Raw genomic sequence first — 72089 nt, 5'->3', positions numbered from 1 at the left:
TCTATGAATGCTAAATTGGTTGGATACTTGTCACTCAAAAGATCAAGGAGAAGAAATCCAAAGCTATACACATCTTCCTTTTCAATCACTCTACCACTATGCATGTACTCTATCAAGAACATCACACACACATAAAGAGAGAATCAAAATTCAATTAAACTTTGTTCATACATATAATGTTGAGCCTCATGTGTAACATATAATACTGTTATAGCAACAAGTGAACCAACATATACAAAGTCATTATGTTATGCCTTATGCTTTTAATTTCTTCCTTATTATTATTTCAAAATTTATACCTTTAGCATTTATTCAATTAAGTCTAACTTAAAATCCTAGATTTATGACAGTATGACACAAATAGCAACAACCATGTGCAACATATATGAGGATCAATTTGAAGAATTTTGTGTTGATGAGTGTTATTGTTATGCATCCATAAATCTCTTATAACGATCTATTTGTCTATGAGAGTCAAGAGTGACAAATTATGTGGGGAGTAGTGTAAAAAGAAACTAAACAGTTATGAAGATAGCTAATACTAATAAAAGATAGTAAAAAGTTATTATTTTGTACACCTTCACTTTCAATTTTCATGTTGTATGACTTCTCTTGGTTGGAGGATGTGAAAGTGAGTGTATCTAGTTCTACTATCGCATTCATTCCAATGGGTACCTCTATATTGGCTTGGTATGTAGGGTTTTTAGGTCCTATATTTTTAACTATTCTTGGAAATTGAGCAAATATGGGCTTGCTTACATTGCTTATAATCATCATGGAAGGATAGTTAAGTTCTCGTACTCCATTTTTAGATAAATTTGAAGAGCAACTTGTAAATTCTCCTGTCAACAAATGTAGAGATGTTTCATTGTACCCTTGACTACATAACATGTTTATATAAGAATTTGCATTGATGTCATACACAAGCCCTAGATTGATGACCTGGGATTAATCTGTCTTGCACCATATCCTAATTCTACAACTCCATTTCCCTCTAATGTTGAATTTAATATTTGATGTTGCATAAGAAATTAAATTGTTAGGATAGATAAGAAATAATAAATTAATTGTTAGGATAGTAATTGGGTAGGGAAATGAATGCCTGCCAATGGTCATGAGAGCAAATTTGATAGTAGCAAGAGACTAGTCTAGATGAAATCACTTGACATATTCAACTACCCCTATTGCATGAGGACACGCCATTGATGTTCCAGAGACTATGTTGAAATCTCCTTCTCTCTTGTCTAAAGGATTCATGCTCATTGGTGTAGCTTTTGACCATGATGATATAATATCTAGACCTGGTGTAATGATGTTAGGTTGTCAAGCAATTATTACATAAATGGATTAGTCCAATAATTATTTAAGATAATTTTTCCACTTTCAATCATATATTTTTCATACCTTAGAAGATCTGGCATGATTGCATTGGGACCTATTGAAGAGAATGAAGCTACTATAGGTGCAGATAATCATTGCTAGCCACACTTTTTGGAATACTTGCAATAGCAAACCTGATGAAATGTAAAAGAATTAAAAATAAGCTACCTAGATTTAAGCATACTTTTATTTAGTTTTTTTATTTTTTTATTAGAGCATTCATATTAGAGTTCTTTTATTTTAATGAATATTATTTGTAGCAGATGTAAGTTAACAAAGGAAAACTTATTTCATTTATGCATTTATCCTATGGAATTGATATAAGATTTGATAATTTTACCCTGTTCGCATGAGATAACTATGTAGAGGCCATGAACAATAAATTGGATCATACATTATTATGATGCCTACCCCTCCAGAGACATATACTCCACCATCTGGCAGAGAATGTAAATAACAAAGCACTATTTTCCCTTCCACCATGTTGGGGTCCAAGGAATATAACCCGCAACCGCTAACCCAATTCATAATCATGAAAATGGAGAGATTTGAGTTCAACATAATGAAAAAATTCAATTTAAAGAAGTAAATCTTGATACAAGTGATTTTTTTATGCATTTCACTATGAGTCATATGAAGAAAATTTGCTAGAGACATTGGCAATGTCTCCTCCAAATACCAAAGGATAAAAAGGATGTAAAAAATTTAAACACAATCCAATCCAATCTAGAAATAAGGAAATGCTTTAATAAAATGAAAAGAGTAATTTGATTCTTTGAGCATAATTTTTGTTGTTTTTAAAGTTCTATTAACCATATTAGGTGAAGGGGCTACTAGAGGAGGAGCAACATGTGTGGAAATAGCTGGAGTTGTGGAAATAGCTCTTAAAAACAACAATATTTTAAATTAAAAAATAATTCTTTCTATTTATGTATCCATGGAGTAAATCAAGTTATGTGTCCATGGAGTAAATAAAATAATTTTGAAGTAAAATAAATAAAAACTCTAAAGTAAATAAGATAACTCCAAGCTTATATATGTTTAGAATTTATAGATAAATGTATTTAGTATATCTATGCCCATAGTATTCTTTTTCATTAATTTTATTTATAAATTAATGACTGGGGGAGCATGTCAATGGTTTATTCTACCCATTTTCATATGTTATCTGATGTAATTTACAATAAATTAGATTCTCATAGTTGATGCCCTAAGAAAAAATACTATGAACAAAATAAGATCTTTTAATTTGATTTAAGTAACTAGTGCAAATCTTAAATGATATTGGGATGATGAAGATTGATAAAATCTTACAAATACTATATGGTTGGTTTGACTATAGAATGTTTTGTAATCTCATTCGTAGGATGACATGAACTATATAGAAGAATATGTGAAATTCCTTTGTCAGTGGTTGCTTGATAATTTCTTTGATGATATGAAATTCATAAACCAAAGATTCAACCAGACTGTCATAGATCATCTTTGCAAATTAGTTTCAGCTCCATTTGAATGTATTACCTACATAGATGTTGTTCAACTATTGGAGAAGGTTATTTCAAGTAGCTATAGGCATATATTATCATTTACATTTCTTGACTTATCAAACTTAAAAGACAATAAGGACTTGAGAATTTTATATCTATTTGCAAATAAGCAGGTCACAGATAAGAAATTTGAGAACAAGGTAGAATGGGGCATTGATTTGGCATCAAAGCGTGAAAGGTATGCAAAGAATAAGATTTCCATATGTTTTTTGGAATATTCTAGAATCATTGACAAAGAATATGATTATACATGCACTATCCACTTTCATGAGAGTGTTGGATCCAGCTTTTGGGAAAATGTATGATATTTTTAGTACCCAATTGATGTAGATATTTAACTAAGGTGATATTTAAAAAGCCAATTATTGTGTATAACTATCCAAAAATGATCAAGGCATTTTACATGTGACTCGATGAGGATGACAAGACTATTGCTACCATGGATGTATTTGTACCAAAGGTAGGTTCCTTATCTCCTGATATGTTTAGAAAATGAGCCTAGATGTAAGAAATAAAATGCACATTAACCATGGTGTAATTCTTTGGGATTGAGCTAAACTCAATGATATGTGCACTACTTTATAGGTTGGGGAGTTAATAGGTGGGAGCCAATGGGAGGAGTGATTGGAATTTATTGAGAAAAGGTATGTGATACAATGGGTTGTCTTTTTTCATTCTTTGCAGAAAAAATCATTTGAAAAATACTTTTTTCTACATAAGTTATTTTTGATGTATAGTTGTAGCACTTCTAAAGAACCACCTTAAGTTAGCAATCATTGACAGTATCTTAATTTGAGATAGCTACATTTACTTGGTTATTAGAAAAAGTTTTCATATTCCATAAAACCAATAGAAGATGGGAGTTGGACTTTTTTTTCAGTCTATATGATACTTTTCTAAAGATAATTACATAGACTTGATTGTGGACTAGGTCATTGCAAGAAGAAATGTTTCATTATTATCTCTAATAATGACTTGGTCTAAAGATTTTCACTTGTTATAAGAATTAATACCATGTTATAGTATATTGTGTAAATTGAGTTGTACAATGTGAGAATCTCAATTGCCAGAGCTATAGAGGATAATATATAAATTAAATTCAAAATATGAAATTTGTTCAATTATCTTCCAATACTAAAGATGTTGAGAAGTCTTAAAATGTCCAAGGCACAATTTTTATTGGTTTGATTATATAAATATTGTAACCCAATGGACTTTCAATAGCATTCACAAAAAAAATTAGAGGTTTCAGATGGAGCTAACAATGACATGGCCTCTTATTGTGATAGGAGCTGCTACAATTTATGTTTCTCTTTTTCTATCGAAAAGCCTTACAAGTTCTAATAACAAGAATTTTCTTCCTCCAGGCCCAAGCAGTCTTCCCCTAATTGGTCACTTTCATATTCTTCTTGATAGTAAAAGGCCAATTCACCAAATCTTAGCTTCTCTTAATAAAAGCTATGCACCAGTTATGCATGTCAAATTTGGCAGTCACCCTATTTTGATAATAAGCTCTATAGTGTTAGCAAGAGAGTGTTTCATAGTGAATAATGAGGCTTTTAGATCGAAGCCTCAATTTTCACAAGGGAAGCATTTGGGGTACAATTATTAAATGATTTCTTGGGCCACATATGGACCCTTCTGGAGAATTGCTTGAAGGATTTGTGTTCTTGAGCTTCTCTCTCCCAAGAGATCCCAACAACTTCACAAAGGAGTCGCTTCTCTATTTGGGTAGGCTCAGCTACAAAATATTGTTAACATAAAGAGGTTATTCTCCTTATTTAACTTCAAGACACTCATGTCTATGATCATTAATGAGAAGCATTTTGGAGAGGAGTCGATGGTCTCGAAGGAGATTATTTCCATGGTGATTAAGGAGTCTTTTGTGTATCATGGGTGTGTTAATATTGGGGATTATATTCCCTGGTTGAAGTGGCTTGATTTGCAAGGGTATGAGAGGGCAATGATAAAGGTACAATCACATTTGGACTTGTATATGTAGACAATATTGAAGAACCTCATCCATCTGTAGCCACTTGCAGTGCCATCAATAGAGGTCTATGAGAACTCATCTGATCCAAACTAATGTCTAACCAGGCTACTAGGATATTTATCTACCACTAAATTTTTTTAACAATAAATCACCTTGGTCAAAATTTTGACCAATCTTGGTTGACATTTGCACCAAAGTTTGGTCAAAATTTTGACCAATGCATTAGTCATGGGTTTGGCATGTTGGTCACTCAAGGACCAGCATTGGTCAAACTTTTGACCAAACTTTGGTGGAAATTTTGGCCAATTCATTGGTCCTAGGTTTGGCATGCTAGTTGATCAAGGGCCAACATTGGTCAAACTTTTGACCAATGTTTGGTAGACATTTTGACCAAGATTGGTCAAATTTTTTACCAATGGTCCTCACAACAACATTAGTCATTTTCAACCAAATGCTTGGTCAAACTTCTAATACATACAACCATTGGTCAAAATTTTGATGATAAAAATAATGACACAACAATTGGTCAAAAATTTGACCAATATGGCTCAAAAAATTTGACCAATTTTCATCAAAAAATGAGTCAAAATATACTAGTGAATGTAACAATATTTCTTACCTTTTCTCTTGTAGTCTCTGTATCCTTTGTTATCTCTTCCATACATTCTTCCTTGATAATTTTTGTCTTTATTTTCATTCTTGACATCCTTATCATGACATCTTGTGACAATATGACCAACTTTATTACATGAAAAACAAAATATAGGAAGTTTACCTTTGAATTTTTCTTTGTCTCTTTGTAGCCTTCTAGGCATTAATGCTTTATGGTCCTTAAGATCATCATCAAATGATTCACTACCACTATCCTCATGCTTTCCTTTCTTCTTCTTGTAGAACTAATTGTGACTTGAAAGTAGATTCAATACTAGGGGCAATAAAATTATCATAATTTGACCATTCAAAAGCAATAAGCCTCCCAATTAGACAATCCAAGGTCAAATCATTACTAGGAGTACGTCTTGATTCTTGTATACTAAAAAATTTGATAGCATAAATAGGAAGAAGGTTCTTAATACCTTTTTTATCATGGTTTCATCACAGATTTTTCCTTCGGCTCCTCTAATTGCATTTACCACTTCTTTAATTTGGCCATAGTATTGTGCAATGTTCTCAACTTCTTTCATCTTCATGTCATTAATCTTGCCTCTTAATATTCTTTGATTTAGCTCTTAGTATATTCTTGTCTCCACCATGGATCTTTGCCATCTTGTCCCACATTTTCTTTATAGTAGTGCATTCTTTTATATCATCAAACTTTGAATAACTTAGGGCAGATGCAATCTCCAACATTGCATGATTGTGTTCTTGTTTCTCCTTTATCTTCTAGGATATCATCGGTGATGGCACTAATATGTATTTATGCTCTAGGTAGCATACTAGTGAATCCATAATTCTAGAAATGTGCAAACTTCATAAAACAATTCCAAGCATGGAATTTCTCCTTGTTCAACTTGGGTACCTCACTTCTAAACATCTTTAGCTTTATCTTTAAGTCCATTCAAACTTTCCATACAAGTACCAAAAGCTTTGATTCCAATTGTTAGAATGATTTTAGAATAACTGAGGAGGGGTGAATCAATTACCCTCAGGTCTAGATGTTCCAAATAAACTTTTAATCACTTTTAACAACTTAGATTTATTCAATAGTCCACTCGGTCTCTATATCAGCTTAATAGTAACATAAACTATAGTTCATTGTCCCAATAGTAACCTACTTGCAAAATGTAAAGAAATAAATAATAAAATACATCAAATAGTATTCACACAAGTATGACATCAAGATTTAACATGGAAACCAAATTTGGGAAAAACCACCAATAACATGCTACCAAGTTTTCACTCTTATGAAGTGAGCTTGGTTAAGATCTAATCCTATTAAAGGTTACAATACACACTATTATCTGTGACTCTATTAAAGTATTTAATCACCCTATTAGGAGTGACCTTTTTAAAATTCTTAAGAACATCCCATTAGAATGTCAACTTGTTTAAAGAATTTTAAAATGACTATTAGGTTAACCTTGATTAAAGGATTTTAATTGATAGAGTGGTTAGATAGTAAAAATAGCTTTATTTAATAAATACAACTCACTTTTCAAATATAGATCACAAAATATCTCATATGTTGATCCACTAACTAGCCTCCATTAATATCTCAATCACTGATTTTCTCGATAACCCTTCAAGCAATCACACTTCACCTCTACTAAGTTCTTGACATCCTTCTGCTCAAATTTTCCAATCAATAGAATCAACAACTACTCAACCTCTATAGGTCATTCTTATACCTCATTAAATAGGTATCTTTGATTTGTTTTGCTTAAACATCACTATTGATCCTAGGGTTAGGTTAGATTCATCGAATCCTACCATCATTTTGTTTCCTCCTCCTTTTAGATACTTCATAAAACTTCTCTTTGAATACATGTTTAGAAATGATAAAACATGGTTTATCATGTATTTAATTCTCCAATTCATCAATACTTATCCTTCATGTGCTTTGACCAATACGAAAAATCAACTATGTCAGCTAGAAATCTGAGTTCTCTCACAAACTATCAAATGTTGTCACTCAACCAATACTACACTCCTTGGGCTCGATCATCACTAGAAAACTTGATCAACATTAATAATTTTCTTGAGCATACTCTTTCTTTTCTTAGTTTGAATTTATTAATACTCAATCTTTATTGATGGTCAATCGACACTATATTTTCTTGGTTTACACTATTCACTTGGTTAACACTAGCACAACTTGACTTCAACTAGAAGTTTGTTAAACTTCTACTTTGTTCCTTGATTTAGCCTATGCATTTGGTCTTCCATTGATCATCCTTTACTAGGATTTAATTGCACTATCTTCTCTACTTAGTGTAATGATTAAACAACACATTATCTTGCCAAGGTGCCAACTAATCAAGTGCTCATTGTATTCCCACATAACTCAATCTTTCCACTAGGTCTTCTTGTTATCTCTTCATTTCAAATCCTCTTCACTCAACCTTGGCACTCTACTTAGGTAGCAACTATCTCACTAGTAAGATTTGAAATCAGTGACAACATAAAAGGTATTCTATTTTTAGTTTCCAAACCCACTGTCATTCTTCTTTCATGTTCTACAATCAAAAATTCTAACTTACTGTCATCTATTTGTACCAAGGTTTTATATCTAACCATGTCCTACTCTTCATTTAGTACTTAGCCAATTTCTTGCATCAAAAACTTTGCCAATCTTACAAAACTAAGATATGACCAAGAGTACTAATTATAGTTTTCATCAATGACAACATACCATACATTACAAGATAACTCTCACCGACAACACACAAAAATGATCTAAATAAAAAGTTATAAAATAGAAAGGATGTTTCACATCGAGTTCACCAAAATTTATTGGTAAAAATAGTAATCAAATTTAGATCATCACTTTCACACTATGTACTAGAAAAAGAAGACAAGGGGATCCCAAAAAATAGACTCCATTTACATGAAAACCAAATTAGAACTACCTAAATATGTGTTGGGGTGCTGAGGGAGTGTTAATTCCAAGATCCCTTTGTCCTTTGAAGGTGGTATTTTTTTAATTAATGTAATGGAAAAGAGATGTAATATATATGCAAGAGAAGTAAAGAAAACACTTATATTATGATAAATATCAATATATCGGATCTACTATACCAAAATAGGTTCTATAGACAAGAGAAAAATTATAAGAACTCACCTTGATGGCTAGCAAAGATTTCACTTTGAGATCTGCAAAAACCATGAAAGATTATTTCAGAATATAGGGAAAAAAGATCTAAAATCTTGAGACTTGTAACTTCTAGCTATAAAAATATGAATTCTCTCATAATATGTTGACTTGGTGCAATATGTAATACTATAGTTTGGTCTTGGGATGACCTATACCTTTGATGGTTGAATTCAAATATCTCAAATCTATGAGAAAAAATATATCTTCAGATCTACTTTTTCACATTTGTAACTCTATGAATATGCACCTACAAATATGAGAAGTGGAAATTTCTTACAGAAAGGATCTTTCCTTGGTCAAGCCCCCATTTAGAAATTAACTTTGAAATGAATCAAGTAAAGCGTGTAAACAAGATAAATGTAAGTATACCTTTCTTGTCAAACCCTTATAGATGGATACAAATCTATTGTATCTACAAAGATGTCTACTTTCTTATATGTTTAAATGTAGGATGTAGGATGTCTCCACTTTATGTAATATATCAATCCTTGTCCAAATCTGAATCATTGATGAATGAAGAAGGAAGATGTATTAATGATGTAGATCTCCTCCCATGGTGGCCAATTCCTTTACTTCATATAGAGAAAATAACTAGATCTATGGAAGGAAATATGTCAATACTTGATGGATGAACATTATCTTACTTGAACTTCTTGAATACATAATGGTTAGATTTTAGATATCTTGTTTGAAACTTAATGAATTGTATATTTATTGTGGTATAAAAATGAGAGGATAAAACTTCCTTTTATAATCATTTTTGGGGTTACTTTTGGGAAGTCAACTCCACAAAGTGGGAAAAGGAAAATTCATTGCATCAAGCATCAAAACCCTTTGAAATTTAACTCTAAGGTAAAAGGTGTCATGTCTAAGATGTATTTTAAAGTTTTGATGAAAGATGAACAAATAAACAAGCAATGTAAAGGCTAAAATGGGGCCAAGAGGTAAGGTCAATAAGGTAAATAGATGGATAAATGAGAAATTGTTCATAGGAATTAGAGCCAACATAGAGTTTTGAGAAATATTAAAGGAGAAGAGAGGATCTTGAATTAAATAATACAGTAATTAAATATAGTTGAAGATCCTGATGTGAGAAGCCACACTAAGGAGGGATAAAATGGTCTCAAAGGGGACATAAAGAAAGTGCTTACTTTTTAAGACTATACATAATTATAATAATATTAGAGTTTTATTAAGTAATCTACTAATAATAGCAATTCCATTTACTCCTTTGTTATCCAATTTATCATCCCTTGAGTTTCCTTCTCTAAATATGTGATTAAAAGTGTGTTTAAAAAAAGGATTGGATTACATCAAGATAAGTAGATAATAATCAATTTAATTTCTAATTTAGCATCTTATATTTTCCTAAGACATTAAATATTATAGTTGATTCCCCTTCAATATCTAGTTTATCAATCTTGAGATCCCTGCATACTCTTAATCCTTCAATGAGATTAGCATGCTCTGCTACATTATTGGATCCAGGGCCTGGTGATTTAACAATTGTGGTAGTCTAATAGTTTTTCTAATTATGGATACAACAAAAAAGACCTACCACCCTGGGGTTACATTGGGAGGACCCATCAAAGTTAATCTTGAACCACATTTTTTAAGGGGTTTTCTTATACAATCTTATCCTTTTTTTAGTGTTTTTAGTTTTCCCGAGTCCAATAAATGGGGGTAATTTTTAACCAATCCATCTCCCACGCATCTTTTCATCCCAATAATTCATGTTATCTTTTCCTTTGAAATGGTTTAAGATCCTTCTATCCATCGTTTCCACTACAATGGAATCAATTTTGTTAGTTACTTATTCCCAACTCATTTTCTTATCTTTAAATATACACCTATTTATCTCTTTCCATACTTACTATATAACAAATGATAGCATTTATTTGAGAAGTTGTAGTTGGGCATAATATGGTCTTTTGATTTCTTCTCATTTTCACATAAGGGACATATTCTTTGTCCTTCATAGTCCATTTTTTTTAACCCAACAATTGTAAGATTGTATTCTATAAATCAATCCACGAGAATAAACCTTCTTTTGATAGGAAATTCTTATCCCAACAAAGTCTAAGGGGGAGATCAATCTTTGGTCAATTGTTTCTTCATAAATATATTGTAGCCATCTCAAGTATTGTGCTTTCCATATTTTGATCCATTCTAAACTTTTATATCATTCTCTTTCTTATATGTAACACTCCTATTGTGAAGAGTTTCAATCAACTCTTCTTTTTCATTCTTTGAAATATTCATATTATCCAAGGACTTCAAATTCCAACCTACTGTCACATCACTACTAGGTGTTTCATTATAGTTATTAATATGCTTCCCAAATATATTTATAATATTTTATTGGTGTTTAAAAGTTTTCATTACTTCCTAAAATTTCATATCCATCCCATAAATCATTCAAATATGAGGCTTCACTATCATCACCTAGGTTCCATGTCAAGTGTTCTAGAATAATTTTTCTACAATCTATCATGAAGCTCTATATTTGAGACCCCCTTTAGGGGTTGTCCATTCTAAATATACTCTTCCTTTAAGATATTTATTTCTCAAAATATTTTCCTATTTTAAATTTGGGTTAGTATGCATTCTCTAAATCATTTTGATATACAAACTTTTTCTTTTGATATCCAAACTTTTTCATAGATAAATATGTCATCCTTTTCTTGTCTTTAGTACCTTGCAAAAAGTAATTTCTTAGACTTCTATTGATTTATTATTGTTTTCCATTGGTAAGCTAATGAAAGAGAAATTATAAATAAGGATATCTCAAAGAATTGATTTTAGCATGGTTGCTTTACCTATTAAGGATAACCATTTCCCTTTCCAAGATTTAGTCTTCTTTTTTTTGAAATTATATTATCCCATTTTTCCTTATATATGTTTCCCTTTTCCAAAGGTAGGTATTGATATTTGCAACGTGACTCACATTTTTCAAAGTTTAAGATCTTGCATATTTCTTTTTTTATATTAGGGTCAGTATTTAAAAAGAGTACTTCTAATTTTGCTTCATTGATCTCCTATCCTACTACTTTTTTCAGTGGACCCTAGATTCATCCTTATTTCCTTTTTCATATAACATTGTGTCATCCACAAATTGTTGATGGGTTATCACGTCTAGGCCACTAGTGATGCTAATCCCTTAGGGCTAGCCTTCTTCCTTATATTTAGACATAATCCTGCCTAGTGTTTTTTCCATTATAATAAAAAGAAATAGAGATATAAGATCTCATTGTCTTAATTCTTTAGAAATATTTAAAAATATTTTGGAGTTCTATTAACCAAGATAATATTTTAAGACATGAAAAGAATTCAAATATTAAATTGATCCATTGTCTTGAAAATTCAAAAGCTTCAAAGACTTTACAAATAAAGTGCCAATCCACTTATTGTAGGCTTTACTAATATCCAATTCAATCAACATACTAGGATTCTTATTTTATTACATAGGGGGGTACTTCTTCTCGAGAAATTATCACCCCATCACAAAATAGACCATCCTAGAACAAATTTGGTTTTCTCCTCACTAATCATATCTAGTAAAGGTTTTTTAAATCTATTATCCATTATTTTAGTTAATATTTTTTTACATTATATTAAATAAAAAAATAGGTCTAAAATCATCACAACTTTTGGCTTTTTCTTTCTTGGGTATAAGTGTGAGGAAGATTTTATTTACTTATTTCAAAAGGTTGTCTAGGTTTCTAACACATACCCCCCCCCCCCCCCCCCCCCCACCCCCCCAAGAACATCCACCACCTACAATCACCCAAAAATGGTCATCTAGACCATTATCCCCTTTTTCAATAGTTTTGCTAAAATTATTAAATTATTTGCCTAGATCAAATCTCTAAAAAATAATTTATTTGATTTTATTCTATAGTTTGATCACTTTATCCTAAAGTTCATATTTAATTAAAAGGAAGTTTCCCCATTTAATTAAATAAATAGACCTCTTTTTCTAAGTTGCACACATAAAGCATTTTCCCTAATTTAAAAAATTAAATTAAAGACTTTTTGTCTCACATGGAGATACAAAATTCAACTCTTTCTTATTGGTGGAAATGATCTTACACATGGATCATGCAATTAAATCCTCCACCCTTGATTAGATCTTCTTGCCTGATGATCTCCACCATACGTACTTATTTAAAATGGAGAGCTCTCTCCTCATCTAGGATCCACTTTTTTTGCATTAGTGTTATGTTGCAAGTTTTTCTATAAGTACTCTTGGAGCTCTTGAAAATATTGTGGCTTGGCATCCATTCTTCCATAGCATTCTAGCTTAGTTTCATATAGCATTAGCATAGTTTCTCTTTATGCATTAGTATAACACACTTAGTTTATTTAGAGAAATGATAACACTTGCATATTATTAGTATTAGTTTTCATTCTCTTTGCATTTCTATAGTTTAGTGTCATTTTCATAAAATTCTATGGTATCTCTTGGACACTAGCATCCTTTCTTTTGTCATTGAATCTCCCATCTCATGGTGTACTTGCAAGGGGGTGCATCTCTTAGGCTCAGTTGAGAGCCCTTTTATTGTCATTAGCATTCCTTTGCACTCCATTACTAGGGAGCTCTAGGTTTCCATTTGGGACTCTCAACCCATGAGATCTCTCAAATAGAAGGACCTAGAGAAGTGCACATTCTGGTGTGTACATTTTTGGTGCCCATTGTGGGCTAGAACAACTCAATTTGTCCTCTCCTCATACATTTTTATCATTTCTACATTTTCTATTTTTTGGTTATTTTAATTTTTTCTAACAAATTTATCATGCAATGCTTTTCCAATATCATACAATATTTTGTTATATACTAGTGTGATACTTTACAAGTTAAAATATCGCACACACTGTAGGATTCTATCACACAACAGTAAAACGATCTATTTCCTCCTTAATATAGAGTATCACATGGGTCTAAAATATTGCTCGACCATACAAGGAAGTATCACATGATATTTGTGCAATGAAAAGTATCATCTGGTTTAGGGTAGAGGATTATTTTTAGTTTTGATCAACATTTTGAGTCATTGCAATATCTCTTTTCAGGTTTTCTACATTATTTGTTATTTGACTAGTGGCTTGCAAGTTCATTACATATTTTTGGGTAAACCCTTTATTGTTGTACAAACTCATTGGTTTTGTAGGGTTGGCTAAGTTTCTTGCAAAATTATTATTAAAAGAATGCATGTCAAAAAAAAATTGCTAAAATAGGCTACTAATGTTTTGTAGAACTGCCCAAGAAAAGAAAAAAAATAAACAAACCAAGTGTGCTTGTCTTTTATTTCATTTTCATGTGCCACATATACTAGTTGCTTTATTTATTAGGCACATAAAGCTTGCAAGTAGGTCTCTTTTTTGGTAGGAGAGTATCCTCTTCACCATTGTGGTGAATCAGAAATCTTGACCCTCCATTGAGTCTCGAAAGTGAGTGGCATATTCAATTTTTTAGTGGTCTTAATTTACTTTCTTGGTGTGTTTGGGGGAAGCACTTGGAATAGGAGAATATGCTTTCACCCTTGTCGTGAATTAGAAATCTTGAAATCTAGGAATCGATCCCTTTTGTTTCTATCTCCTACCGAGATATTACCTTTAGAGGGTATATTATTGGTGGAAAGATACCAATAGGAATGACCCAAAATGGGAATGAGCACAACCCAACTAACCTGACCCACTATAATCATAAACCCCTTGAAAAAGGTCAAATTCTTGGGGGGAATAGCACTTTTCTATGTTTACTATAAGTACATGTGGGATTGGGGCCATGAGGAAAATACTAAGCAAGAATACTTTACCCACCACAAGGTAGGGTGTCCTATTTATAGGTGAAAGAAGAGTGTTGCGAAAGGTACCCTTTCTAAACACCTTAGGATTAGAAGCTACCCTTATTATCTACTCAACATCTTGGTGCAAGGATAAGTCATAGTGGGCTACCTAGATCACCCAAAGATTTTACACTCGCCATTTGTGTCCCTTTGGTTGTGCCAATGGAACCTCCATGAAAAAGCCAACATCTATTGTGAGAAACCAATTTGTGTGAGGAGATGGGGCATCAAGCATGGGCCATGTTGTTGAGTAAAAAATTGTGACCTTTAGGTAGATTTTCTTGGAATTTGTTTCCCAATGTGATAGACTTGTGGAAACAATTGGGATATACACATGACGTTAGTGTTGATAGGGTTTTATTTTTTATATCACAAGTGCTTGTATTGTGTCAAGTTTTGTTCAAAAAATTATGTCATGGAATTTTTATACAATACCTTAATTCATCTAATACACAATACCTTAATTCATCTAAAACACAATCTAGACTCAATAATGAAAGCAATCTAAAACACAATCAAGACTCAATTATGAAAGCAATACTTTTTTTTTAAATACCTTAATTCATCTAAAACACAATCTAGACTCAATTATGAAAGCAAAAAGAACCTGATGATATCTCACAGCAAAGAAGGTAATACTTGTTTTATTAAGGTATTGTGTATTAGATGAATTAAGGTATTGTATAAAAATTCCATGACATAATTTTATGAACAAGTATTACCTACTTTGTTGCGAGATATCATCAGGTTCTTTTTGCTTTCATAATTGAGTCTAGATTGTGTTTTAGATGAATTAAGGTATGTTTGCCTAGTCTTACCATAGTTTGGTCTGGAATCTTAATGTCTGGTATGGTCTAAAGGTGAAAATATGGTTTTGATCTCCTAATTATGAACTTAACATCACTTTTGTTCACTTGTCAAAAACTCAATTACCTTATTTTCTTGGCTACTTGATATCGATCTTCTTTCTTAATTCTCAGCTAAAATCATTAGTGTTATAAATTCTTGAGCACTCTTGACAAGATAATTTCTCCATTCTATATTTTGACAAGTGGTCATTATGACTATACAAGTTTTAACCTTAAAAGGATCTATTTTGTCTCATTGTGCTAAAGACATATCCTTACATGTCAGTTTCAACTAGGCTCCAAGTCGGTCAAGGAATTCATCCCTCATTTACCCTTGTGTAATTGACTACCCCAACTAGTAGTCCTCTTAATTAAACCTATGAGGAAGAACCTATCCTTGATAGGCAGGAAGAAGATAATAGTACAACTTGGCATAATCCACTATATCGCTTTGACAATAATTTTTGATGGCCCCTTTTACACCCCTAGGGTTGTAGACATTATTTCAATCACCATGAATACTAAAGTGAGGAATCACTACCTAGAGGACCTTTTTTCATAAAAAGAGGACCAAGCGTGATTAGATAGAGAATGACTAGAAGAGGTTAGGCACATGACTGCTAGAGAGATTTCTAATTAACATGCTGAGACTAATACTCGCATGACTTCAAGAATAGACATGCCCATGGCAGCTACAACAACCTCTTCATGAATAACCTATCTTGTGGAAACAATGAAAATAACATGCCACCAAGGTCTCTAAGAATACACACTGGGGGATGTCCCTTCCCACCTAGACCTTTACAATCACACCATGAGAGTGAGGTGGATAATGAAGTTAATAGTGAGGACCTTATGAGATTTCAACAAGACAAAATCCTTCAAAAACTCATGCTAAGAGCCCTAAAGAAAAAAGAGGACCAATAGTTCCAGTACATGACCTCTTAGGGATGGAAACTCCCTCATGACTATGATGTTCAAAGGATCATACAAAAAAAACCAACTGAGGCCAAGATCCTAAGAAAAGAGATGCAAGAGTTAAGAAGTCAACTTGCACAATTACAAATAGAAAAAGAGCAACCTAAAACATCTTTTCTAGAATCAATATGTGCTCTCCCATTCAATAGGAGTCTCTACATGGTACCATTTCCAAGGGATATTGAGGTTCCTAGGTATGACAAATATGATGGAAATGGTGATCCATAGGACCACATATGTCACTTCAATGCTCTTAACATGGACTTCATGCATGAAGATACATATCTCATGAGATTATTTTCTAGAAGCTTAAGGGGACAAGCTATGGAGTGGTTTACTAAATTGTCACCTCCCCTCAAGTCATTTGATGAACTTTCACAATGGTTTATCCAAAAATACTCCTATAACATACAACATCCCATTACTATGTTGAATTTTTGCAATATAAAATAAAAATAAGGGGAACCATTTGCTACATATCTATGATGTTAGAGATCATTACGCTCAAGGTATCCTTAGCAAATCCCTGAAATTGATAAAATTGGCATCTTTGTCAACACAATTGTGCCCAAGTTATACTATGATCTTAGGAAATAAGTATTCACCTCATTCAATGACATGGTTGTGTTAGGACTGAAAATTGCATGGTCAATTTTCAGTCACATTTTGAAAATTCTGAAGAATTAAGCCCTATAAACGCTTTTAAGTGCATGTATACTCGGCTGTCAGTTTGAGGCCTAAGAGGTGTTTAATGTTTCTAACACCTTCCATTCAGCCTGTCCACATGTTCCATGATGATAAATTGACATTCTGAGCCATTCCGTGAAGTCCTGTTTTGAGTAATTGTCAAATCTGCATCTTCACCTAGGTGTCAAACAGTGACACAAGGCCATGTTTGCAACTTAATATCTTGCACCCAATAATGTTTCATGACACGCCACTTTGGGAGTGTTTAGTGCCCATACCCAAGAACCTATGTTTCAAATTTTGAATCATTTTTATTTTGTTTGACTAGGTTTTGAATCCCTCAAAGTTGGTCATTTAAATTTGTCATGTTGATGCACATTGCATATAATTTTGGGAAGCACTATTTGACGATTTATAACTTTTGACCAGTTGACCAAAATGATAAATTTCCTTTTTCATTGTATTGTAGAGGTCAGAGACTTCTTATGTTTTAAGTTTCAGCTCATGACAAATTTGTTTGCTTAGTTTTCAAATGTGATTCCAAACGCAATTTCTATCTTTTTACTAGTGTCAGCATTTGCAAATTGTTTGGAACCCCTATTTGTGATGTTATAACTTAAGATCCATGATTGCCTAAATCGAATAGATTGTATCATTGTGTTGTCTTTTGAAAATACTTTAAATGTGTCAGTCTTTAAGTCTTGACGAATCCATTTGTACACTTTCCCAAGTCATTTCCATTCGCAAAAAATGTTTTCTATCAGTGTTTCCAATTTGCAACATCCAAGTAGCCTACTTTGACTGCTTACCATTTGCGTCCTGTTATTTGTCATGAGCCCAAATCACAGATTTATAATTTCCTCATGACAGAGAACCAATGCCCTAGTTTTTGTCTTCCCCAGTGTCAGTTTGCCCAATTTTCAAAGCCAAATCCAAACCCAGTTTGTTGTTTTCTAACACGTTTTCTTGCAGGCAGTTCTGAGAGGTCAACTTTGACAGCGAATATCTTTTGACCCCAAATTCTTCATGAGACAAGATTTGATAGGGTGCAAGAGTGCAGAACAAAGAGTTAGTGTGCCAGTTTTTAGAGCTTGGTCAGGTGTTTGGATCAGTTTTTAAGGCCAGTCAAAAGACCCTCTGACATTAAATTGACATTTTGCAAGATAAAGTGGTAAAATGAGTTTTAACGGATGGTTTAGCGATTGAATTTTGATCAAATCAATTTTAGAAAACTAATAGGTCAGTTTGAGAATTTAGTTGTCTGGAAACAAATTATTTTTTAGCCAGACCCACTTTGGGGCCCGACTAATTATATCATACTGTTAAGATTGATCAGATGTGAAATTGAAGATGTTCAAAGATTAAAATGATATTGAACATTATGAGTGCCAACATTTATGAGGATTATCGAGAAAAGTGAAAACAAATAGTTTTAATGTTCTTTATATCATGTTGTTCTGTATGATCAATATGCTACAATATTCAGAGCCTGGATGTGGGTCAAGTAGAAGGAGAATGAAAAAAAACAAAAATGCAGGGAGCTCATTTGTTTCTCAAGGAGCCTATTCACATGGCTTTGATCCTTGAATCTTCCAAGAATGTAGTGACCAAAGGCGATACCATATTTTTTGGGCAATACCTATTTACTAGAAGTGAGACAACCTTAGTCTGGCTTGAGGTTGCAGATGTTAATGGGCAAGATGTAATTTGCATTATCAAAAATAGTTCCACTCTAGTCGGTTCATTGTTTACAATGCATATTTCACAAGTTTATATTGAGCTTCCTACTCTCAGTGATGCGGATAAGCATGTTATTGCAACTTGGAGAGTTTGCACATTGAAAGGAAGAAGGGACAGTGATGAAGTTTAAAAGGGAAGGCGCCCTTAAATTTCATTAAAAAATGCTGATCAAAGATTGCAAGAAGAGGCAAAGCACACGACAGGAGATATAAAAAGAGCAGAGATAAAAGCTCACGCATTAAACCATCAGATAACACAAGTAAAATCAAATGAGGAAGACTCACAAGTTTCTGCTCATACCCCAAAAGAATTTCATTCGCAAATCCCAGAGGTTGATCAATAGTTGGAGCTAGCAAGGTTGATCAAGTATGACATACCTTCTATGAGCTTTGTGCAAGAAAACTCATCTTGGAGACCATTACAAGGAACATAGTGCAGAGCTCAGAGTAATATTACAAGGAGATATATTAAGGTGCATTAAGTAGGGTAGAGCTCTTGGGCAAGCTGTGGATCTTACAAAATTTGAAGGATATAAAGAACACATCCACAAGCTTGAGGTGATGTTCAATTTTGAAGGACGACTGGAGGATCCAAGAAAAGCCTGGCAGGCTATCTACATAGATTATGAGGGAGATATGATGCTTGTAGGGGATTATCCATGGTGCTAAAGAGTAGAAGATTAAAGGTGAAGGAGTGGCTTAAGAAAAAGGCCCAAGAAAAATGCCCGCGCAAACATGAAACATTGCCCACATTGAACAAACAATCCAATCATTGTCTAAGGAACCTGAGCATTGAAAAAGAAGCCCACCAACAGCTAATAACATGAGAAGTCAAGAGAGCAGGTAAAGAAAAAGGTCGCTGCTTACAAATAGCCCACAGTGAATGAAAAAATAGATGCCATGAATAAAGGGGCCCCACATTTTGAGAAAAGGAGGCACGTAAAATGAAGCTGGGACATCAAGCAGTAGAGGTGTTTAAAAGGTGAAGAGTAATAACAGAGGTGGATCAAATGGCTGATGGTGTGGGAAAGAGCATCATAGTGGAGGGCAAACGTGTTTCTTCCACAGAGGGAGTAGAGGAATCACAATTTGCAATATCCCACATTGGCTGGGCATTGGGGCTTTTAAGTTTTTAAATACAACGTAGCAGTAGAGTTAAAATAAATTAAAAGTGTGTGCTTTTGGAAGCCGCATGCTCCCAAGGTGGACCCTGGTGCTATGTTGGCAATGATAGCGGTAATAAATTTTGGATGAATAAGCGTGCAGAGGAGATGACGTCAGCAAAATGAAGGCGACCAGAAAACTAAAAAAATTTGGTGCCTCACTAATTCACTAGCTAGGAAAACTAAAAAATTTGGCTAGCGACATGGCGAGGTCGTCGAAAAATTTTGAAATGCAACAAAATTCAAATAAGCTCATGGGTCCCCCATGTAGTTGCAGTCAGTGAACCACAAGATGCCACGTGGCACAAATTTTGAAGCAGGATGATGTGACGGTAGGAAATCTTAGAGGTCACCAAATGTTGACACGTGTCTTGATCGTGTGGTCGTTGCTATGTCGCCAAGCGAAAGATGCACGAGAATTACCATAGCGACATGATGAGGGTTGATGTGGTGATGACACGTGGCAGTGGGTCCCGATAGCACTGACAAGGTAGATGTGAGTTTTGACCAATAATGGAGTGCCATGTGGTAATGAGGTGCCAATGATGAGGTAGGGGGTGACTGGGTTGTGACTGAGCGATGATAGAGCAACAAGGAAACCAATCCTATCTCGACATGCGTCATCAAGCCGGTCATACCAAGTTTGACCTCGGATTCAAAGGGCAAGGAAAGCTGTGAAGGCAAATAAAAAATAATTCTTAAATTATTTTATGCAAAATGGATGCCCGTGAAATTCTTTTTAAAGTTAGAAAGGACTTTAACATAAAGTTTTGACCTTAGATTTTTTAATTTTTCAAAATTTAAAATTAGATATTGTAGACAAGCCAAAGTTTCATAACAGAAGGGCATTTTTCAAACTGAATTTTTGGGCATTTCTGGAAGGCTAATATAGTGATGTTATATATCGCCGAAATCTTGAGAAGATGAACTTTTCGATTATGGAGTTTTTTTTTGCATAAGTGTTTCCTGGTTTGAGTTATAGCCAAAAATGTGAAATTTGGGGCTTTCTCAGTGGAATGGGTAAAAACTAAAAATCTAATTAGAGGATCAGTAAAACTTGGTAAGAATGTAGTTGGAGTTCACTTTGCTCACATTCACTCAGTAATACTCAAATTTTGCTAAGCATTTCAGTGGGTTTTCAGATATTTTGATGACTCAACAAGTTTTCATCATTTAGAAAAGGATATTTGCAAATCAGTTATAGAAATGATGAAACCAAATCAGATATTCAGTTAAGGAGAGAGGGTAGAAAGACATTTTTCATCTTCTTGGGAAGGATTTCTGAATGGACACCTGTGAGTTGGAGATTCAATCAAAGAATTCTTTCCTCTATATCAATCCCTTTCTTTCTCATTATTTGGGTTCTAGTCTCTAGAGAAAAAACCACTCACTACTGTGATACCAAGTCTTGGTTTCAGTTTTGGAGGTGTTCCCATGACTGTGACACCATTTTTTTTTAGCATAATTCTCTCATGTGAATAGCAGTAGGAAGGAATATATAGATAGTTCAGATCTATTAGGTGTTTTCATGTTTTCATTTCATGCATTTGGTTGTATTGTTTCAAGGAAATTAATACAAAGAGCAGAAGAATTTCATTAGTTTCATTCTCATTCTCGTCTCCAGTCTCGATGAATTATCAATGTTTTATGATCTTTGAACAAATAGCTTAGGTCATAGTTGCAGTCCCTTAAGGATGTATGTTGCTTTGTTGTTGCTTATGACTCAAAGATTTATGTAAATGCTTCAAGGAATCAACAGGGTTGCAAGTTCATTGAGAAGGATATCATGTAAGAATGAGGTTTGGATTGAGCACCGATGTTTATTTACAAGGTAAATAGATAGATCATTTATCTGAATATATACATAAGTATCATATATCCATATGTATGCATTTGATTCATGGATTTGCCCAATGGATTAGGTATTGGTCAGCTACAGGATCATTAAAGTCTTACTGCTGCATATCTGAGGGTTTGTTGAATTCAACATTATTAACTAAACGTTCTTTCCCTTTCATGTTGAAGGACCCAAATGTTTAACCCTCACTCAGCTTATGAGACTCATAGCTTTGCATTTAGCTACTGTAGATCTATGTCATTTCATGAGTCATTAGGAGAAATAAGGGTAAAATCTTCTTAATAGATTCAAGGATATGTTTTTGCACTAGTACGGTATCATTTGAATCTGAGGTCTACCCGCCTAGGTTTAGCAGAGCCTGAAGTAGAAGAAGGGTCATGCCTTATAGTTGGCCTATTGTCAGAAATGGCATGTTGAAAATGGGAGTTAGTTGCCCCTAGATATGTCAGTTTCTTAGTGGGTTAATTGAAAACCCTCCAGCATTTTCAAACACCAATGGGTTGAAAGCACTTATCACATTGAGAATGCGGCTGTCAAAAAGGGTGATATTGTTCTCAATGAAGACAAAAATGGTAATGTAAATGGGAAAGACAAAGGTAAACCTTGTAACAAAAACAAATATGTAGTCAACGATAGAGTTTTAGATGTTCCTAAGACTAAGGAATCAACCTTTAACTTATCCAATGCCATATATGCTACAAAATAATAAGAGACCTCAGAACGGCAATCTTTTGACAAACCAAAGAGGTCCTCTAAACCAAGACACATTTACACACTGATGGTTGAGTCATACAAACTGGTCTTGAAAAATCTACTTTCCAACAAGCTCATTATGCTACCTAATAATTCTCATCCTTGTGACCCACCCATCAAGCCTAATTGGTAGAGAGATGGACAATATTAATTATCATAGGAACAAGGGTCATAATATGGAGAATCACTTCAAACTTAAGGATACCATCCAAGACCTCATTGACCAAGGAAAATTTATCATGGATGGCTTAGTCAAGAATTCCAATCACAAAGATTCCAAGCAACTATTGCCTGAAAATGAAAAAGGAGAAACATCCAAAACCAACAATAAGGGTAATGACATTAAGGTTAGCTATGCCTATACTAACATAGATAATTGGATCAACATGATTTAACCCATAAGTGAAAGCATCTACATCATGGGCCCTAAGTTCGATGAGGAACCCAATTATGAAATTGATGATGAGAAGCCTAAGGTAATATTGAGAACACACAACTTTCATCAAAATTGTCAAGACACTAGGCCTAGGGTGTCCCTTAGGGTGGTAGATTCCTCCTCTTCACATGGTGAGACCTTAAACATTGTCACTAGGGGGGAATATATGATTGTCTTCAAAGTGGCTAATGATCCCAAGAATGCCTCATTTTTCAAACAAGTGGCTCCACCTGCTATATCTAGTTATGATCTTATAAGTCAATTATACTGGAACCCTACTCAAATCTCTATTTTTAAGTTGCTAGAATTATCTCCTTTCCACAAGGAGATCCTAGAGAAAGCTTTACACACCACTAATGTTCTCATAGATATTCACGTTGAGTAGTTCCAAGCTATGATTAACTATATTTCCTCACCTCATTATCTTACATTTTATGAAGAATACAAATCTCTAAGTCATCCCCATAATATTGCTCTCCATATTTAAGTTCATATTTATCACACCTAAGTCCAAAGAGTCCTTATAGACAATGATGTTAGGTTAAACATTGTTTCCTTCAGCGTAATTCAACAACTGAAAATGTCATAATTCATAATAGACCCTAGAAATAAGATCACTATCAAAGCATATGATAAGATTGAAAGGTCTTCCAAAGGTTTGATTGTCCTTTATATCCATGTAGACCCTATTGAGAAGGAGGTGGTCTTCTAAGTGCTAAATATCCTCCTTGCATATAACATTTTTTCAGGTAGTCCATGGATTCATGAAATGCAAGTTTTACCATCTACATATCACCAATGTATCAAATTCTCATTCAATGGTGTAGAAATAATAATCCCAAGAGACAATTCTTTGTTCATCAACATGCTTACAAATATCCAGTGACTAGTACCTCATAATCAACCCTCTAGTGAAATTAAACCATCGCTTGTAGAGTGTGAAAATAAGCTAAAATTATGCGTATTGAGATTGGGGAGTACACTTTGGACTCCATCACAACATTACCTATTTTCCTATGGTCCTATAGAAAATCTTCTAAGAAAATGAAGCCTTCCTCTTCTGCTATGACCATCTTTGGTACTTTTATGCAATCCTCAATTCCTTTAGAAGTTGAAAAAGAAGACCAAGCTGTTAGAAAATGGAACTATAGAGAAGAAGAGGATAATCATGAGGTCATTTTAACTACCCCCATTTCACCCCAGAGATATGGAAAAAGCTATAATTTTTTTACAAAAATAGGTTATCAAGGTCAAGGACTTTTTAATGACAACAAGAATGCTCTTGTTGAACCTCTAAGTTACACCAAGGGATGAAAGAGTAAGGATACTACAGGTCTATAGTATGGTGTCGAAGATGATTTACCACAGTCTAATAGAGAAACCCCTACTATTAGTGAATTTTAAGATGATGTCCAACCTGCTATTGTTACTCCACCATATGAAATAGATTTCACCCCTTCTACTTTCCTCCCTTGGGAGAGGAAATGTTGTTTCATGATAACATTGTTAAGGCATCCACATCTAGGCAACCTGAATTTGATGAGTCTAATCTTGAAAATTCTAATGTAAAGAGATTAGAAGAAACATAGCTCAAAACTTGTGGCTCATGATCAAAGTACTGACTGTCAAGAATATGAGTGGGAGTCCCTTTTTGACACTTCTTGTAAATTGGGTGGGATGTGATACATGGTTATGTTACCCAACTGAATGCAATTGATGAGTCTTGTGTAGGATTGGATGAGTTGGATTCATAAATTTCCTTAGTAGACCATGCTAGTATCTCTACGTCTCATCCTGATTTAGACTCCTTTGGAGCTTTCTCTATAAGTTTGACCTCTCTCATCACCAGAGATGACTCCTCTCATATTAACAACCTTGAAGCTTCCACCTCACTTTTTCTCATGCACCTAAATCTCACAGATTGGTCTAGTTAAAATCAAAGTCCAGAGTTACTTTAATTCCAAAATGATTATGAGATTGCATGTTACCTAATTGCCATTGAACCTATGGTGTCTTCCACCAGTGAATCAAAAGTCAATATGACTGAAATAGACATCCAATACCTCAATCACAAATTAAAGAGAAAAATGAAAAATAAGTGTTCAAATGGAAAAACCACCTTGTGGTGATATTTGAACTAAAAAAGATTTTAAAAAAAGATGTATCCAAAGGTGAAAACCTCTTCGAGGCACCTAAGGATGAGGTATAGGGTAGTCTCCCAATTTACTTTCAGGATAGGTCATCGGTTTTGATAGAGATGACATAGCTAATCAATCTTGGTACCACAGAATCTCCTAAAATCATAAATGTGCCTCACTCCTTACCAATAGAGGAAAAAGAATAGTTCACTTAGTTTTTCTAGGAGAAGAAGATCAATTTTGCATGGACTTTTTCCGACAAGCTTGGACTCTATACATATCTTATTATGCCCCATCTCCTTATAGCTCTTAGTGTCAAGCACGTTAAATAGAAATAGAGAAAGATGTGTCCACATGTGGCCCTACTCATAAAAGGTGAGTTAGAAAAAAATCCTAAGTGTCAAATTCATTAGATTTTTTGATTGTGCCAAATGGATCTCAAATATTGTCCCTATTTCCAAACATGACAAATCCATTCATTATGATATTGCTATCAGGATTTAACTATGTGATTTTTGTGTCAAACTCATTGACCCATATTTCATGAGTAGTGGTTCAACATGAATCTATCTCTCATGATATTAAATGTAACACTTAGAACTCATTGGATCTAGGTGATTCTCACAAGGGTGAAGCACTGGGACTTCCCAAGAGGTCACCCATCCTAGTACTACTCCAGCCTAAGCACGCTTAACTAGGAAATTTCCTCCATGGTTAAACTCAAAGCTTGTAATCCCATTTGAAAAACCTTGACCAAATTTTGTGCCTTATGAACCATTCATTAGAAAGCCCCTTAAGCTCATCAATTGATAAGTAGGAGATAGTTTCCATAGCAAGTCAAATTGTGATATTGTTATCAAGATTTAACTATGTAATTTTTGTGTCAAACTCATTGACCCATGATTCATGAGTAGTGATTCAACATGAATGAATATCTCATGAGAATAAATGGAACACTTAGCACTCATTGGATCTAGGTGATGCTCACAGGGGTGAAGCATCGGGACTTCTCGGGAGGTCACCCATCCCAGTACTACTCCAACCTAAGCATGCTTATCTACAAGGTTTCCTACATGGTTAAACCAAAATATTGCAATTCCATTTTCAAAACCTTCACCAAGTTTTGTGCCTTATGAACCATTCATTATAAATCCCCATAAGCTCATCAATTGATAAGTAGGAGATAGTTTCCACAGCAAGCCAAATTGTGATATTGCTATCAGGATTTAACTGTGTGATTTTTGTGTCAAACTGATTGACCCATGTTTCATGAGTAGTGATTCAACATGAAACCATCTCTCATGAGAAAAAATGGAACACTTAGCACTTATTGGATCTAGGTGATGCTCACAGGGGTGAAGCATCAGACTTCCTGAGAGGTCACCCATCCCAGTACTACTCCATCCTAAGCGTGCTTAACTACAAAGTTCCTTTCATGGTTAAAGTCAAAGCTTGAAACCAAATTTTCAAAACCTTCACCAAGTTTTTTGCCTTATGAACCATTCATTAGAAAGCCCCTTAAGCTCATCAATTGATAAATAAGAGATAGTTTCCATAGCAGGTCAAATTATGATATTGCTATCAGGATTTAACTATGTGATTTTTGTGTCAAACTCATCGACCCATATTTCATGAGTTGTGATTCAACATGAATCCATCTGTCATGAGAATAAATGGAACACTTATCACTCATTATATCTAGGTGATGCTACACCACTCATCTCCTACTTATCAAATCCATTCATGTCTACACTGATTTTAAGGACATAAATAAAGCATGTCCAAAGGATGACTTTTTGCTACCACACATAGATATGATAGTAGTTATGACTGTGGGTTATGAAATGTATTCCCTCATGGATATATGTTCCAACTATAATTATATAAAGATAACTCATGAGGATCAAGAGAAAATGGCTTTTACATGTGCATGGGGAACCTTTTGTTGGAATGTCATGCCTTTTAGTCTAAAAAATGTAGGAGATACATATCAAAGGGCTATGACCATAATATTTTATGATATGATGCATATACATATGGAAGATTATGTTGATGATACCTTATCAAAATCTAAACAAAGAAGCACTCACTTATCTTGCCTAAGTTTGATACTAGACCGCATGGAACAATTTCAACTTAGGCTTAATCCTAAAATGTGTGCTTTTGGTCTCACATCTTGAAAATTGTTAGAATACATAATCTTAGATAAGGGGATAGAAGTTGATTTAGGAAAGGTTCAAGCCATCATGGAGATGCCACCTCCCAAGAATATCAATCAACTAAGGAGTCTACAAGGACTCCTTCAATATATTAGGAGTTTCATCTCTCAATTAGCTCATAGATCACAACCATTTAACAAAAATCTACACAAAGGATCAACATGCATATGGAATGAAGAATGTAAGAAAATTTTGGTTCAATTTAAGGATTTTTTTATCAAATATACCTATTCTCATGCCTCCAATTCAAGGGAAACCATTGATTATGTATATTTCAAATGTTGCTAATTCCTTAGGAGCTTTTTTAGCACAACATGATGAAAATGGGAAAGAAAGAGACATATACTACATTAGTCATGTATTGGTCACTTATGAACTTGATTAAAACAGTATTGAGAAAGCTTTTCTATTAGTAGTTTTTGCATCACATAAACTTTTCCACTTCATGCTCGCTCATACCACACAACTGGTTACCAAAATTGACCCTTTGAATTATCTCAAGTAATGATTCACTTACAGGTAGACTAGAAAAATGGATGATGATTCTTTCTAAATTTGACATTCAATATGTCAAACATAGGGTCATTAAAGGACAAGCTATTGCTAATCAACTAGTTGAGTTCCCCATTAGAGATAGTTCTCCTATACAAATTTACTACCCATATGCTTCTATCATGTACATTACAAAAAAAACATGGAAGATGCTCTTTGATAGGTCATATAATTATAATGGTGTTGGTGCTAGAATTTTATTTGTCACACCTCATGGCTATACCATTCCCAAATCTTACAAACTTCTATTTCCATGCACAAATAATATAGTTGAATATGAAGCTCTACTTAATGGAATCAACCTAGCTCTAGAATGGAGGATAACATAATTGCACATCTATGGATATTCTCAACGTATCATTAATCAAGTGAAAAATGACTACTAAACTAAAGATGACAAGTTACTACCTTACGAGAAATTGGTTGATGCCTTAAGGAAGTACTTCACATTTCTTACTTTCTAGAAAATTTCTAAGGTAGAAAATAAGGTTGTTGATGCTATGGAAAATTTAACATCTATCCTACAACTACAAGAACATAAATCTCATTTTTTGAGTTCTTGGTGGAAGAACTGCACCATGTCACTTATGACTCCCCTAATGACCGAGTAATCTACAATATTTTTGATCATGATTCCTCCTAATACTCTACCATTTTCCCCTACTTGCATGAGGCAATGAAAAATGTTAGCTCATCCATAATGCCTCTCACTACACCATCATCTTTGGTGACCTGTATAGAAAGGGTTTGGACAGAACACTCCTTAGGTGTCTAGAGATAGATGAGTCTAAAAAGGCATTAGCTAAAGTACACGACATTATTTGTGGGTCACATTCTAATGGCCTTTCACTTGCTTGAAATCTTCTTAGGGAAGGCTACTACTGACCAACTATGAAAGTTGATGTTGTCATAAATGTTAAGTCTTGTAAGAAACGTTAGTTACATAGAAGCTTGATTCATGCTCCTAGGCATAAACTCATATCTTCTATCACACATTAGCCTTTTTAGCAATGGGCCTTCAATATTATTGGTAAGATCCATCTAAGTTCCTCTAGCAGACATAAGTTCATATTCACAACAACTAAGCATTTTATAAAATGGGTTGAAGTTGTTCCATTGTTTGTTGCAATAGGCAAACATATTGCCCTATTCATATTGGATCATATCATTTTCTACTATGGTATGTTTGAATTCTTTAGAATAATTGGGGGCGGGGGGGTGTGAATCAATTATTCAAGGTCCATATGTCCAAATAAAACTTTTATAATTTAGTGAACCCATAAAAATTTCTTAACCATACGTGCAATCATTGTGAGTTAACCAAAACTGATATGTTACTGTTAAACTATCATGTAGAAATGTAAAGCATAAAACATAACGCATTCATCAATACACATGACACAATGATTTAATGTGGAAACCCAATTTGGAAAAAACCACTAGTAACATGCTACTCCTTTCTCACTCTTCTAAAGTGATGCCCTGTTAAAGGCCAACTCTGTTAAAGGTTACAACACACACTGTTAAATGTGACCTAGTTAAGGGATTTCAATCACCCTGTTAAAAGTGAACCTTATTAGAGGACTTTAGGCCATTCACTTGGAATACCACTCCGTTAAAGGATTTTTCAATGACTGTTAAGTCAACCTTTCACCAAAGGATTTACCCTAATCTAATACAATTGTTAGAGAGTAACAGTAGAATTTGATCTAATACAATTTACAACCTTACTTGCAGATTATAGATCACTATTCAGTCCTCAATTATTCTTGACTTCCAATCTTTTTAGTTTTGACAGCTTGTTCACCCTTCAAGCATTCATCTTCATTAACCCTTCTTGCTTAGTTCACCATTGTAGACTTCTTTAATTAGATCACTTGATGAAGCAAACCCTTCTTCCTTCTCCTTGTCAAATTTTTGCATTTAATAACTTTTTGACCTCTTTTCAACCTTTGCTAAATGACCAGGTATCCCTAGATATAGGGAATTAGAACTCCTTTTTTCTACTCATTATCCATCTCAACAATTAGGGTTTTCAATGGATTAGGTAGGATACAATATATCTACCCCATATCTTGTCTTCTCTAAAAACTTCTCCTAGAATCCATTTGAATTAACCTCCAAAATGGTTGACATAAGATCATGTGCCTCTAGCTCATCAATTTTATCTTCCTCCTGATTCACAAGTTCCAAGAAAACAAACTTGTCAACTTTTATTTGGAAAATCTTCAATCTTTTTCATAATGCAATAGTTCATCATTATCAATTTACTGATGCTTGGCACATATTGTGTTACTTAGCATCTATTGTAAAATCACTCGATGTCAACTAGATTTTTTTGGTGCTCAGCACATACTTAAAATTACTCGGCACTTGTTAGTTTTCTTGGAATCTACTAGAAAATGCTTTTACTCAGCTCCAACTGACTTTTTGCTTGGCTTGCACTATCTTTACTCGAAACCTTCTATCAGCTTAGTCAATCTTAGCAAATGAACTTTGTTCAACCTTTTTCATTTGAACTTTCTAAGTGTAGCCAAACATTCTATAACCCCAAGTAGATCATCAATACATTATGTTATCACTATCTTAACTGATTCTTGCACTTCAATACATAATCATAACTCAACCTTTCCTCTAGGTGCTTTTGTTGCATCTTGTTGATCAAATCCTCTTCATCAATCAACTAAGTGATAATGCTTGAAACATATAATCAATTGTCTTACCAAAATATAGCAGGTTTGACATCAGTGACAAAATAATGATTGAAAACACTTCTTACAATAATGTTCTAACTAAAATGATCTTTTCAATCATATATCAACAATCTCCCTCTTTGGCATTGATGGAAAACCAAACTAATCAACTAGTCAAACATCAAACTAACTAGGTTAAATAGTGAGGCAATACCAAAAGAAATTTTGTGAATAACAGTTCTCCCTTTATCAACAACTCCTTAGGTTAAAAAACCTCACTTATCTGATTCTCATTTTTCATGAATCAGAATATCTCCCTCTTTCTTTTTTTAGTCTTTTGATCTTCTGATGATGTATTCTCACTTCATTGTTCTTCTTTTAGTTTGCCTCTGACTTGATTTTCTACGACTTGATTTTCTACTTTGATCATCTTCATCATGATCACTATGCACTTGATCATTTTATTGAACATTCTCCATCTTTGACAACAATGCCAAAGAAATGTACTCGAGACTTGGCATCTTAATGTATATGAAGATATAAACTTTTGTAGGCTCTTCAATTTTCTCCCTCTGTCACCTTGCTTGTGATTGATTTGAATTTCTAGCTCTATTATTACTTTAGGAAACTTCCTAAAGTAAGATCCGTTGCATCAATTTATATGTAGTGCATGTTAGCTTGTTTCATGTAGGGTACTCCCTCTATCTTTTACATAGCCTTTGGTAGGGGTATCACCCCTAATTTACCTCTAAGATACTCATAAGCATCCTTAGGTAATGCTTTGGTGAAAATATTAGCAATTTTCTCTTTTGTGTTGATATGTTCCATCTTCACCTATTTTTCTTGAAACAACTCCCTTACATAATGATACTTTATTGCAATGTGCTTTGTCTTTGTATGCATAACAAGATTCTTTGATATAATTGTAGCACTTGTATTATCACAATAAAGTATCACTAGTTCAATGATTTCTTCTTTTATTCCTTTTAGTATTTGTTTGATCCAAACAATGTTTGTGTAAATGATAGTAGTAGCAACATATTCTACTTCAGCATTAGATTGTGAAGTACAACTATGCTTTGTGCTTGTCCATGTAAAGAGTCTTCTACCTAAGAAAAGTGCTCCTCCATTGGTGCTCTTCCTATCACCAATATTTCTAGCCCAATCAACATCAGTGTAGGCTTTTAGTTCAAACTTTTCATTCTTCTTGTAGTATAAGTCATATTCTTTTGTTCCCTTCAGATATCTCATTATCCTTTTCACTGTCATCAAGTGATTTTCTCTTGGGTTAGCAGAGAATCTAGCAACTATTCTCACAACTAATGAAACATCAGGTGTACTACATACTACATATTGCAATTTTCCAATCATGGATCTCTATAATGTTTGATTGACCTCAGCTGATTCATCATTCTTTGATAGCTTGAGTGTTGTTACCATAGGTGTACTTCTTAGTTTTGAGTCTTCAAGTCCAAATGTCTTCAAAATTTCCTTGACATATTTTTACTGAGTAATGTATACACCATACTTCATTTGATATACTTGTAGTCCCAAAAAGAATTTGATATCTCCAAACATTGACATCTCAAACTCTTGCTTCATTTGATTTGCAAAATCTTTACACAAAGTATCTTGTCCTCCAAATATATTGTCATCAACAAAAATTTCAAATAACAGTATACATTTTTCTTCATCTTTCTTCATGTACAAATTTTTTTTATCATATGTTCTTTCAAATCCAATCTTAACAAGATAAGTGTGAAGTTTCTCATACCATGCTCTTGGTGCTTGTTTCAATCCATACAGGCCTTTGTACAATTTGCATACCATGTTTTTATTGTTTTTGTCGACAAATCCTTATGCTTGTTCTATGTAGAAATCTTCTTCTAATATTCCATTTAGAAATGCAAACTTGACATCCATCTGGTAAACTTTGAATCCTTTGTAAGAAGCATAAGCAAGAAAAATTCTTACTTCTTCCATTCTTGCAATAGGGGAAAATGTTTCACCGTAGTCAATTCCTTCTTCTTGTGCATAAGCTTTGCAAATTAGTCTTGCTTTATTTCTTGTTACTTCTCCATTCTCATCTAGCTTATTCCTGAATACCCATTTTGTGTCAATCACATTCTTGTCCCCTAGTCTAGGAACTAGGCTCCAAGTCTTGTTCTTTTCTATCTGCTGAATTCTTCTTCCATAGCCTTGTACCATTCATCATCTTCCAATGCATCTTTTATTGTCTTAGGTTGCTTCATGCTCAACAAACATTATTCACCTCTTAATCTATCTCTTGTCATTGGTCTTGCATCTTTGTCTCCAATGATTTGATCTACAGGATGGTGTCTTTTGACATATTTGTATAGTCTAGGCTTAGTTCTTGTGGTTGCATTTTATCTCTCAACTTTGGTATCGCTATGTGCATTTCTGTCAAGTATTTCAGCATCTCTTCCATGTGTGCTAATCTCAGAGTCAGATTGTGCATTCTCCTCATTCTACAACTCGGCATCTGAATTCAATTTGACATTCATAGGATGTGACTCAGTGGTTGTTGAAACTTGTTGTTGATTTGTTGCATGATTTGTGACATCTTCTTCAGTAGGCATTCCTTCATAGTAGTATGCAAATGTCTTGTAATCTTCAGGTTCCTTGGTAGATTCAGCTTCATGTGCTTCTATAAATTCATCAAAATTCACATTTGCACTTTCCACAATTTTGTTAGTGTTACTAATTAAACACTTGTAAGCTTTACTTCTTGTGGAGTAACCAAAGAATATACCTTCTTCGCTTTTTGCATCAAACTTTCCACTTCTAACATCTTTGAGAATATAGCATTTGCTTCCAAATACCTTAAAATATTTCACATTAGGTGGATGACCATACCATAGTTCAAAAGGTGTTGAGTGAGTACCTTTCTTTACTTGCACACAGTTCAGAGTGTATACTATAGTACTTATAGCTTCTCTCCAGTATTTCAGGGCAACATTTTTCTCCATCATTAGTGTTTTGGCATAGTCCATTATAGATCTATTTCTTCTTTTAGCAATTCCATTTTGTGGGGGAGTCCTTGGTGCCGATGTCTATCTTTTAATTCCTTTGTCATTGTAGAACACTTCAAATTCATGTGAAGTGAATTCACCTCCTCTATCTGATCTCAAGTATTCCAAGCTCTTACCTATTTCTTTCTCAACTCTTGCCAAGTACCATTTAAACATTTGAAAAGCATCTAACTTTTGTCTTAGAAATATGGTAGTCATCATTCTAAAGTAATCATCAACAAGCAACATTATATACTTGTCTCCTTTATAGCTTTGCACTTCAATAGGTCCACACAAGTTAGTATGAATAATTTCAAGTATTTCCTTAGAGGTATCAGCTTTACTTTTAAAGCTCGACTTTGTCATCTTGCCTAGCTGACATTATTTGCACATTATGTTTTCTAGTTTCTTCAACTTAGGAAAACCTCTAACTCTTTTCATGTTACTTATACTAATCATATTATCAAAGTTAACATGACATAATCTCTTGTGTCAAAGCCATACATCATCAAATTTTGCAATAAGACAAGTAGCATCTTCTATATCCAAATAGAACAGATTACTCCTATTTTGATCACCTTTTCCAATCAGATTTTCATTTGTATCATATATCTTGGCTGATTTGTTTTCAAATTCAACTTTGCAGCCCAAATTGTTCAATTGTGATACACTTAATAAATTATAATTCAATCCTTCAACATAATAAGAATTGTCACATGAAATCATGTCTATAAGCTTAATAGACCCTTTTCCTTTTATTGAAGATGGTGCATCATTACCAAATCTTATAGTATTTCCATCATAACTAGTTAAGGTAATCAACTTACTTTTGTCTCTAGTCATGTGATGTGAGCATCCACTGTCAATGATCCATTTTTCATTTTTGTTCACACAAGTCATAAGTGCAATAGCCTCATCCTCATTTCATTCATCCTTCATTGCAACATATACCACTTCATCATTATTTTTATCAGAGTTCTTTTCATCAGCAATATAGCATGACTTCTTTCCTTTATCTCTATAGTCTCTTCCATCATCTTCTCTTCTATTTTTGTACTTGTTTCCTTCTTTGGAGTTCTTCTTCTGTGCACATCTTGTTGCAATATGACCAAATTCATTGCAATTAAAACAAATGATAGGTAGCTTACCTTTGAATTTACCTTTTCCTTTATGGAATCTTCTTGCCAACAATGCTTCCAATTGTTCAATGTCTTCCTCATCTATATTGTTATCACTAGATGCATACTTTATCTTTCTTTTCTTCTTCTTGGGCTTTACTTCCTCAGAATCCTTCAATAATAATTTAGTTTTGAAAGTTGATTCAATACTCTCTGGTCTGTAGTTGTCAAAATTAGATAGCTCAAATGCAATGAGTCTACCTACTATACCTTCAAGAGTTAGATCATTTCCTGGCATACATCTTAACTCTTGAATTGCAGACACTCTAATGGAATATTTAGGCAACAATGTTCTCAAGACTTTATTCATCACAGTTTCATCATCTATTTTGCCAGGTTCCTCCTTTTATAGCACTAACAACTTCTTTTATTCTAGCAACATATTGAGCAATGTTTTCACCTTCTTCCATTCTCATGTTATCAAACTTACCCCTAAGGCTCTCTAACTTGGCTCTTTGAACATTTTTGTTCCCTCCATAGATGATTTTTATGGAATCTCACATCTACTTTGCAATTTTGAGGTCTTTGATATCATCAAACTTAGCATAGCTAAAGGTAGAGGTAATCTCCAACATCGCCTGATTGCACTCTTTCTTTTTCTTAAAATCTTCAGTAGTTAGGGCTCCTGTTGGATCAACATGTTCTACTGCAATGCAAGTCTGTGCATAGTCTCCAAGTCCTCCAAGGTGAAACTTCATCAAACTTTTTCATGTAGGAAAGTTATATCTATTTAGTTTGGGTACCTCTCTCTTTGACATCTTGATCTTTATGCTTCTAGTACCTTGAAACTAATCCTCTTAAGCAACTATGCTATGATACCAATTGTTGGAATTCTTTAAAATAATTGAGAGGGGGGTGAATTAGTTATTCAAGGTCTAGATGTCCAAATAAAACTTTTATAATTTAGTGAACCCATAAAACTTTCTTAACCATGCATGCAATCATTGTGAGTTAACCAAAACCGATATGTTATTGTTAAACTATCATGCAGAAATGTAAAGCATAAAACATAACAAATTCATCAGTACACATGACACAATGATTTAACGTGGAAATCCAATTTGGGAAAAACCACCAGTAACATGCTACTCCTTTCTCACTCTTCTAAAGTGATGCCCTGTTAAAGGCCAACCCTGTTAAAGGTTACAACACACACTATTAAATATGACCCAATTAAGGGATTTCAATCACCCTATTAAAAGTAAGCCTTGTTAGAGGACTTTAGGCCATTCACTTGGAATGCCACCTTGTTAAAGGATTTCTTAATGACTGTTAATTCAACCTTTCACCAAAGATTTACCCTAATCTGATATAATTGTTAGAGAGTAATAGTAGAGTTTGATCTGATACAACTTACAATCTTACTTGTAGATTACAGATCACTATTCAGTCCTTAGTTCTTCTTGGCTTCCAATCTTTTCAATTTTGATAGATTGTTCACCCTTCAAGCATTCATCTTCATTAAGCCTTCTTGCTTAGTTCGCCATTGTAGACTTATTTACTTAAATCACTTGATGAAGCAAACCCTTCTTCCTTCTCCTTGTTAGATTTTTGCATCCAAATAACTTTCTAACCTCTTTTCAACCTTTGCTTCATGACCAGGTATCCCTAGATATAGGGAATTAGAACTTCTTGTTCTCAAAAATTAGGGTTTTTGATGGATTAGGTAGGATAAAATGTATCTACCCCATATCTTGTCTTCTCTAGAAATTTCTCCTAGAATCCATTTGAATTTGTCTCCAAAACAATTTACATAAGATTTTGTGCCTCTAGCTCATCAATCTTATCTTCCTCCTAATTCACAAGTTCCAAGAAAACAAACTTGTCAGCTTTTATTTGGTGAATCTTCGATCTTTTTAATAATGCAGCTGCTCGGCATTATTAAATTACTAATGCTTGGCACATACTATGTTACTTGGCATCTATTATAAAATTACTCGGCATCAACTAGATTTTACTAGTACTCGGCACATACTTAAAATTACTCGGCACTTGTTAGTTTTCTTGGCATCCACTAAAAAATGCTTTTACTTAGCTCCAACTAGCTTTTTGCTTAGTTTGCACTATCTTTACTCAATACCTTCTATCAACTTGGTCAAGCTTAGCAAATGAACTTTGTTCAGCCTTTTTCATCTAAACTTTCTAAGTGTAGCCAAACATTTTGTAACCCCAAGTAGATCATCAATACATTATGTTATCACTGTCTTAACAGATTTTTGCACTTCAATACATAATCATAACTCAACCTTTCCTTTAGGTACTTTTGTTAGATCTTGTTGATCAAATCTTCTTCATCAATCAACTAAGTGATAGTCCTTGAAACATATAAGCAATTATCTTACCAACATATAGCAGGTTTGGCATCAGTGACAAAACAATGATTGAAAACACTTCTTACAACAATGTTCTAACTGAAATGATCTTTTCAATCATATATCAACATGGTATTCCTTCTTTCATAGTCACTGATAATGGAGGGCAGGTTGAAAAATTAGGAGCTAAAAAAACTTTGTAAAAAGTTTAAAATCAAACAACATCGGTCCTCAATATATTATCCCCAAGGGAATGGCCAAGCCAATTCCTCAAACAAAATACTATTGAAAATTTTGCATAGAATATTTCAAAAGTGAGAAAGGGATTGACACTTACAGATTAATCCAACATTATGGGACTATAGAACCACCATACAAACTCCCACTAGGGCTATGCCCTTTTTCTTTAGTCTATGGTTCTGAAGTTGCCCTCCCACTGTAAATCAATATTCCTTCTATGTGAGTCTCTTTACATGCATTAATCACTAATGAAGACCACATGGCTATGAGAATCCATGAGCTTAAAGATCTAGATGAGCATCGAAAGGATTCCTTTGACCACATGTGATCTTATTAGAAGAGGATGTCCACCAATTATAATAAAAAGTTCCATCCTCATGAATTCCAAGTAGGTGAGCAGAACCCCAAGAATAAACAAATCAAAGAATAGAAGGGTAAAACTAGTTGGGTCCTTACATTGTCATTGTTGCATTTGGATCTGGTGCCGATCAAATTTCTATACCTAAGGGAGAATAGCTCACCAAACCTATCAACATTCTCCATTTGTAGAAGTTCTATGCCTAAGGCTCTTATTTCTCAATAGTTTGTACATATTTTATGATCTTGAAAAAATCCAAAAAAATCATGTATAATGTTGAAAAACATAAAAAAAAATTATAAAAAGTCCTAAATTTTTTGCCAAGTAGTGAAAACCTAGAAACAGACACTACATGAGACCTATGCACCTATGTCTATTGATCCTTCTTTGCACTCACTCGCTCCCCTTTTCTTTGGATAGCTTTGAATCAACTCTTGTCTAGGTCTAGTGAACACAATTGTTTAGCTTATCAAGGTCTCTTTGTGTGTTGGTACTGCTTTGGTAAACTTGTCCAATAGTGATTTTCAACACTTCTCCTTGACATCAAGTGTTTCTCAAAACCTTTTGAATACCTTATCTACAGTCTAGGATGTTGTGTATTTCTCACTATGATATGTGAGTCCTAAAGAGATGGCCATAGGACTTACACACACACTTAAACATTGAATTTTTTGAGACTTGGTTGACTTTATTTTCTTTTGTGTGTTGTCTATGATGATTTCTTTGCTAAGTATTCCCTGCCTAATAGTCTCTTAAGGATGTTGTGGACTAGAATACTAGGGGCATGGGGCATGTTTTACTTATTTATGCTTGTGGGTATACCTTGTTAATATAAAGTGTCATGAGCATTTAATATTTTCCTACTTGACATTTTGGGTCTACAACCTATCATCCTTGTCAATTTTTGCAAGTCCATGCCCAAGGGTTATCCTAGCACTTATGCCTTGATATGGGTGTAATCTTGTTATATCAAACTTAGGGAACCTTACTCCATTAGTCATCTTGACTTTTATGTCTTTGATGCTTACGTCGGGTTCCCACATACCTATCTGATATATATCATATTCATATCCTCATAGTTTTACTAATAAAAGTTGTATGATCTTTTGATGTCCCTAAATAATGATTGATGATGAAAATTAGAGTCTAATTATGTGTCCCTTGCAAATACACCTTTTGCATACTAGTTTGCATTTTAATATTCATTTAGTTATCATTTGCATCTAGCATGTTGAGAGAGCTCTCGCTTCATCTTTTGTGGACCTGTAAGTTAACTACATTCACCTTCCATCGCTGCCTCTTAGTCATGTCTTTCACTTCTTGTTAGTCATATCAACTTAATGCTTCTATTCATTTCATCACAAGGAGTTTATCTCATCATCATCATAACTAAATCTATCCAAGCACCACATTTTTGAATCATGAGTCTACATCATGAACATGAGAGCTAAAAAAATCTATGAGAGAGATACATCCATAATCACATAAAAATAAAACATGAGCATATATAAACATGAGCATACATGACAAAATTACATGGAAACTTAAAGACAAGTGCTGAAATATCCATAATCATCCATCACATGAGCAAGCAAAGAGATGAGAACAATTCGACAAATCAAACCTAGTATCTCATATATGTCATAATGAATCAAGTACATGTACATTGTGAGGTCCAAAATTTGGATAGTTGTCTCAAAATATACATCAACATGCCACAAGGGCATCAAAACCTAGACCTATGACTGACTCCCATCATCATGAGTTTCTTGTGTTGGCTATCGAGGGGGTGCCTGTATCCTATTTGGGGGTTGTACTGCTCCCTCAGATCTCCCTCCTCTCTCTGAATAGAGAGGCACTCATTGTTCCACTGGAACCACCGTAATATATACTCCATGGTAATATGTGGCCTACACTCCATGTCTCTTCAACTCTCATTGTGCCTCTGCTAGATCCTCCCAAAGGGATCTCTCCTACATGTCTGCCTCTTTCCTAGCATCTAATAGTTGTTGGTCTCTCACTGCAACTATCATCCATAGTTGTTGTACCTTCGCCTTTAGGGATTGAATCTGTATGTCTTTTGGATCCTCCCCCTCCCCCTATGCTAGCTTATTTAGCCCCTACTATGCTCTTTGATTCCTAGCCCTCTCGACTTGCAACTGCCTCACCAGTCTCTCCTCATCCTCCTCTCTCTCCTCATCTTGCCCTGCCTCCTCCATCTCTACTCAACTCCATGCTTGTATTCTACTACTTGATGCACCTATGGAGCTGCCACCCCTCTCCCTCCTCTACACCCCCCATGTTTGACCCCCCTAGGTAATGCATCTGACATGGTGAACCTCATAAATGGATATCTTTGTATCTCCCTTGCATAACCTAGATCCACCCCTACAACTGACACTGTTGGGAGGTAGTCCCACCTGTCCCACTATAGTGATGTTCTCTCCTCTGTTGATGCTCTGAATTCCAACATAGGAAGCCATCTGAGGCCCTCCTCATCCTTAAAACTAGCATACATGGTATTCTCTATTGATACCACCTACCACCCCAAACTGTCTCCACACTCATGAGATGAAAAATCTCTCAAATATCATTGAGTGTCAGCCTAATAGTGGCCTGTTGCAAAATCTGTACGTCATCTCATTAGCAATCTCTCAACATGCCCCACATAATTTGTATGGCTTCCACTAAAAACTTGAGAGCTCATCAAATAGTCATTAGTAATATGTCATGTCCTCATTTTGAAGCTAAGTGATGAAGCCTAAATACCTGTATATGTAAGGAAACATGCACTCTCTTGATTGTACCCTCAGTTAGATCACTGTAATGTGATCCCAGACCCATATCTATGCTAGTACAATACCACATGTCCATGTTTGTCCCTCTTGGTAGATGATCTCATGTAACTTGTAATACATATTGGCTAGGATCATTGGTCCCCATGCCATCTGCCTCAAATGTCCCACTAGGTCCATCATTAGTTGTCCCCAACCCAATGGGAATCCCTTCTAGCTCCTAACTATGACCAAAGCCTATGCAACTAAGGAGCATACTATTTTAAGATATGGGGTGTTGATCCCCATACTCATCTACCAACCTCTCCTAGCTCAAGTGTCTATCCAGGATGGTGACATCATCAAAAAGAGACTACACCACAGCCCTCCCCTCTATTGGGATCTAATCATAGTATACCATTGGCACAAAAAAAAAGTTCATGTCAGCACTTATAATAATAACCAAAAAAAAGAAAAATAGAATATCAAAACATGCTCATCACATTCACCAGGTCTCCATGACAAGGCACTCGAAATGTGTGATACACATCCTCCGAAGTGATAGTCACCTCTCTAGTAGGAAAATGGAAGGTGTTATGCTCACTATGCCACCTCTCTACGAGTTCTATTAGAAGGTTGTGGTTTTTCTAGATATGAGGCATCTATAACAACCACCCAAAATGCATAGTCACTAGTGATCTCCTATGTTCATCACTCAAAAATCAAACTAATCACTGCCCCACCACCTTAGGAGCCCTAATGAGAAAAGATGGAAACAACATCTACACAAGAAAAATCATGGAAAAATACATCAATGCCTATCATAATATATCAAAACAAGCTTATGAATAATCATACACTACTATGCAAATGTGAAAACTAAGCTAAATGACCAAAAACATGGAAAAATGATCAAAACTAAGTTGTGTGATACTTCTCCCTAAAGGCATGAGATACTTTGTAATTTTTTGTATTGTGTGATACTTTGTACATTATGTGTGTGATACATTTCAGTTGTGTGATACTTCGCACCACACCATGCAACTAATGGGTCCTACTTGCATGATATAAGTTTTTATAACCATGCAATACTTTATTGTATCATGCAATAGTTTTTATAATTGTTGTGCAATAATTTTAAAGTATTACAAAATATTTTATGGAAACCCTATCAAAACTCTATGAATATGGCTCAAAAATTCATTAAAACAGTCTAAAAAGTGTGAAAAACTAACAAATTACTAGGGTAGCATAGTTGGCAGGCCAATTATGTAACTGGTTGTGCTTAAAATGATGTTGCTTGGTCAAAATATATGCTTATGCCATTTCTATCTCTCTCAAAAGGCTCAAATCTCTCAAAATCACTAAAAGACAAATTAATTGAAAATGACACTTGGACCCCTTATATAGTCTTTCGACCCAATTTTGACCTAATTTTTGAACTCCTTAAAATTGCCCAAAAATTGCACCCTTGACTAATTTCAATGTCTTGGATACATTTTTGGGATCAAAATTGAAATTAGGATATTTCTTGATGATCAAAATTACATTTTAAAATTTCATCATTATATGTAGTTAACTGACCTTCTGAGGGCTAATCTTTGAATCTCATTGTAGCATCATCATTTCTTCATTTTTTTATCATCCCTACACTTATTACCTACTTTAATTCATTTAATTTTGCTTCTACATCATCCTTCTACTTGATTTGACCTAGTTTTAATGCTTTATCCTTCTTAGTCAACTTTAGCAAATTGGGGCAGTCTATCACTTCTTCATGGTCACTTTTGGGTTCTAATCACTTATCTATCATCATGGACCTTGCTTTATCTTGATTTGATCATATCTTGCTCACTTTTGCATCCCCTTTACCTCATTTACATTTCAATCCCAAGGGGGTAGCAATATTCTATCATCACTGCAAATTGCTTGCTTGATATGGCTATCTATTTTTCAAGAGCATATGCTTGACCTTTTAATTTTATCCTAACCTATATTCTTTGCTCAACATATTAGCCCTCATCTTGAGTTCTGATAGCGTCTATCTCTCCTAGTGTCCAATATTGTTGCTACTAGGTTATGCATTTAGGATTTGCTATCTCACTTTACATTTCATTCCTTGAAATCAGGTCTCTCTATTTGCTATTGCCTACTTGGATTTTTCATTCTTTGATGTAATATGTTCCCAAATTGATCACACATTAGTCAAAGAGGGGAAAATGCAATCACCCAAAAATGGTCATATAGACCATTATCCCCCTTTTTAGCATTTTCTCTAAATTTAATAAATCATTTTCCCAGATCAAATCTCTAGAAATCAATCTGTTTGATTTTATCCTATAGTTTGACCACTTTACCCTAAAGTTCATATTTAATTACAAGGAACATGTCCCCCCTTTAATTAAATAAAATGACCCCTTTTGCTAAGTTGCACACATAAAGTATTTTCCACAATTTAGAAATAAAATAAAAGAATTTTTGTCTCACATAGAGATACAAAAGTCAACTCTTTCTTATTTGTAGAAATGATCTTACACATGGATCATGCAAAATTCAACCCTCCACCCTTGATTAGATCTTCTTTCTTCATGATCTCTGCCATCTGTACTTCTTTAAAACGGAGAGTTGTTTCCTCATCTAGGATCCACTCTTTTTGCAATAGTGTTATGCTACATATTTCTCTATAGGTACTCTTGGAGCTCTTGAGGACATTGTGGCTTGGCATCCATTCTTGCATAGCATTCTAGCTTAGTTTCATATAGCATTAGAATAGTTTCTCTTTATACATTAGTATAACTCACTTAGCTTAATTAGAGGAATGCTAACACTTGCATATTGTTAGTATTACTTTGCATTATCTTTGCATTTATATAGTTTAGTGTGATTTCCATAGCATTATATGGTAGTTCTTGGACATTAGCATCCTTTCTTTTTTCCTTGAATCTCCCATCTCATGGTGTAGTTGCAAAGGGTTGCATATCTTAGGATCAGCTAAGAGCCCTTTTATTTTCATTAGCATTCCTTTGTACTCCATGACTAGGGAGCTCTAGGTCGCCATTTGGGACTCTCAACCCATGAGATCTCTCAAATAGAAGGACCTAGAGAAGTACACATGCTAGTGTGTACATCACCTCATCCCAAATAAAATTTTGACTTTTTTAAAGTAAAATTTTAGGATACCATATGGACCCATAGCCTTATCTAGGTGCATTTATTTACCCCAATTTATATTTTTTATTTAGAGAATTTTATTGTTAGGGCCTTATTGCAGTGTTCTTCTAATATTATCTTTTGAATATTCACTAGTATATTCTTTTCATGCATCATGTTTTAACCATCCCAATTATTTAATTATTTTTTATAATAATTGACTAAGTTTTTTGTGGTTTTTCAATGATAAAACCATTAATATTCTTTATTTTAGTTATTCTATTTAGACTCATGTAAATTTTAGTGTTGTTGTGAAAATATTTTGTGTTCTTATCTCCTGTAACAAGCCAAGTTTTGGTTGACTTATTGTTGCCACATTTTCAGTCCTTCGTTCTTGAACTTCCAAGTCAAGTACTAATTCAGTGTTTCATGTCATGTCTTGGTATAGGTTTCCATTAAGGTTTCCTCCCTCATCTTTCCCTTTGAGTTTCCTAGGTCAGAATACAGGAGAAATGCAATTTTTTTCAATTGTACTAGGTGATTATGGTGGGAAGGGTAAGTTAATGCATTCCCTAGATGAGAGAGAGAAACGATTATATTAATAAGAAACCCTAACTCTATGATCAAGTGTTCCATTGAAAAAATGATACAAGTAGAATGAAGAGATTATGGGCATATCTAGAGAAAATGGCAGTGAAGAACACAAGGATCAAGATTAAAGAACATGGTGTAAAACGTGAGAACAAGCTAGAAGTAAGATCAGTTGATTTTGATGTAGAGTGAGCACTAAAAAATCAGAAATGGTAAAGAACACGATCAAAGGCGGCTAAGACCAAAGTTGATCTTAGATCAATGGTACAAATCACATCTAAATATCCACATCTAAAGTTTATTTTTTTCAATCGCATGATTGTAGCTTGTTTCTGGCCTAAAGAATTCTAATTTGTGATGGTGTGATGGAGCATGAAATGATAGTCAAAGTCTAAATGATCACAACATTAAAAGTAGTCAAATAAGCTCTAAAGTCCAAGTTGTGAGGATGCAAAATAGTCATGATAATAGGTTAGCATGATTTTGCTGATGTTAAGGTTAAATGTCAAAATTAAGTTGTGAAGAGGCGACAAGCTATCGATTGCAAGATCATAGAAAATATCAAGCTTAAGGAAATTTAAGTTGTGAAGGAGCGAGAGCTAACTATGGAAGTTAAAATTTAGGCTATTGCATTGTCACTGGCAGTTAAGAGTAATCTAAGGCTAGGGTTACAAAGGAGTGAAAGCATTTATTTACAGCATCGCAAGGTTAAATGTTGAGTTAGAATCTTGAGTCATGAAGTTGTGGCAAGTAATCAAAATAGTTAGATTTAAAGGCTAGCACAACATTGCAAGTGAAATAAATATTAAGTCTCAAACCACAGCAACGATGTGAGGGAGTCAGTGCAGTGGTCATCATGGCTTCATGTCTTGTTTTTAGCTTGAAGAATTCTAAGTTGCGATGGTGTGACAAACAATGTAAATAGTTAAAGGCTATCGCATCATCCCAAGGTTTTGAGCAGTTAAATTCATTGGTCGTGAAGCTGTGAAATAATTCATCAGTCATCCAAGATAAAGATTATAACATCATGGCTTGTGTTCCACATGATGAAAGTTAATTTGCAAAGCAACCTAGGTGGTTAAGTGTGCACTCAGCGGACCATCACATAGTGAAAAGGGAAGTTAAAATCTTAAGTTGTGAAGTTGCGCACAAGGTGATAGTTAAACTCAAGATGATTACTACAACATAATGGGTGGAAAAATAGTTAAGGTTTTTCAAGTTGCGAGGATGCAAAAAATGAACAGTATAGTTAAACTTCAAAGGCTATCACAATGTCGCATGCAATTAAATTTGACTTGAGGTCAAGGTAGCAAAAGCCCATTATCACATCGTCACAGGGTTAAGAGATGCGTTAATGCTTCTAGTTGCAAGGTTGTGGTGAATAGTAACAGTCAATTTCACATAGTTATCTCATTATTATAGGTTAAAGGCATTCAAGATATTTCAAGTTGTGAAGTGATGATTAAGAGCCAAAGCAGCAAAAGTCAATAGATCACAACATTGTGTGGTTAAGCCATAAGAAAAGACTTTGAGTTGCGAAACTACAAAGAGTATTTGACAGTTAAAGAAAGGAGGTCATCACAACATTGCAAGGGATAAAGGTGTCAAGTGATTAATAGTTTTGAAATAAAGACACAATTAGATTCAAATGGTTTCGCCACTTCACAAGGGGTTCACTCATAGTTAGTTTTAATGTTGTGAAGGTGCAATCATATTTAGTGTGCATTCATCGCTACTTCGTAGCAGTTAGTAAAAGGGAACAGTGAGCTCATGTGAGGTAGTGACAAGTTGATACCTATCCTTATCGGCCCCTCTTTGTTTCCAAGTGATGTCAAATGATGTATTTTACCAACTATCAAATCTTAAAAGATCAATGCCTATCACTTTCTCAATTTATAAAATTGCACGAGAAATAACCAAAGTGAGAATGCAAGCATTTAACACATGTAGATGCTGGGACCAGATTTAGCTGTAGGCCACAAAAATGAATGCATCAAAATAAGTTTCCCAAACAGCATGCTCAGGTTGGTTGAAGCTTTTGACTGGTGTAAAAGATCTTCATTTTATGGAAGTCGTTGATCAAAAGAAGATCAACACCTATCGCTTTCTCACTTTTCAAAGATGCATGAAGAATAACCAAAGAGAGAATGTGAGCATTGGATACATTTCTTAGTGGGCCTATAATCAATGGTCTCCTGGGACAAAGTAAAGGAAAGATATCACACCAAAGGGTTTAAGCCTGAAAATAAATTTAAAAATGCCACATGTCAGGAGAAGGTAAAGGCATTTTCTTTGTCAACATGCAAAGATTTAATCACCACCATCCATTAGGCAATAAGGAAAGATATATTGATGATGGTAATTTAAACTTGGGTGTCTGTTAGAATATGAAGATGTAGTTGATGGTGCCAAAGGTCTTCTATAGAGCCAAAGAGGAATATAGCCATTTTCTGAAGAATTTATGTGGTAATCAAAGATTGTAGAGGTTGGGATAGATGTCAGGTGTCCATAGGAACATCAAGATGTTAAAACCAAACACCTAGGACATTATTAAAATGATTATTAGTGTTTGTAAGTGGAAATAGAGCAATCGTTCTTCCTCTATCTCTAAAATTCAGAATTGTAATGGATGACTGTTGATTTCTGAGTGATTCAAGTGCTTTGTTAATGTAACCAATAAATTGGTAACTGGCCAAGAACCCTAAGAGGGGGCCTATATATGTAATTTTCTAAGTTAATAGAAAGGATCAGAAAAATTACTTGTGGGCAAACCCCTGTAGCTAGGACTATTGTGTGTTTCTAGTTTTGTTATTTATTTAGTTTTAGTATAGTGTATGGAATGAATGTGTTATTGTTAAAAGTTGAATGAATGTAAATAAACTTGGTTTTGTTTCCTTCATTCAATTGATTGTATATATTACTCTCTTCAACATGAGCATCTCTTTGTTCTTTGTGTTGTGCATCGTATTTTATGTATTTAGTATAGTTTGTTTCCTAAGGAAGCCAAAAAATTGTGTGTGAAGTAGCTAAAAGATAGGTAATCTGGGGATTGTCAAAGCATCAGCTAATTGTGTAGTTCGGGTATTACTTATTTCACCATCTCTTCCTTTCTTCTTCTTTTCGTAGCTAGCTATGCATGTTTCCATTTGTTGTATTATAAGCCTGAATATTGCATAGTGTGAGTTAGTCCCCCTTCATTTGCCTAGGTTGTTTGAAGTATTGAACAACTTATTTTTGCCTCTTTTGTTCTCTAGTTAAGAGCATACCCCACAACCCAAAAGAAAAATTCATTGCATAACTTGCATTCATAAGGGAGTTGTACCTTTCAATTTAGGGGTGTTTGATAGATTACTACACTGACCCATTCTATTGTTAACTTCTTTTTTTTATGCAAGCCAGTCAAAAATATTAGAGTCAATGTATAAACCAAAATATCAAGGAAGACACATTGTTAACCTAGAATTTTTGGCAACTCTACTGGGGAAGATACTCATACATCCTAAGTTCTCTTAAGCAAATATGTCTGTGGCTTTATTGAGAAACATAGAGATCATCTCTGTGGCACTCAAATAGTTGAGTCATGTATAACAACTCTTGAGGAAAAATGGTGTTTCCTCAAGAGGCACAAATCCTAGTAGTGCAACCTAGCCTCAACTTCCAGGATGAACAAGAGGACATAGTAAATTAGTTGAATACTCTTGCCAGGAAAAGTTGAAAGTCCCTTGACCAATAGAGTAGAATAAGCTTTGCCCTTCAAAGAGAGGAAGAAAATGTTGAATATTCGGAGGGGATTTTATGGGAAAGAAGATTAAGAGAAGTGTGCATGTCGTGAGCTAAGATAGTTCACCCTAGATTCTACATATACTTGTAGTGCTCATGGTAAAGGGAAAGTCAACCCTATGTTTGAAGAATTGCAGAAAGTTGAGTTCCCTATATAGGAAGATCTTATAGGAAGAGGGAGAGCCCACTCTGAGGATCCAATATATCAAGATATCCCTGGTTCTCTTTTTCTGCCACCTCGTCCTATTTCCCAGATACATATCCATTTGTCTTCACTGCCTATTTTTTGCACTCAAATCCCATCAGTGTACAATGCCCTTACTCTTCACAGAGTAGCTACCCCTACTATTATCACTTTTCATGCTATATGTGTTATCCTTCCTACCTTAATGGTTGGTTCATGCAAAAATGCTATTGGCCCTCTACAACTTGCTACCAATAATGACTTGCCTAAAGCTTATTGTGAGAATATTTTGAAATACAACGGTGATCAAAAGATTTCCACAAATGAGAACATCATAGTTTTCTTTGCCACATGAAGTGTTGTTTTTCCTTAGCATGAGGATGTAGCAGTGAAAATGTTCATGGAAACTTTGGTTGACAATGCAGCTGAGTAGTTTCATCACCTTCTAATAGGATGTATCATGAACTTGGATGACATGAGGAATCAATTTGAAACATGCTACAAGAGTACAGAGGATGAGCATACTCTCTTGACTCAACATACCCAGATAAAGAAGGAACCTAGCATTCCTATGAGGGACTTCATTGCCAAATTCTAAAAGTTGGTCAATAGGATCCCTACTACAAGCAGGCCTACTATCGATAGCCAGAAGATGTTCTTCATTGGCTTCATGTCCCATAACATAAGCCTTCAAATCAAACATGTATTGATCTCATTTTGGTTTTGACAAGGCAGTGACAAAACACTTAAGCCATTACTTAATAGAACTGTGCATGTGTCGAGTAAGTAGTGTATGTCAAGCAATATACATAGCTAGTGTTGAGCACCAATATGTGTTAAGCAGATGGTATGTGCCAAGTCACTCAAGTGTCAAGCAAGACATATATGTTAAGTGATTCATATGCCAAGTAAAATAGTGGAATGTTGAGTCATTTAGGTGATGAGTTATAGCATTAAGGATGTAGAGAATGTTGAGCATCAAAGCTTTCAAATGTCGAGTAAATAGTTTTGGACATAGTTGTTTGTAATGGCACAAAATCCTGTGTAAACTATTTTTGGGCTGATTTAAGGATTGTTTTACAATTCTAGAAGATATATATGAAGGTATGTTGAGAATCCCTATGTAGTGCATGCAACCAATCAGATTAAGGGATGTTCTAAGAGGAAAAATGGGTGAATCACAATCATTGATTCCTACCTAACCCTAGCTCACCTTAGTCTTCTTAAGGAAAGAAAACCCTAAAGAGTTTGTATGTGCAGATGAGAAGAGAAGAGAAAATGCTAAGTATAGAGAGAGCATTCATGGTGACTATGGAGGTTGAGATCATGCAATGAATCACAAAATTAGTTAGAGAGAACAAAGGAAAGTAGAGAGAGGACAGAAGTGATGCATCTAATCAGGAGGATCAAGTACACATCAGGAAAGAGGAGATATGATATCTAGTAGAAAGGCGATAACCAAAGGATCAAGGTTGAAACATTTTAACACATGAATTAGTGTAAATCTCTTAATCGAGTAGTCCTAGAAGGCTTTCATAAATCCTCTAACAGGGTGCTTACTTTATTGTAATTTGAAGTCCTCTAACAAGGCACACATTTAGTAGGGTGTTGAAATCCTTTAACAGGGTAAGATTTAATAGTCTTTGTAATCCTTTTAACTGGGTAGACCTTTCATGAGGTAGATCATAGTTTATGATCAAAAAATTGTAACCTTCATTGTATACACTTTACAACTACTGTAGTGAAGATTTGTGGGTGTCATCGCCACCCCAGTTTTACCTTCTCATTGGAGGGTTTCTGAGTAAAATATTTATTTCATGTTATGGATGAATATGTGTAGTTAGCTATTTCAATTTACATGAAAATTGTGAGATGGATGTGTGGTGAATTTTTTTATAGTTAAAGTTTTGAAGTGTTGATTCACCTCCCCCCCCAGAGTTTACTTTCCCATTGTTAATTCCAACAATTGATATTAGAGCCTTGTTCTCTAGAAAGGAAAGCTTTGCAACTTTGAGGAAAGATCTTGAAGATGGAAGTCTATAAGTTGGGAAAATTTATTGAGAACCAAAAGTTTGAAATCTAGCTTTCCCTATACCAACTCAATGAAGCAAGAGATGAGTTGAAGTGCTCATGAAAGAGAAGTAAAGAGATAGCTATTAAAGAGAATGACACATATTATCAAGAGGAAGACACTACTAAATTGTTTACAAATGGAAACTCAAGTGAATTTTATGTAGCAATTGTAGATCTTATGGAAAAGAATGGTGCCCTAACTAAAGAGGTCAAGAATCTTAGGATAGAATAGGAAGTCCAATCAGTATTTCTATGTGAGGTTATTGGATAGAAAAATAAAGTTGAGGAATACAAAGTCATGATTGAAGATGACAAAAGAAAACTGACCAACAAACTAGAAGAGAAGATGTTAGAGGTACAAAGGATTGTTAACATGCAACTGGAAACAATGAATCAAGTGATTATTGTTAATCATGAATTGAATGGAAAGGACATTGAGGTCACAACCCTAAAGTTACATAATGAAATACTAAAGAATTAACTGAAAAGAGAAAAATATTTTTCTAAAAGTTTCAACAAACTTAGTGAAGCCATCAAATATTTTGAAAAACTGATGAGATCTCCTAGATCTAACAATGATACTACTGGATTGGGATACACTAATATTGAGGAAGGAGAATCATGTAAAAGTTGTGGCCAAAGAAATAAAAAAGGTAAGAATAATAAACCCACTTGTCATAATTGTGCAAAATTAGGTCATACAGCAAATGTTTGTAGGAGTAACAATACAAATCAAAACCCTAAGTAGAAATTCAAGGGTTATTTTCATAAGTGAAACAAGCAAGGACATCAAGCACATGAATGCAAAACCAAGACCTTAAGCACACAGATATTTGAAGGATATTTCCACAATTTTTAGAAGTGTGGACATAAAGCATATGAATGTAGATCTAATGTTGAGTGGACATCAAACAAGAATACAAAGATACAACCCAATGGAAAATCCTACAATTGGGATTACAACACAAGGTACAGTTGTCACTATTGTCAAGAGTATGGACATGTTCCTAAGAATTGCATTAGAAAAAATTTTAGAAGTGATTACAGTAGATGGTTGAGTCAAACCACATGCTTTAGTTGTTTGAAGGCTGGTCATATTAGCAGAAACTATCCAACAAGGTCAAAGGCACCAAGCAATGAATTCAAAAAAGGCATAAAGAAGGTTGATGTTGAGAAAATCAAAGTGCAAATGATCAAGACATGGAAGAAAAAGGAAGATTGTAGTACATCAAGTTTAGATGAGGTCACTTCATCTAATGGATCAAGGGATCACATCACCCTCAACTAGGAAATCAAAAGGTATGTGGGACTAATATCTCAATGATATACTTTACATTAGTTCAAAGAATCTAAGTTTTGAGAATATTATATATTCATGAATTGAGATGCAATGGAATAGTTAGAACCTAGAAGAAATCTTTAGTTTTCATAGTTTTCATGTTGTAGCCGAGCATGAAAGATTTCATAGTTGCTATTGAATTTCAATTGATGCTAAGCTATTGAGTATGGTGGTATTGGCTAAGCATTCTATGTAAACCAAGTGAAGTGGAAGTCATGAATAAACTGAGTGAGTTGGAAATCTTATATTGACCGATCCTACAACTGTGTAAGCATTAAGCATTTATTGCAAAAATTTAAGGTTTATATAGTCATTTCTCGACTCATTTGCATTTATTTAAGATCAAAGGGAGCATGAAAAACATGAAGGTGAATTGCAATAGGAGATTCTAGCATTTGTGAACTAAATTCAACTGTAACTTGACATTTTCATCAAATTGGAAAGGTATATTACCAGTGTTGAGTTTCACTGTTTGAGTTTTCATAAACCTTGTGTATTAAATATGGCACCAAGCTCTTTTGAAAGTGTTAGAAAAGAGGGAAAGGAAGTGTTAAATGTGCAATTAATTAGTAATGAGATTAGACAACCACCTTTCCATGCAATACCTAAAATTGCATACAAAGGAGACCCATCTGGTGCGCTATCAATGGTACCATCGAAAGTCTTAATGATTCAGGATGCCAAGTGTTGTTACACATGAAAAGCTAGAAGTATAGGTGACATGGATTTAAGGGAAGTGTACAGTCAAATTTGTGATGATGGAGTTTTAAGGGAAGAGAATAAAATTATAGAACAGAAAGGGTTGACTCATGCCCTGGATTTCCGTAATGTATTCAAGACTGAATGGATCAAGATTGTGCTCAATAGAATACATGACAACTTCATATGGCCAGAAGATAGACCCATTAAGATCACTAAAAGGATCACTAGCCGAGTGTCAGATTATCCTACCCTAGACCAACCCAAGAGCATGCGAAGTGATCCAAAAGAGATAATTGAGAAAAACACGGGTGTAGTATGGAATAACAGGGGAATGTCTATAGATTCTATCTCAGACTAGTGTAGGGAACCCATGCAAGGACAAGGAACAAAAGGTCTTCACCTCATCAACAACTAGGATTGACATTTGGCATCATCATGATTTTAATTGTGATGAATCACATTAGGTCTTGGTCACTTGTAAAGGAAAATGCATCAAGATGTTTTATAAATCTTGTTTGTATTTGTCCTATATGACCCTTAGGAGTTTTTCCTTAATTTTGTTAAATAAGGCCAAAAAGGTCTAAACTTTGGTTTTTTATATGTCTTTGATCTTGTCTTACTCATCTAATAAGGTTTGGAGTTAATTTTTCTATTTGAAGCAAAATTGCACTTTGTTGCAAAAGTTGCTTAGTAACTTTTTGTCAAGAAGTTGCAAAACTTGAAAAATGACCTCCAATAACCAAATATGGTTGTAGCCATTGGATGGAGGCTATATTAGGAAGTTTTCATCTCTCTCAAGTCAGAGAGCACCATTCTATAGAAGGATACTTTTGAAATCAATAAAATATACCCTATTTTTGTGCATTTTTGTTGTAACTATGATTGGTACGGATTGGTAGGGATGTTATGACATCTACAATTGACATGATTAGATAGAGAGGAGAGTTAGCATGCCATTATATTTTGTTTGAATTCATTCCATCAATCAAGGAGCAAGTTGTGTTGCTTCTTGTAAACTTGTCTATCAAACCCTTAAATCTAGGCTATTCATCAAAATAGGGCCCTAAATTGACTTCCCACTAGTGGATTTGTATGGCCACTTAGAGGGATCAAGTTATGATGATGACTAATTAGATTCCAAAGGCATAGACCCAGGGGATGGAGTTTGCTATTTTTCCTTCCTTGCCCTAGGCTAAATATCTCAATGTATTTAGCATCTAGCGATTGTGTTTGAAGGATTAGATGGCTAAGAAGTATTGATCTAGCTAAGTGAGAGTGGATTTGGTGTAGTTTGGAGTCAAGGAACATGTTGGAAATAGAATTTCAATTCCACGAACCCATTTTAGAGTAGTTCCTTAAGAAACCACACCTAATTAGGCCTATTAGGTTTGTGAGTCTTAGGACCATTCTAGGATGCTAGAGTAGAGTTGAAATCTAAAACCTTGTACTCTCTAAGAACTTCCAAAAGGGTATCAGAATCCCTAATTCACTTGCCAAGTCTTTTGGAGAAATATCTAGTTATTTGGGAAATATTGAGTTAGGAAAAAGTGTAATTTTCTAAGTTTCATCTTTTGGTGATTAGTGAAGGAAAGTTATTGAAAGATCCTAGTAAGGGTGTCAAGTGGACATTTTAGAAATGGAGTGAAATCTTCATAGACCTTTGTGATCACATTTTGAAATCTTCACAAACCTATGACCTTGTCGAGTTGCAACTTTAGCAATTATCTAAAAACTTGCAGGCCATAAGGAAGACCAAGAGTGCATCTTGAAAATTTGGCTCTTTATTAGTTTGTATATTTTTTATGTGAAGAACACATTTCCCTCATTTGGTAAAGTTGCTTGGAAGAACAATAGGTCTATTGCAGTTCAAATTGGAGAATTCATAGAGCAACTTGGAGATAACTTTAAGTCAGCGATGACAAGTTATTTTGAAGACTATAAGAAGTCTATCAAGCAGAGACTAAGGATTCAAGTGTCACTAGTTGAGAAACATTATGATGATGTTTTCTTTTTGGTTGATGTTGATTATACATATGTGCAGAAAGTCCTACCCAAGGTCAGATGGCTTAAGCCCTTACCATATGATATAATTATTGATGAGGCATCATCAACTATAATAGCCTTATTGGAAGAGGAATTAGATAAAAGTACTACCTCATTTGGGAATTATAAGGAAGCCAAATCCAGAATTACAATTGATTTGACGACAGCTTTTTGTGGTAAGAAAGAAGAACAAAATTGTGAAGAAGCTAAAGGAAAGATTTGGCAAAGAGGGAGATGAAGAAGAAGATGAAGATGAGGAAGAGGAAGAACAAGTCCAAGCACCATTGGCAATTACTCAAGGACAAGGAGAAGATGAGGGAGATCATGAAGAAGGTGTTGAGGGAGAAGAACCAGAGGAAGCACCCAAGCCTACTGAAAAGAAAAGAAAGGCTAAAGAGCCTAAAGTGGAGAAACCCAAGAAGAAGGTTCTAAAACTATCACACCAGAAGCCTACAATTCCTATTACCAGGGCTAACATAAGGGTAGCCACTAAGAAAGTCAAGGTTACTCAAAAACCTAAAGGTAAAAGGACTTTTGCTTTAGCAAAGCTGAGTCGACCAGTCAAGAAGACATGTGAAAGAAGAAAATATGTAGCTCTAGTTGAGTCAGATGAGGAGAAGAAAAAATCTGATGACATGAGTCAATTCAAGGTGGTAAGCCACACTCCCTCCTCTAATTTAGATAATTTGTGTGACAATATAAAATTAAATGCAGATTTGTATGGTTTTGCACATATAGATTTTGATAAGATAGGCAAAGTTGAACAAAATAATATAGAATAAGCCATATATGTGATGATGGCTATATTCAAATCAACTCCTATAAAGATTGGCAACTCATTACCTAAGAGTCTTTATGATCGAGTTGAGAAGAAATGGCAATGCAACCTACACACAGAAAGACAAATCAAGGAATCAACTTTAGCCCAAGTAATGCTAGAATTGAATAAAAGACAGATTACTAAGGCTATGAAAAAGCACAAAACAAAATTTTCTTCCAAATATAGAGCTTTCCATAAATTGAATAAGTAGATTGAGGATATGGTAACCAATTTCATAGCTATTTGGAGATCTATTTATAAGTTACCCACTCTTGCAATAATAGAGAAAGGTGAGGAAGCATTACAAGAACCTAAGCAAGCAACATAAACTACTCAAGATGAGTCAATCAAGGATGGTCACGTGGGAGGCACTAAGGAAACAATAGGAGAAGAGGCCATAGCTAAGGAGGAGTAGCAAGATTATCAAAATGTACTTGAGGTACAAGTGTTGACTGCCAGTCTTCCACATGAAGACCAAGTAAGTTAGCAAGACTTAGTGAAAATCAAGGATGTTTCTGACAACTCTACTCAAAACATCAATCCTTTTACTGAGGATTATTTATAGAAGATATTGAAGAGTTCCACCATGGCAACGCAGTTATGCACAAATCTTGTATTGGTGAGAACTGATGAAATTGAAAAGGCAGATATGGCAGCAGAAGGGGAGGAATAAATTGACACATTTAGTGTGCCCCTAGAGGTAAAAACTACAGAAACACAAAGCGCATGTACTGAATAGCAATGTGTTGTTACAACACTAGTTACATTACCTCTTATGTCATTCATTTCTAATAAGAAATCCTTAATTATAGTTGAGAAGGATGGAATAGAAATTAGATTAGGTTAGGAAACAAGTCTTGCACCTACACCACAAAGACAAGGTGAAGAGAAGAAAGAAGATAGTCATACTAACAAGCCTAAAGCATTGAAGGTGACTACTGCTACTCTAGAGGAACAAATTTATATCTAGACTCTGGTTACCTTACCAATTTTTGTAACTTCTACCAGTAGTCAAGTTCTTCAAAGACCAAGCACTCAAGCCACACCATTGTAGATATCCAAGCCCACTATAGAGACATCAAGAAGTTTAGAAGACATATCATATGGAGATGTGAGTCTTGATGAGATGATTGAACTTCTAAAGTTTGATCTATCAACAATTACCATTGAGAAAATGAACATTCTGTAGGAATCTCTACATAGGAAGAAACATCAAGAGTTGTTGAGAAGGGAGCATAAGTAGAAGCAAGTGTTGTTGTCACAAAAGCTTTCACCCTTGCCTAAAGTTTTTACCTAAAGACAACCTTGTGAAATATGGAAATAATCTCTAAGTTGTGGGACTTGAACTGTGAGATTGAGCCTCTGAAGAAGGTCAGCTTCCTTACTATCAGGGTGCACCTAACTACTATTTGAGAGGAAAAGGGAGAAGGAATGCATGAAAGCAAACTACCAATCTAATCTAAAGGGGGTGATAAACCAAAATAGTTTACTCATCATATCTCTACCTAACAATGCACTATTCATCAATATAACATCAAAATACACTGATTCAACCTTTGTCTTAATCAAAAAATTACATACAGATCAGAAACCAAATAAAATGCCACAAGAAAGGAACTTCACTCTATTGCATTCAAAGGAAAGAGTAGATATTGTTATGCAGATTGAAGAATGAAAACAAAACACCAATACAGGTAGGAAGATTTTGCACTAATATTGATGGGAGAATGAGGTAAAGTAGAGGATTACGTTCATTCATAGGCAAAAGGAAATTATGGTAACATAGTAGAATACTACTACTATAGAATCAAAGAAAAAATGACTGACCCTAAGAAGGGTTACAAAAATTTCTTTTATAGTTCAACTATAACTCAAATAGCTTCTACCCTAAGGCAAAGCACAACAAATGCATTTAAGGTTGCAGAGAACAATAACTGCAAATCTGGGAAAGATCTAATCATGGTACACATCCATATGCAAAAAAAAAAAAATATTATTTACTGAATAGAACCTTGAGAAGACAAAAATGATAGCCATTAATTCTTTAACCTAGTAGATGGATAACCAGGCAGTGATGGAGTGTCCCTTTACATTTTCCATGCATGGAGAATGTACAAAGGGTGGTTATAGGTGATCAAAAGATTGATTCACCATTAATGAGTTGCTTGATTTATTCTCAACACACCGAATCAAATAAATCAACAAGTCAAATAGATTTGATTGTCTAACCCTACCATGTGGCCCAATACCATTTGGATATTCTGCCAACTTGTGTGGCTTTCTAACTTTATGTTGACCGCTAACTGCCTACATGACATGACTTTGCCACATTTTTCTTTTTGAGTTTGCTATTATTTCCTACTTACTTTTCAACCTTCTTGGAGCATGCTACATGGCGACATTTTATTTCCTTTCTCTATTTTGGCCTTGCCACCTAGGCCCGCAAGGACACATGTCGCATCATCACTATATCACTATATATTTTCATCATACATTTTTTTCATAGCAACATAAATTGATCATGGAAGATTCGCGATCAAGGGAGAACCACAATTTATCATCCATGTTAGTACTTCTGACCAATCAAGTACTGCCAGATCATTAGATTTGCTTTGAATCCTTTATTACTGCATGGCTTAAACTTCAATCTTGCCCCACTTGTATGTGTATCAATTTGTCACTATGTCATTATGGATAACAACCTCGCATCTTTGGTTAGCAACATAATGACAGTTGCACATCTCTTTAATCTGATGGGCTTGAAGATGCATTGATCTTTGTCAATACCTTGACCAATCAAAACTTTTCCCTACTCCAACTCATTCTGACACCCCTTCGCTTGCAACCCATAGCTAAAATAGGTCTCACACATCCACGTATCATATTGTCACTATCTTGCTATGAAAAAATATTGTACAGTTTTTCATAGTGACATAGGTTGATCTTGGAAGATCAGATGGCTAAGAAAATGTAGGCCCATCGAGATTTTTATAAAGTGAAGCAACCCTGAAGACTTAGGATATAAAAGGTAACCCAAGGTTTAAATATATCTTTTATAACATTAGAATATTTGAAAATTTGAAAATATGACCATTGGCCATGTTGGACAGGCAAAGCTCAAAATTTTGGTGGGAGGGAAAAATGATTAACAAGTGGTTCATGGCATCAAAGACATATTTCTTGAGCCTTCAGTCTCCTAGCTACAAATGAAGATAAACCTATTCTTGAGAAACTTGTAAATATTGTTGACAAGGATAATGATGATGACCTGGACTCAAATAATAAACTATTGGAATGGTCAGAAAAGAAGTTTTAGACAAAATACTTGAAAATATATCAAGTGACATTACACTATGATAGGTTGAGTTAGCAACCAAGATAAAGGATGCAAAAAAGGTGTTGGAGAATATGTTTTCTCTATACACAAATCTTTGTGATGTGAATTTATTCACACAAGAAGCACAAAGGGCTATTAACCGACTGCAAGGAGATCTACAATCCATGGGTACAACATTGAAACTCTCTCCTAGTCAAAGCCAAACTCATTTTTAGTTATTATTGTCTACTCAAGGTCAGCTAGCAGCATTACATTCACAAGATGCAAACATCAGGGTTACCTTGATTAGCATCCAATCCATGTTGACCCCACACATGGAAGTGTTACACAAGAAACTAGCCTTTGCAAAAACTTTGATGAAGAAAGATTCTCATCTTTCCACTCATGAAGGTCTAGTTAACCTTGCTATCAAGCTAGACATCCAGTATTAATCTCTAGAGGTAGCATGTAACAACTAGGATGCAGTATTAAAGATCATCATGGAGGTCCACAAAACATTTTTGGACAAACACACTATCAGTGTACCACCCAAATGACATAAGTGTCAAAAAAGGGGGAAGAAATGAGAAAGAAAAGGGAGAATGAAGATTATAAGGGGACAAAAACAATACAATATGTTTAATTATCAGGAGTAATACAAAATTTAGATATAGCAAGGAACACTCAATGCAAGGGGGTTTATAAAATTTTGGAGAGGTATGACAATTAAGTCATCAGTTGTACAAAATTTTGAAATTTTGTATGAGATATAGATTATCTCACTTATGCAAATAAGTTAGGTTGTATATGCATGACAAAGAGTTTTTACCACTCATGTCAAGGGGGTAGATTGTTGATCTCATTTTGGTTTTGACAAGGCAGTGACAAAACACTTAAGTCATTACTTAACAGAACTCTGTATGTGTCAAGTAAGTAGTGTATGTTGAGCAATAATGCAGTTAGTGCCGAGCACCAGTATGTGTCGAGCAAATGGTATGTGTTGAGTCACTCAAGTGTTGAGAAAGACATATATGCTGATTGATTCATATGTCGAGTAAAATAGTGGATGTCGAGTCAATCAAGTGATGAGTTACAACATTAAGGATGTAGTGAATGTTGAGCATCAGAGCTTTCAAGTGTCGAGTAAATAGTTTTGGACATAGTTGTTTATAATGGCACAAACTCCTATGTAAACCATTTTTGGGCTGAATTATGGATTATTTTATGATTCTAGTAGATATATATGAAGGTATATTGAGAATCCATATGTAGTGCATACAACCAATCAGATTAAGAGATGTTCTAAGTTGTAAAATGGGTGAATCACAATCATTGATTCCTACCTAACCCTAGCTCACCTCAGTCTACAAATGAAAATAGAATAGTCTTTCTCCCTTATCTCTGGAATTCAGAATTGTAATGGATGACTGTTAATTTTTGAGTAATTCAAGTGCTCTGTTAATGTAACTAATGAATCAGTAACTAGCCAAGAATCTTAAGAGGGGGCCTATATATGTAATTTTCTAAGTTAATAGAAAGGATCGACAAAATTACTTGTTGAAAAACCCATGTAGCTAGTACTACTATGTGAGACTGTGTACATTTCTAGTTTTGTTGTTCATTTAGATTTAGTATAGTCTATGGAATGAATGTGCTATCGTTGTAAATTGAATGAATGTAAATGAGCTTGGTATTGTTGTTCCTTTTCTTACTCTCTTCAGCATGAGTATCTCTTTGTTCTCTATTTTTTCCATCATAGTTTATGTGTTTAGTATAGTTTATTGCTTAAGGAAGTCAAAAACTTGTGTGTGGAGTAGCTAAAAGATAGACAATTTGGGTATTGTTGAAGCATTAGCTAATTGGGAAGTTCATGTATTACTTATTTCACCATCTCTTCCTTTCTTCCTATTTTCATAGCTGGTTATGCATGTTTCCATTTGTTTTATTGTATGTTTGAATAGATTGCATAGTGTGAGTGAGTCCCCATTCATTTTTCTGGGTTGTTGGAAGTATTGAACAACTTAGTGCACTCTGGTTAAGAGCATACCCCACAACCCAAAAGACAAATTCATTGCATTTCTTGCATTCATAAGTGAGTTGTATCTTTCAATTTAGGGGTCTTTGATAGATTACTACACTTTCCCATTATGTTGTTAACTTCTTTGTTTTCTACAAAGTCTAAGAGTTAAGGTATAAACGAAAATATAAAGGAACACAAACTATTAACCAACACTTCTGACACTTAAATATTTCCTCCTTTCTAATATATCTTCAAATTCCCATTGTAGTTGTTTCTCTTTTAGATAAATACTTTCATCCATTGTGTTTTGAATGATTGCCTTATTGATCCTTTCTAATTCCTTTTCTAATCTTATTTTTATTTCAAAAATATTACCAAAGTTATTGATATTCCAAGAGAGGGGTTTGTTTTTTATTGTTCTTAGTTTGGATACTAGACAAAAAAATTTGAACCTATCACTTATATTTCTTCTACCACTATTTTATTAATTTCATAAGATTTTCATTATTAAGCCACATTAGTTCAAGTTTGAAGGGATGTATTTTTGGTCGGGTATCCTCAAAGATGTTTATTTGGACAAAAAAATGATTATAAGTCAAGTATGGTAGGATTTCAACCAATAAATTATAGGTAAATTTAACCCAATTTCCTCTTAAAAGGAACCTATCAAGATTTTTTTCTATACTGATAAATCATTTCCTCATGTTATTCTAGGTAAAAATGTCTTTCTCTGTCATGATTTCAATTATATTTATTCGTTAACCCAATCCTTGAAGTTACTTGTTGATATGAACAATGTTGTTGAACTGCCCCATTTTTATTATGGCATTGAAATCACATTCTCTTTTGCAATTATGATCTACAATTGTTTCTGGATAATGCTTTCACTCCTAAATTATTGTTTTATCTTTGTCTAATTAGGCTCATGTGCATTGATTAATTTAAACTAAAGGTTTCTCCTAATACTTTAAACACTACCACTTAACCAATTTTTCTTATTTTGTGATATTGAGAAGGCAACCACCCTAGTATCCGATAATATTACTAGACCACTAGAAGCCTAATCAATATGGATATGAGCTAAGTACCAAATTCCTATCTTCTTTATAAGAGTATCAATTTCTTCCTTATAGAGCTTAGTTCCTTGAATTATTGAAGTTTTTGGTATCGTGAAAGAAATGCAATGTTTCAAAATCCACCACCTGTTAACGCATTAAGGAACCTAATATTCCATTTATTTATTCTCATGTATTTATGTGAAGGTTCTTTCCTTTCATAGAGTTCAATGGAGTAGGGATCTTAGTTTGATCCGTAGTTGAGACATTGTTAGTTCTTAACTCATATAGAGACTTCCTACCTCTTTTCTTGTTATTCTTTGGGCAATTCAGGTCATCCTTATTGAAATATGTTAGTACAATTCCTAGCATATTTTCTACCCTTTCCACCTCTTTGATACCTAATTAAACTATTTCTTCTTCTACAATTTATTGCTTCCTTTCCTCTTCGTCCATTTTTATAATTTTCTTGAAAAGATGTTCTCTTTCTCTAGTAATTTCTTCTTGATTCACCATATCTTTTTCCATCCCCTTAGTGATATCTTCCAAAACCTCAAGTCACAAATATACTAAATTAATGTTGATACTCTTTTCTTATATATTCCAATTATTATCTCAACTTTTTATTATTATTTTTTGGGTTTTACCTAATCCATCATTATTGACTAGGCTCTCACTCACCAAGTATCTTGTAGTGCCATTTGGGAAACCATACTTATAATGTGTTTCTACTAGTGGGGTATCAATGAGGGCTATCCAATCCAAATATTAGTTATCTTCTAAAACCTTTCCGTCTTCTAACTCCATCATCGTCTCATCTTTAGAGTTATCTCCTAAGTAAGCCTTTGATCTTTCATCATAAATTTTATCTACTTATGGTAATTATTTTTCTTATTTTTTCTAAGTGATCTTAACTTCCCTATTATGCTTAGGGGCAACATATATTATCCCTTTGAGATTCAAGTAGATAGAGATTATTTTCTTTATGTTCTTATCCAATCTCAAGCTTTTGATCCAATTTTCTTTAGGCTGAGAGGATGCCATACCTAGGGATTGAATTGGTTTAGATTTATCCACTATAATATTTCTCTTATGCAAGTGTAAGGTGGGAAGATCCATCTTTTGATTTTCAATTATAAATCCTCCCATGTTCTCACTAAATCTAATATTAACCTCTGACAGTTGTAGAAGATTCATTTTCTAAGCAAGTGCATTTGTAGTTTTCTTGATTGCCTTGCTGTGAATAGGGCCTTGATAAAATATTGGTCTAATAGTGTATGTATCATTATTTTTTCTTAACTTGATTGTTATAAGAAATTTCAAATTTATATCTAAGTCTATAATATTTTAATATTAGAATAGGTTTTAAAAATTACAAAACCTATATGGTCTCTCTATCAATTTCCTATTTCCTTTAAAATTTCATTATGAATCAATTCAACTGGGATATTAGGTAGGCTAACCTCTCTGGTAACTTTAAAAGACTGAAGTTTGTTGAGATCAAATTAATTAGGTTTCCAATCAATAAATTTGAAATTTTATTCACAATAAAAAACATTTTCGCTTTATAAATCTTTATTTTCATGGTTAAGTTTTTACAATGAAGGAATAAAAATTCCTCAAATAAGATAATTATACCTACCTAACCCTTTTCGGTTTCCTACAACCACTCCACAATTGCCTCTACAAAATTCCCATGGCCACACCATTGTGAAAATAAACTATTATATCTACCTTTTTCCCACAATTTTCTAGTGTATTTATTCTTTATCATAGTTGTAATAACCCTCTTCTCTTTATCCAAGGGTTTTCGATTTTATTGTGGATTGTTTTGTTGTAATCTAGAATGAGGCATAGGATTCATGTCATGGTGCATTGCTTTGTGATTTGGATAACCACACCATTGTGAAAATAAATCATTATATCTACCTTTTCCCACAATTTTCTAGTGTACTTATTCTTTGTCATAGTTTTAATAACCCTCTTCTCTTTATCCAAGTGTTTTCGATTTTATTGTGGAATGTTTTGTTGTAATCTAGAAGGAGGCATAGGATTCGTGTCATGATGCATTGCTTTGTGATTTGGATTCCTTAAGTATTTTCCTTGTATATTATTATATGCCAAATTTTTATCATTCTCTCATGCTAGAAATTTCTTGTGGGTAGAATGCATTGAGGAGCGAAGAGGCTAGTCCTTGATTGGATCGATTATGGGAGAATACAAGGAATTTTCTTATTTTCTAAAGAAACTTTATTTTCTCCATATACAAATTTAGGGATTTTGGAGATAATGGGAATTACCCATATTTGGCTTCTAAGATTTATGCCATTCCATCTACTTTCCCTTGTTGTTTCACAACCTGGACATTCAAGTCACCCTTAGTCTTTTTTCACTTCACCATTTCCCATTCCTAGTTATTCCACTTCTCATTATTTGATATTATTTTGGAGATAGGTTTTTTCGATCATCATTCCCTCCCATTATGAACCACAAAAAGATCTAGGTTTCTAACTTGCCAGTTTTCCTTATTAGTGTGAGGATGATGATGATCTAAAAACATAAGTCTATTGGCATTTATAGTATGCCTTTCATTATTTGCTAAAAAAACCTTGGATCATAATTTATCATGCGTTTGTATGTTTCTTTTCTGTATGAATGCAAAGCTATGTTTTATTTTTTATTTATATTATTATATAATTTATGATTTATCTTAAATAATATAGTAACATATAGAAATTTAGTTCAAATTTAATTTTATAGTGTTATTCAACTACAATATAATTTTATAATTAATTAAATATGCATTTTTTAGTTGCACAAAGTCTTTATGAATAATTAACATAATTAGATTCATTTGAAGGATTTGAGCAAGAAAAATCCACCAAGCCCAAAGAATACCTTCATGCGAGAACCTGTCATAGAGAAGAAAAAGCAAAGAAGAGGCAAGGGTATTGCTCTAAGAATATGCAAACTGTATTATCAGAAATGAATAGAACGAGAGATAATTACAAAAGATCAATCCTTATAGAAGGAGATCAAAAACCTAAAAGGGAAACACTAAGAGGTAAATGACATTTAATAATTACTAATTAATTATTAAATAGAAATGCAAAGTGCATAAAGTGAAATCTTAAGAAGGGAGTAAAGGTAATTTAATAAATTAGATTAAATTAAAGCTTTACTCTAACATACCCCCTTAAGATGAGTAACAATGCAGCTACAAACAATGCATAAAAAGCAAAGAAACTACAATACAATGCTGAAAGAAAACTTGGGTCCTAGCAACAAGGCTTGATGAGGTACCCAATCACAACCAAATCTCTTTGAAACGAAGAAATAGAGAAAACCGAGTGGGAAAAATTCTACTCCAAAAAGAGATAGAAATAAAAGAAGGAAGGAAGGACTTAGCACTAAGATCCCCCAAGGATAACTTCCTTCAGTCCAAGCATAGAACATAGTTGAAGATACCACAAGGATGCAAAAGGTTTAGTGAAGATGTTTGCAGCCTGCTCAACAGTGGGAATTTACTCCAAGATCAAAGTGCCACCCTGAATAAAATGCCTGATGAAGTACATGTGAAGCTCAATGCTCAACCGAATTGTGGGAAATGTGTATAGCACTCTAATTGTCACACCATAGAAAGGTGGGACTATCAAGAGGAAATCCAAACTTTGTCATCAACTGTGAAAGCCATAAAACCTCTTGACTAGCCAACACAGTTGCCATGTACTCTGCCTCTGTAGGTGATAATGTGTGAGCATGCTGCTTCTTGCAAGACCATGTCATAGGACCAAAACTAAGATAAAAGATAAATCTAGAAGTAGACTTGTGATCATCAATATCACCAATCCAATCTGATTTTGTATAACCAACAATGTGAGGATCCCCTGATGTATACTGAATGGCATAACATGTAGTACCCCAAATGTACCTCAAGATACATTTAGAAGCTTGCCAATGACTCTCATGTGGACTATGGGAGAATCAAGAGACAAGACCAACAACAAAGGAAATATTAGGATGTGTGTTTGTCGGGTACAAAAAACTACCCACAATTTGTCTGTATAAAGTGGAATCCACTATAGGAGTAGTGCATGTGGTAGATAAAACAACATCTGACTAAAAAGTGTGGGAGTGGGCTTGCAATCAAGCATGTTGAATCACTGAAGCATATCAAGAGCATACTTCTACTGGAGTATAGCTATTCCATCTGAAGATTGAACAACCTCTGGGTCCAAAAAATAGTGTAGAAGTCCAAGGTCTATCATCTCAAACTACTCTCTCAATGCTCATTGAACACTTTATATCATGGAGGATGAGCTACCTGTAATGATGAGATCATCTACATAAAGCACAAGTATCAATAAGTCATTCCCATGATACTCAATGTAAACTATAGGATTGGAATGACCCTGAGTGAAATGTGAAGCAAGCAAGAAGGAATCCATCTTCTCATACCAAGCCCGAGGGGCATGTTTGAGACCATATAAAGACCTTCAAAGCCTGCATACTAATGAAGAGTCCTGCACAAAACCATGAGGCTACTCCATATAGATCTCCTCATAAAGTTCTCCATGAAAAAAGGCACTCTTCACATCCATCTGATAAAATATCCATCCCTTTAAAGCTACAAGAGAGAGTACAAGGTGAATAGAATTCATCTTGGCAACAAGGGAAAAACTCTTAGAGTAATCAATACCCTCAACCTATGAAAAACCCTTTGCAACAAGACATGCCTTGTACCTTTCAATAGAACCATCTACAACATACTTGGTATGATGCACCCATCAGCCCTAAACTAACTTTTTTCCTTTCAGAAGAGGACAAAGATCCCATGTGCAATTCTTCATCAAAGAAGAGTACTCCTCATCAATAGCCCTATCCCACTCTAAGTGTCCTATCACCTATGAGAAACTCTATGGATCATCTGAAAAGGCATGACTCAAGAGGCTAGTACCTACGATCTGAGCACGAGTGCGATGAGCATCGATAGGATCACCTACTAGAGGCCTGACTATATCAACAGTATCACAAGCCCACTTGGGCACTCGTTGAACAACTGGTGGAGGTGGTGAAGGGGGATCAATATCAAGATCTTACTCAAAGGATGTGTAATCCTATGGAGGAGTAGACGAAGTACTAGATAGTAAGGAAAAAGCTGGTGATGGTGTGTCCATCTAAGGATAATGCTCATCAAAATAAACTTCTTGCTAAAACAAGACATCTCTGGAATCAGGATCAAACAACTTGTGTGCCTTCACATCCTTACAATAGCCAGCAAAGATGAGTGGTTGACTCTTCTTCTCTATGGCTTTTTATCTGGAATAAATGTCCAAACCTCACTACCAAAAATGCAGAAAGTAGAAACATTAGGCTTGACATGAGTCCAAGCCTACTCAGGAGTTAAGTTTCACAATGTGAGGCAACTGATTTTGAATATAATTGGCACAATTGATAGCCTTGGCCCAAAATGAAGAACTCATAGCTTGAGACTATATCATACAATTGGTCATCTCCAGTAATGTCATGCTCTTTCTCTCTACAACCCCATTCTGTTGAGGGGTATGGGGAACTATGAACTGATGTTGTAAACCATGCTCAGTGAAAAAATCTCTGAAAGACTTATTCACATATCCCCTCCCCCCATTGTTATTGCATATACACCTAACAAAAAGACCAAACTACTTCTCCATAAATGTCTTAAAGATTAAAAATGAATCAAAGACATCATACTTGTACTTCAAAAAGTACACCCATGTACGTCAAGAGAAGTCATCTATGAAGGGGATAACATATTAAGCACCTAAAAAATATGGAGTGGGAAATGACATAAGATCATTGTGTATCAACTCCAATGGTTCCTTAGCACATGTGGATCTACCTGCCAGAAATGGATCTTTGTGATGTTTTCCAAGTGCACAACCTTGACACACACCATCAGTACAAGAGATCTAAGGTAGCACAATCACTAGCTCCTATGTACTCATCTGCTATAGGTATCTTTAGTTGACATGGTCAAAGCACTCATTCCAAAGTTTTCTCACTATGTCTGCATGAGCAATGAGAGGAACACCAATAGAATCAGAGCTCTCAAAGCCATCAAACTAATATAAGTGAGACTAAATATCAACACTCCTAGTAGTAACAAAAAATTCACATCATGGAGGTCTTGAATAAACACATCATGTGGTGAGAACTCAACTTTCTTTCTAGAGTCAGAATGACAAATCTAAAAGATAGACGAGAGGTTTGTAGAAATAGCAGGAACCAAGAGAACATCCTATAGTGAAGCACCTTCTAAAGAGATAGTTCTTGAACTTATGACTAAAAGTTGTGTAGAATCACCAACTACAATCTGTGTGGTAGCACTTTGAGCAAGTGAGGTAACCAAATCAGGTGAGTGTTTCATATGCTGTGAAGTTTCGAAATCAAGAATCCAAGTAGTTGTAGAAGATAATGCTCATGCAGAAAGAGCATGTCCTTTCCCTGAAGGAGGAGGCGGTGGCTTTGGAAAAGAAATATTGTATTGTTGCATGGCCTCCTCTAAACCCTCAAGACATTTCCAACACTTGGAAACTAGGTGCCCTTCCTTGCCACAAAAACTACAAGGATCACTTGTGTACTTCTTAGCCTTGGAGGAAGACTCACCAGACTTAGAAGATTTACCCTTCTGAAAAGGTTTTCAAGCATCTAATTTAGGAGTAGGTTTGGAGGAACTCTCACTACCTATTAAATCTATCTTGGGCTTCAATTTTTTCTTCTACTACCATGTAGATGTCTGAGCAACCAATCCCTGTGTCTTTGAACTAGTGATAGTATAAAATTGTGTAAGTTTGGACTACTCTCTACTCAAGAAATCAAAAAAGACCTCAAAAGTTGGCATAACAAATCTAGGACCCAAGGCATCCATAGTGGAATGGAAGGTAGTGTATGCACCCTAAAATGGTCACCTAGACTATGGGCTCCCATTCTTCAATTTATCAAATGATAGAATCAATTTATCAATTTTTTAAATCAATGCCTCACAATATTTTCAATTCAAATCAATTTTCTTGATCAAATCATTATTATTTCAATATTTCCTAAGGTTTGATCATTTCATCAATAATATTCTTTAATTAAAAGAAAACATCCCTTTTAAATAAATAAAATAATCTTATTTAATTAAAAGAAAATCTTTCTTTTTATTAAATAATTGTATGTTATTTAATTAAAATTTCTCTTTTAATTAAATAATCTTATCTGATTTAATTAAAAGAAAATCCCTCTTTTAATTAAATAAATAAATCCCCACTTAAAGCTCTCTTTTTGATGAAAAAGGGAATAAATTAAATATAAATAAATAAAGATTCCTTGTTTGCAGATATTTCTAAGTGGTGGCCTTTTTCCTCTCACTTTCTTTTTTAGGGATTTATCCCACATTGCTCTTGATGATGTATTCCTCTCCACACTTTCCTTTACAAGGAGCCCTCTCCTTCTCAATTTCATAGATCAAGATTTTATTGTTATGGTGCAAGTTTGGAGAGTGATTTTGGAGGAGAGCATGAGTACTTGAGCCTAGAAATTACAACTTCTCTTTTCTTGTCTTCTTCTCTCATGCATCCATGGCAATCCACTTAGATTACTCTTCCACTTGCATGTTAGATTAGATTTATATTTCCTTTCATAGAATAATCTTGTATTTGCATTTTCTTTCCCAGATTAGTTTTCTTTCATGTATTGTTATCATATAGAATAGCTTCCATTTTCATTTGCATGCATATTTTATGATCATGGATACTAGAACTCTTGTTTTTCCTCTTTGAATCTCTCATTTTATGGTGTACTTGCATGGGCACAAACTAGGTCTAAACTGAGGGCCTTCATTACTAACCCTTGCACTCCATGGATAGAGAGTTATGAGTCATCATTTGAGACCTCATTCTTGAGAAATATTGGATATGATGATTCATAGAAGTGTGTCAACATTTTTGCACACAAGTAGAACAGAAAATCTGAAATTTTTCTCAAAGCTTGGAGAGAATTAGATAGATGCACTCCTTATCTATTTTCTCTTTCCCACATCCCTGTAACAAAGTCCTCTGTCATTCAAACCTCATAAGTAAGTTCTCAATGGAGGGGAAAGCATCAGGTACAAGAGAAGTAAGTTCTACCTCAATCTGAAGTGTCATGAACTCGTTGATGGTGCCAAACAAGTCATTAAAATTGTGCCACATTTCTTGAGGAGTGGAACAATCATCAAGATGAAACTCTAAGCTCTCTAAAACACTCAAAGAAATCAGACCCATGGCTTCATCCATCTTATTCCTATGTTGTAAAGTCTAGTATTGACTCTGAAAAATTGGTTGCAATGTATCTAGACAAGACTACAAACCCTTTGAAAGGAGAAGCTGCTACATATAGGATTTCCATGTATGATAGTTATACGGTTTTAGAAGTACTAGACAATAAGAGGTCTTGGCCATCTTTTAGAAGGTTTTTTTTTAAGTTTTTGATATGTTTTAGATTACGGTAAAAATAGGTTTTGAAGGGACCCCAAAACCCTTTCACATCCTCAAAAAGGAAAAAGCAAGACAGCCATCAGGAAACGAGTCCTTAAACCTACTAGAAGCAACACCAAATTTAGGTTTTACAAGGACCTGAAACCACTTACATAGTCCAAATAAAGTACCTAGGTTTTATAAGGACCTGGAACCTCCAATACAGTTTTAAACTAAAAACCAAAAAATAGGACCAAACACAGGAACTAGATGTAACAACCAGCAAAAAGGACCTAAACAGGAACCCAACCAGAAAAGAAGACCCAAAGAAACTATTGCAGTTCTGTGATCATCTTAACTGCATCCTTACCGATCACAGTTGTATCCTGGATGGATTTAGTGGCTGAAGAAGCAGCAACAATCAAGGCTTTCTTCCTTGAACTCTGCCTTGTCCTCTTGCTAGGACCCTCCAAAGATATGGTTCCTTCATTTTCTCTTTTGCCCAAGCTTGCCGCAGCAACACAGATGCTTGAAGTAACCTGCTCCATTTTTGTTCCACTCTCCTTGATAAGCATTCTAAGATTCTGCTCATAATCCTTAAGTTTTTTTGGGATGTCTCCCATTTGTACCTCCAAGAGTTTGATAATAGCTCGATCAACCTCCTGGTTATGTTGCAAAGTTTCCACTTTCTTCTTCAACCCCATTATTTCATTATAAATCAAGAATCTACTTGGAGGAAAGAATTAGCTTTAAGTTTGGCAGAATGCAAGAAGGAAAGCTTGGTTCCCTCTTTGGGGAGTCACACGCGTCTTCAGCAATGGCATGTGGCAGGGACACAACTTTATCAATTTGTTCCTCCCCATCCAACGGCTCCTCCTCTCCAGTCTCCACAAGGTCATGTTGACTAGGGACCTCCTTATCTTGTCCCTCAGTCTCCTTTGCAAGGAAGGAAGCCTTTCCCATGTTTTCCTCTTCACTCATAATGGATGGATCATCAATTAAATTATCCTTATCTTTATCACCTCCCCTAGACACAATCTAAGTACCCTCATTATTAGACTTGTTATGTTCCGAGTTATGCTCAGTTGTTTCTTCCTTTTTCCCTTTCTCATTTTTGCCTTTTGTTCTTGGATAACCTTCCAGGTTAGAGCTAAACTCCCCAACATCTGTCCCTTCCTCTTCCTCTAGGACATCCTTATCTAAGCCTTCAGTACTCTCTGCCTCATAATCCTCTTCAACAATTTGTCTTCAAGAGCTAGAGGGTTTCAGTTTTGCCTTATCTTTCTCTTTAACATTCTCATCAATTTTACATTTTATGGACTGAGAATCCTTATGTTTTCCAGTGGAGGGAGATGAAGCAATGGATTTATTTTTACAAAAACCCTCTATGAGCAATATCAAACCTTCATGTAAGATGGGTTGTGACTCTTTCTTTCTATAAGCATACAAGCTTTGAAGCAAAGAGAAATGCACATAGAAAGGGAAAGAAATTTTGTCCTTATATCTAAAATGGTTAAGAAAGACAAAGTGGAATTTGTGCACTCTTTTATTCCTACCATCAAGGATAAAGTACTCACGGATATAGCCAAGCACATCACGCCAAATATCTTTATTCTGTTGCACATCAAAGAAGTCTCCATTCTTCTCTAATTGCTTCTCCTCAGCATCCGTCTTCGGGAATTTTTTGTAGGCCGCATTGGAAATGCTGGTCTGTTTTGAGAATTTAATACCTTCCATGCGGAGCCTAGTAACCTCAGCAATGAATTCCTCAATAAGCTTCACAGTGACTCCGTGGAGAGTAACTTTGTCATCGACCCAATTTTTTAAGAAAGCGGTGGTGACATAGGGTTTGAAACCATGCAAACGATCCAAAAAATTGACCACCTTCCCTCTTTGGAGAATCTTCCAAACGTCCTACCTAGTCTTCCAGTCATCACATTTTTTGGGCTCCTGCTTCCTCGGTTCACCCCCCATTTTGCAGAGCGAACAAAAAAC

The sequence above is a fragment of the Cupressus sempervirens genome, chromosome 10 (genome assembly GCF_028749045.1).
Source record: "Cupressus sempervirens isolate cs-2001-9-10 chromosome 10, ASM2874904v1, whole genome shotgun sequence".
Classification (NCBI taxonomy): Eukaryota; Viridiplantae; Streptophyta; class Pinopsida; order Cupressales; family Cupressaceae; genus Cupressus; species Cupressus sempervirens.
The sequence above is the reverse complement of the archived record's forward strand: the minus strand, read 5'-3'. Positions refer to the sequence as shown.